We start from the raw sequence: 72,089 nt of genomic DNA on the forward strand, positions 1-72,089 counted from the left end.
AGGACCTGTCAGAAACAGCCCAGCCGAAGCCCCGGGTTTGAGATCCACTCACAAAACTGTTGGCAACAGGAGAACCCAGTCAGTAATCCAGGCAAACCAGCGTTTGTGTTACCAGCCCCTGGGCGAATAAAGGAGAAGGGCACCGGAAGGAGGATTACACAGCTGGAAGAAAAGAACCTGTCCAGTCCAAAACTCATAGTTTAGCGTTCAGCATTGCGACAACTCAATTTCACCAGGGATAGTAGGAAGGGGGGAAGGTTGCTTAGATTTGGTTGAGGGTAGGGGGTCAACAGATTTTAAGCCATGCAGGGAAAGTAAAACAGAATTTGGAATAGATTTTAATTCAAATATTTCAGTAACAACCTTTTATCGCTTTAATCTCTCCAGCCTTCCAGATCATCTCTGGCTTTTCCTTTATTCGTTCAGGCACAATCATATTCACACAGCTCAGGACAGAAGAGCACAATTCAACATTTCAAGACTTGCCTAATCAAACTGGTCACTTTTGTCCCAAGCTAATTTCTATGCTTATCTTTCTTCCACACAGTTAATTTATTGTCAATTGTCATCCTGTCTCGGGGAAACTGCGGTCTATCTAAATGTGTCTCTCGCTACCTAGTGGCCATGTCAACGGCAGATCTACTGGTCGTTATCCTCGACCTGATATTGAGACACATTCCAATCGTTTTTGCGGAACAGTTTCGTTTCCTGTATTCTATCCCTGTGTGTAATATCCATGCTGTCTTCCTATATGCCGCCACTGACTGTTCCGTCTGGTTCACTGTCACTTTCACCTTTGATCGATTTGTGGCTATTTGTCACCAGAATATGAAAATTAAATATTGTACCGAGAAAACAGCGACTGTTGTTCTGGGAACAGTGACTGTGCTGAGCTGTTTAAAGAACATCATCTGGTATTTTACCCTCACAGGTCTGTATTTTCTGAGGAACGGGCCCTGGTTTTGTTATGTACCTTTTGCTGTTCAGCTCTCTACGGTCTGGATGACTATAGAATTTCTCCATTACATTCTTACCCCCTGTGCCCCATTTTTCTTGATTCTGCTTCTCAATGTTCTCACCGTCAGACATATTTTAGCCAGCAGCAGAACCCGCAGGAGACTCCGGGCTCACAGCAGTGGGGAGAGTGCCAGAGACCCAGAGATGGAGAGTCGGAGGAAATCCATAATTTTACTAGTCATTATCTCAGCCAATTTCATCCTGTTGTGGGCATTGTTAATATTGTTTTCTTTATGGAGCCGGATATCATTCTTGGGGAATGTGCAAGTTGACCTAGATTATATTGTGATGGAATTGGGCTTCATGTTGCAGCTCCTGAGCTGCTGCACAAACACTGGGATTTACGCCGTGACCCAGACTAAGTTCAGGGAGCAGTTGAAGAATGTGCTGAAATATCCCTTTACTCCAATTCTTCAATCCATTGAATGACATTAACACTGACTGACTGAACATGTCCATTTAATTTTGTATTTCCATTGGCGGCGGGTCTGTTACTGTGCCGACAGCATGCAAAGAGGAGGGTGCTGCTGTTATCTTTATGGTGACAGTGCAAATGGACAGAGTCTGTTCCACATGATGTTGTTTGCTAGCCCTGCACAGAGGCCTATACTGACTGGAGCACAGAGATATAAAGGGTCGTGTCATCATTGAGCCCGCCCACTCCTGGTTGTCATAGCAACCAGGGCATCAACAAAAGCAGCAACAACAAGTAGTGATGGTGTCTATCACTGGCCGGGGGAGTGCTAAGTCAGGTAATTGTGTTTGGCGGGTATTCCGGGCACACCAGGGCAGGAGGGTAATATAGCAGCAACAGTGGGGGAGGCGCCCATAACTGTTACACCGAGTAAGTGGGGTCATACAACAGGTGCAGCGTCGGAAGGTGTATGGTATTCCAGGAAATCGAATGAGGAAAGGTAATATACCAGGTACACAAGCTGTGGGGGTACGGCGATGTGATAATCCAGGTATACCGCGGGAGGAAGGATATCATACCTTGTGCACTAGATGTGGCGGTGTAGCGATGTGATATATCAAGTATAGCGTGCGAGGAAACGTGGTATAACGGGCTTTTATACCAATACCGACCCTCTAACTGTGCAGCAATACCTCAGTACTGACCCATGACAGCACATCACTGATCAGTACTGTGATTCTCCAACAATGTATCGCTCCCTCAGTACTCATCCGTCCACAGTGCCGGCATTCACTCAATGATGCCTGTCTTACAGTGCACTGCTCCCTCAGTACTGACCCTCTCATAATGCAGCACTTTGACAGCACTGAGCCTATATCAGTGAAGCAGTCCCTCAGTTCTGACCCTCTATCTGTGCAGCACTGTTGCAGTTATCACCCTCTGACAATGCGGCGCTTCTTCCGTGCTGAACCTCTGACTGTGCCGCACTCACTCCGCACTGACATTGCAATAGTGCGGCTATCCGTCAGTGCTGATCCTCCGATAGTGCAGCACTCCATTAGTACTGACCGTCTGACAGTGCAGCATTGGCTGAGTATTGAACCTTCAACAGTGCAGGTCTCCCTCACAATGACCCTCTGACAGTGAAGCACTCCCTAAACACTGACCCTCGAGCAGTGCAGCACTACTTCGCTACTGACCATCTGATAGTGCAGCCCTTTGTGCTCCCCCAATAACACTGTGGAGCTTTCTCAGTATTGACCCTCTGGCAGTTCAGCACTCTCTCATTACAATCCACGCAAAAATGCAACACTACCTCAGTACTAACTCGATGACAATGCAGCACTCCATCAGTAGTCGCCTTTTAACAGTGCAGCACTCGCTCTGTTCTAACCTTCCATCAGTGCAACAATCCCTCAGCATTTACCAACTGATAGTACAGCACTCCCTTAATACTGACTCTCCAGCAATACAGCTATCCCTCAGTACTGACCATCTGATCGTGCAGCACTTCCTCAGTGCTCCCTCAGCGGACACTTCATAGCTCCTTCAGTACTCACCCTCTGCCAGTTCAGCACGCTCTCGGTACTGGACATCCAACAGTGCAGCACTCCTTCAGCTCTGAACCTCTGACAGTGTGGCGCACCCTCAGCACTGACCCACCGATAGTACAGCACTCCCCTGTGCCGACCCTCTGACAGTGCAGCACTCTCTCAACACTCACCCTTTGACAGCACAGCTTTCCATCAGTACGGCCTCTCCCATAGAGCAGAGCTCCATCAGTACTGACCGTCTCACAGTGCAGCTCTCCGAAAATGTTGACGCCACAACACTGCAGAATCCCCTTTTTACTGACCCGCCTTTATATCAGCTCACACTGTCTATGACCTCCTAATCAGTGCATCAATGTCTAAATACTGACCCTCCCACAGTGCAGCACTACCTCAATACTGAACCACAAACAGTGCAACACCAGCTGATTACACACCCTCCCGACAGTGCAACACTTCCTCAGTAAACACTCTCCGACACGCTGGCCCTCCCTCAGCACTGAAGCTCCGACAGGGCAGAATTCCACCTGTCCTAACCCACCGACTGTGCATCACTCTCTAATTCTCCACCTTTCAAGAGTGCATTATTCTCCCACCACTGACCCTCCAGCCTGTGGTGGAAGATAGAAATAGTGAGGTTGAATATCATTAGGACATTTTACTTTAGAGTTAAATCAGTGGTCACTCTTTGTTAAGGCGTACAAAACGGTTAAAGTCTTCACACAGGATACTTTGCACGTACAGTCATTTCAGAGGACCATTGGAACATTCCCTGATGATGTGAGAATTCACTGACATTTCAGAAGCCTTTTCGGAATCCAGTACCAGATATGGGCAATCTCCAGGGAAAAAAAAATCAGGAAATGTAAATTCTGTCCATGTGATAAAGTTTCACCCTTTAGCAAAGGCATGTTAAAACGATAGTACCATTCATTAATTATAAGTTAATGTGCAATTTGGAGTCATTGAAGTTTCAAGAATGAATCCTTTTAACCTGGTCCAGTGTATCACTAAGCTCTAGTGGACTATATTCAATAAGAAATGAACATTATCAGAAACCATTATGAAGGGCCGATGCGGCGGGGATATAGCCTTTCAATGACCGAATTGGAAAAAAATATATATATATATATTGTAGGAGCATTCTGTAAAAATTTAATAATCTATTTCACACAAATACAGATGATGAGAATACTAAAACAAGGTATACTGGTTGTAAGAGTTGTTATTAGAACATATTAGAAAAAAATATTTACCATTTAAACACTCAGAGTGACCATATAATGACACAGTCCTCAATAATTACACCATTATCAAAAACACTGAATAATAGAACCTTAAGAGGATGATTAAAGAGAAAGCAGCTTAGACAAAGAAGCAACACCACAGTTGCCAAGGGCAACGTAATTCAATCAGAATTGACAGATAGAGAGGAAATCATACCGCTGAAAAAGCCAGCAGTATTAAAATCCTCATTTTACCGCTTCTCACTAGAGCTGTCTGCATGGCTAGACATTTCGAACTTCATTGCGCTGACCATAATCGGCTCACTCTTCTTGGCACTGAAAGTAATAATTTGCTTTAAAGCTTGATGCAACATTATAAGATATTTCTGACTGTACATTGTATAGTTTTATGTTATGGATTCTATATTAAAACTAAGATTATGCTTTCCATCTGTGTGTATCTTTAACGTTTCATGTACTTAACTATTTAAGGTAACTTGCATGTTCTGGCTCTTGAATAAATATTTGAATAATGTAGGAAACATAATGTCTCACTCAGTATTCTGTATGCGACTTCACAGAGCTCAACAGTGCACCTTCCTAATGAGGGAATTAACTTTTATAACGAGAGCCACGGACCATTATAATATCTGTGTATTTGTTACATAGCTGAGCATTATATTGTTTTCAAAGGACAACCTTACTGAAGGGTACGATCGCTGCTGGAATCTTTCACTCAGTGTGTGGTGGATCATTTCTTCAGTCCCCAAGCAAGAGTATGTGAGAGGTGTACATTTTAAATTCAGGTGAAAGTAATTATCAGGGAAGAGGTCGTTATCTGGGACAGCCCCTTATGGATCAAGGTAATAATCCACATCAGACCCTGCGGCATTGCAGCACTCCCTCCGCAATGACCATTTGACAGTGCACTGCCCCCTCAGTACAGAGTCTCTGACAGTGCGTCACTCCCTCAGTACTGACACTCCGATTGTGCAGCACTTCCTCATTACTGAACGTCTGACATTCCCCCGCTCCCTTCAATTAGCACTGAGCCCCACCTCCACCGCTCTTATACAATAAGGTAGTCGTGAATTCAGTGGACCGACATGTTCTCACTGTTAAAGGTTTGGACACCTGAAATAATAAGAGAATCACAGAATCGCCGCATTGCGACTGAGCAGAAAGAGGCCATGCGGCCCATCGTGTCTCTACCTGCCGCCCGAATGTGCATCATGGCTCAGTGCCGTCCTCCTGACTTTTCCCTGTAACTCTGCACATTGTGTCCATATGAATAATCATGTAATGGCCTCTTGAATGCCTCGATTGAACCTGCACCCAACACACTTCCAGTTAGTCCACTGCAGTCCAGAACCATTTGCTATGTGAATCAATCTTTCCATCCCCTCAAGCCAGATTTTACAGGCCGGATTGGAAAGGTAAGAGTCACAAGGCAACGGTACTGAAACAATGGATGATCTCTCTGTGAGCTTTGTTGTCTAGAGTTGGCGGTTGCAATCATTTCACTCAGGGCCGGCGGTCAAAATATATTTTTTTTAAATATTGGAGCTAAATTAGTTCAAGTGTAATCAATGGACATTGAGGGTCTGTAGGGTCGATATGTTTCTTCATATCAGTGAAATATTTTCAAATTAAGGATGAGTAAACTAAAGGTTTATTTGACAAGATACCAGAAAATGCCAGGTCACCGTGGAGACTGTTGGAGTTTTCGGAGATTCTCTGGTTTCAGTTGATCTGCCAGATTCTTGAGATTGTTTAGCAGCAACTGGGAGAGCCGCAGTGAAGCAATCCCCAACTAGATTGTGACACAAGCATATTGTCCCTTTAATGTGGGGGCCAGACAGCACCCAATGGAACAGGTGTCTCCTTCCTGAGTGCTGCTATGACTCGAAATATGTATTTTCTAACAATCTTATCCACGTGCATGGTCACATTCACAGGCCTGAGACGTGGACAGGTTCTGTTTCTGCAACGTTCGGTGTAGAGGTCGGGTATGTGTGGGCATTAATTTTCCCAAATTCGCTGGATTCTGGAAAGGTCCCATCAGACTGGAAAGCAATAAATTTAACCCCTCTGAACACGAAGGGAGGGAGAGGAAATCAGGGAACGATAGGCCAGTTAGCTTGACGCCTGTCGTGGGGAAGGTGTTAGAATTGATCGTTAACGGGGTTCTAGCTGGGCACTTGCAAAACCTCAAGGTAATGGGCGAGAGTCAGCATGGTTTTGTGCAAGAAGTATCATGGTTAACCGATTTATTTGATTTGTTTGATGTTGCAACTTGCGCCGTGGATAAATGGGGAACCTGTAGATGTGCTGTGCTTGGGCTTCCAGAAGCATTTGATAAGCTGCCACATGAAAGGCTATTGCAGAAAACAAAAGCTCAGTGTTTAGCGGGTAACACAGTAACACGGATAGAACATTGGCTGGCTCGAACATTGGCAGGGGCGGGGCATGATGCTCCTTTGTCTGAGTGGGGGCGGAACATGTTGATCCACTGTGAGAGCGGGAGCGAGGCCTGTTGCTCCATTGTCAGAGCGAAGGCGAGGCCTGTTGCTCCATTGTCAGAGCGGAGGCGGGGCCTGGTGCTACATCGTCGGAGAGGAGCTGGGCCTTTTATTTTTTGTCAAAGTGGAGGCGGGGCCAGTTGCTCCATTGTCAGAGCAGAGGCGGGGCCAGTTGCTCCATTGTCAGAGCAGAGGCGGGGCCTGTTGCTCCATTGTCAGAGCAGAGGCGGGGCCTGTTGCTCCATTGACAGAGCAGAGCCGGGGCCTGGTGCTCCATTTCCGGACCTGAAGCGGGACCTGTTGCTTCAGTGTCAGAGGGGTGGCGCGGCCGGTTGCTCCATTTTCAGAACGGAGGCGGGGCATTTTGCTCCATTTTTGAAGCGGAGGCGGGGCCTGTTCCTATATTGTTAGAGCGGAGATGTGACCAGATACTCTGTTGCCTGTTACTGCATTGCCAGAGCGGAGGCGGGGCCTGTTGATCCATTGTCACAGAGGGGGCGGGGCCTGTTGCTCCAGTGACAGGGCGGGGGCGGGGACAGTTTATCAAATGTCAGAGCGGGGGCGGGCCTGTTACTCCACTGTCAGTGCGCAGCATGGGCCTTTTGATGCATTGTCAGCGCTGGGGCTGCGCCGGATGCTCTTTTGTCATAGCAGGGGCGGGGACAGTTGCTACGTTGTCAGAGCGGGGATGGGACCTGTTGCTCGATTGTCATAGCAGGGGCGGGTCATGTTACTCCAATGTCAGAGCGGAGGTGGGGCCTGTTAATCCATTGTCTGAGCGCGGGCGGGGACAGTTACTACATTGTCAGAGCGGGGGCGGGGCCTATTACTTCATTCTCAGAGCGGACACGGGGTCTGTTGATCAATTGTCAGAGCGCGGGCGGAGCCTGTTCCTTCATTGTCGGAGATAATGCTTGGCCTGTTCCTGCATTGCCAGCACGGGGGCGGGGCCTGTTGCTCTATTGTTAGAGTGGGGACAGGGCCTGTTACTCCATTGACAGAGCGGGGGCGTGGCATGTTTCTCTGTTGCCATGCCGGGGGCGGGGCCAGTAACTTTGTTTTCAGAGCTGGGTGGGGCCTGTTTCTCTATTGTCAGAGCGGAAGCGGGGCCTGTTGATCCATTGTCAGAGCGGTGGCTGCGCCCGCTGCTCTTTTATCAGAGCAGGAGCGGGGCATGATGCTCTTCTGTCAGAGCGGAGGGTGGTCTGTTGCTCCATTGTCAGAGCGGATGCATGGGCCTGTACCTGAATTGTCAGAGCAGAGGCGGGGCCTGTTGCTCCATTGTTAGAGCGGAGGCGCGGCCTGTTTCTCCAGCGTCAGAGAGGAAGCGGGAACTGTTGCTCCATTGTCAGCACGGGGGCCGGGCATGTTGCTGTGTTGTCAGAGTGGGGACAGGGCCTGCTACTCCAATGTCAGAGCGGGACCGTGGAATGTTACTCCATTGCCATGATGGGGGCGGGGCCTGTTACACTGTTTTCAGAGCGGGAAGGGGCCTGTTTCTCCGTTGTCAGAGAGGGGGCGGGGAATAACACCCCATTTTCAGAACAGGGTTGGTTCCTGTTACTCCATTATCAGAGCGGAGGCGGAGTCTCTTGATCCATCTTCAGAATCTGGGCCGCGCCCCATGCTCTTTTGTCAGAGCAGGGGTGGGGCTTGACGCTCCTTTGTTGAGCGGAGGCGGGGCCTATTGCTTTTTGTCCGAGGGGAGGCGTGTCCTGTTGCTCCATTCTATAAGCGCAGCGGTGACGTTTGATTCATTGTCTTACCCGAGCCGGGCATTTTGCTCCATTGCCTGGGCGGGGGCGGAGCCTGTTTGCTTCATTGTCAGAGCGGGGCGGAGCCTGTTTGCTTCATTGTCAGAGCGGGGCGGAGCCTGTTTGCTTCATTGTCAGAGCGGGGCCGGGTCCTGTTGCTTCATTGTCAGAGCGGGGCCGGGTCCTGTTGCTTCATTGTCAGAGCCTGGCAGGATCCTGTTGCTTCATTGTCAGAGCGGGGCCGGGTCCTGTTGCTTCATTATCAGAGCCTGGCCGGGTCCTGTTGCTTTATTGTCAGAGCGGGGCGGGATCCTGTTGCTTCATTGTCAGAGCGCGGCCGGGTCCTGTTGCCTCATTGTCAGAGGGGGCCTGGTCCTGTTGCTTCATTGTCAGAGCGGGGCCGGGTCCTGTTGCTTCATTGTCAGAGCGGGGCCGGGTCCTGTTGCCTCATTGTCAGAGGGGGCCGGGTCCTGTTGCTTCATTGTCAGAGCGGGGCCAGGTCCTGTTGCTTCATTGTCAGAGCGGGGCCGGGTCCTGTTGCTTCATTGTCAGAGCCTGGCAGGGTCCTGTTGCTTCATTGTCAGAGCGGGGCCGGGTCCTGTTGCTTCATTATCAGAGCCTGGCCGGGTCCTGTTGCTTTATTGTCAGAGCGGGGCGGGATCCTGTTGCTTCATTGTCAGAGCGCGGCCGGGTCCTGTTGCCTCATTGTCAGAGGGGGCCTGGTCCTGTTGCTTCATTGTCAGAGCGGGGCCGGGTCCTGTTGCTTCATTGTCAGAGCGGGGCCGGGTCCTGTTGCCTCATTGTCAGAGGGGGCCGGGTCCTGTTGCTTCATTGTCAGAGCGGGGCCAGGTCCTGTTGCTTCATTGTCAGAGCGGGGCCGGGTCCTGTTGCTTCATTGCCAGAGCGGGGCCGGGTCCTGTTGCTCCATTGTCAGAGCGGGGCCGGGTCCTGTTGCTTCATTGTCAGAGCGGGGCGGGGCCTGTTGCTTCATTGTCAGAGCGGGGCCGGGTCCTGTTGCTTCATTGTCAGAGCGGGGCCGGGTTCTGTTGCCTCACTGTCAGAGGGGGCCGGGTCCTGTTGCTTCATTGTCAGAGCGGGGCCAGGTCCTGTTGCTTCATCGTCAGAGCGGGGCCGGGTCCTGTTGCTCCATTGTCAGAGCGGGGCCGGGTTTTGTTGCTTCATTGTCAGAGTGGGGCGGGGCCTGTTGCTCCATTGTCAGGGTGCGTGCGGGTGCTGCCATTGTGATGTCAGGGTTGGGTGGGGCCTGTCGGTTCAGTGATTTAGTGGGTGTGGCTATGGGGAAAGCGCTCACCTTTTCAAGTTGAGTGGACAAGCCCCTCTCGAACACGTGGGTCACAAGTGACCGCTCCCATTGCTGCCGCCGTAGCAACCAGGAAAGTTGTCCAAACAGAAAACGCACAGTTAGGGGCTGGTATCTCAGGGACATTGGATGAGTGGTGATATCACAGGAATCCGTCGTTAGGGGGAGATATACCAGCTGCTCCGGGTGGGAGGTGGTCTTTGTCCACAAGTGAGAAAGGAGATATACTTGCTGCACATTGCGCGTGGGGTGGGGGGTTATATCCTGTACACTGGGGCAGGGAGTTAGATAGAAGAGGTACACGCATCGTTAGAGATAGGCTTGACTGACCGAGTTAGCATCAAGTTTTCTCGGCACCCTTGGAGAGGGAGATAATGCAGAAAGGGAGATTTATAAAAGCTACAGAGAAAGAACACGGTGATATATAAGTTACACAAGGGGACAGATTTACTCCACACACAGGGTGAATATCTGATAGATCAGGTACACAGGAGGATGGGAACTGCTACAATGGGTGAGAGGGGAGGTTTACCAGGTACACCAGGGCGAAAATGGGGTGAATATTTAAGTTCGACCGGGAGAGGGTATATAGGAGCTTGTTGGAAGAATGAGAAAATATGTGATTTGAAACTCGGTATTTACTTCAGGGACTGTTAGAGTTACCGGGTCTCTTTCAGGCTCAGGTTCTGCGCTGGTGTCAGAGTCTGTATTAGAATCTGTTTTAGATTCAGGGTCTGATTTAGTTACGCCTGGTCTTCAGGTGAGATTGTACATTATTTTAAGGCTAAGTGGCTTTATTAGATACATGGATTGTCATAAATTCAGTGCCTGAGGGAGACAAAGATAGTGTGCGTGTTTGAGAGAAAGATAGAGATAAGGATAGCGTGTGTGAGACAAAGAGAGAGAGATTGAGACAGAGTCATGGGGAGATGGAGTGAGAGAGAGAGAGAGAGACGCAGAAAGTGAAATAGAGACAGAGTGACCAAGGCAGCTTGAGTAAACCAGACAGACACAGTGAAACAGCACAGGGCAGAAACAAAGAAGTAAAACAGGCAGAAAAAAATGTTTCTAAGGAATAGACAGAGATTAAGGAAAGGGACAGAGAAAGGGAGAGAGACAGACAGCGGAGGAGACTGAAAACAGAAACAAAGAGTGACAGAAACAACAAGGTAGAGCAGCATTGGAGAAACAGGGAGTCAATGGGATGCAGGGAGACAGATAGAAAGAAAGTGCCAGATAAAAATAGAGAGAGCAACAGGGAGTGAGAGAGACAGAAATAGGGAGTGTCAGGCAGGTAAAAATTCAGACAGAGAGAGGGAGAGATGTTGCCACACACAGAGAGTTAGGGTGAGAAAACAGTGAAAGAAAGCAATAGGCTTGGACAGTAACTGATAGTGAAATGGAAAGAGTGGCACAGAGAAGCAGGGGCAGGGAAAGAGACAGGGTGAGAGGGACAGGGCAGGGCATAGAGAGAGGAAGCGGAAGGAGAGTGATGGCACTGGACTCAGAGGCTCCGAGGGAGATGCAGGGAAAGCATGTTTAGAGATACAGAGATTGATACATGGACAGAAATATAGGCAACGTGTGGGACTCAAATACTACGATGGATAGGATCCTCTATCTGTTTTATGGAAATGTCATCCCCCAGCAAGGGCCTGTTTTCTGATCTCCCAAATGATCACTATTGCAGGCGAAGACAAAGGAAACTACAAAGGAGCTCTGAAATTCCCTGCAAAGCGTGGCAGCATTGAAGGCAATGAGTGGCAGGAGCTTGTTCCCAATCGATCAGAATGGCAACATCTTGTCCATCAAGCTGCATTGCGTTTCGTGCCTTACCGGCTTAATGATGAGGCAGAGCGGCAGCAGAGAAGGGAAGGCAGTGGAACAACGTAGTACTCTAGGGCAGTGCCTCGCGTGTCGCCCTGCCTCATGCGCCCAGAGATCTGCAGGTCAAGAATCAGCCTCTTCACCCACACGGTGACAATGGCAGATACTCTGGAGTCCGAGCAGATGTAATCCTAGAATCCAGGGACAGTCGGCGATGACCAATTAGTTTCAGGGCGTGTGTTAACTTCAAGGCCTGGTGTAGTTTGAGGTCCTGCAATAGTCACAGGGTCTGTATTCGATTCACAGTCTAAATCATTACCGGGGCCTGTAATGGTCTCATTTCTGCATTATTTTCAGGGTATTCATTAGATTCGGGGCCTATGTTTGTTTCACGGGTTTGATCTGTTTGGGAGACTGCAGTTGTTGCTGGGTGCAATTGCTTCTGCTCTTTATTCATTACCGTATAAGTAAGATCAGCCTCTGGCACAAAGAAACTGTTCAACACAAGTGTAACCATGACATAAGGGCCTCTGGCCTTTGTTAGGCCTCTGGCTTCCGATGGCCACTGTAGGCACTCAGTCATCGAATCATACAGCAGCGGGAGAGGCAACATGTCTATCCTGTCAGTAATAAATTAATGGCCTCTTATTCGTCTCAGGGCCCGTGTTGTTCTTAGTGTTCAATATTAAGTGTGTGATACTACATTTTCCAAGGCCAATAAAATCAATCGTTCTCTCCTCCCCTCCATTAGATGAGCAAATTTCCACTGTCTGTACACGTGCAATTCTATTTTGAAGGTTATGTGTCCATCTGCCTCCACCAGTCTTTCAGGCTGAAAATCCCTGACTTCTTCCGCCAACAACTGTTTATCCCATCTCTGCTTCTTTGTCAATCATTTTAAATCTCTGCTCGTCACTGACACTAATTCTAGGTTCACTCGTTATTTACTGCAACAAATCACTTCATGAATTTTAATGTATCTTTTAAACCTCCCCTTAATTCTCTCCACCTAATTCAAGCCTCTCACCCCTGCTGCAATTCCAGTAAAATTCCTCTCTTGCAGCCTCTCCAAGGCCTTGACATCCTTCCTGAAATGGGCTCACCGGAAAGATACACAATACTTTAGCTAAGGCTTCACCAAGTCTTAAAAATTGACACATCTTTTGGTCTGCATTTCTGAATTTTGTAAAATCTGAATCTCTATCAATGAAAATATATTGTTTTTTAATACTCTAGAAAGTGTGCCCTGGCATATATATTGCATTGGTTATATCAACCCCTTATTTATTATTGATCAACTCCTACATTAGCCCTATTTTCTCCTTCTCAATCCTCTCTATACACTATCCCACTCCTGAAAAACTCTCAGTCTCTTAAAACCCTCAGAATATTAAAACAATGGATCAGAATCTTAGAACAATAGATTGGAATGTTACAACAATGGATGAGAATCTGATAAAAATAGATTGGAATTGTACAACGATGGATCGGAATCTGAGAACAATGGATTGGAATGTTACAGCAATGGATTAGAATCTGAGAATTATAAAATGGAATGTTACAGCAATGAGCAGGAGTTTTTCGCCTGTGCTTTGTGAACTTAATTCATATTTTGACTGGATGTCATTGAAATGCCGGATCTATTGGCCACTCCAGTTTATTTAAGCGGGTTGCTATCCCATCCTCGCTATTAGTGGCGTCCCTGGTACGTCTCACTATGTACGGTCATTAATTCCACAAACAATGTTTAACTGAATTACTCATCTCCATCAAATATATAAGTGTTTCGCGATTGCAAATAGTTTCACCCAGTTCAGGAAAACAGAGACAACAGGATGATGATTATCATCGAGTTATGCAATTTCAGTATCATATTTCAACTCTTTTGTCTTTCACCATGTAACATACATTACAGTTTATTAGTGCGAATACAGTAGTTTCAACAATTCACTAGATGCAGCAACATAGTGGAACATTCAGTGCCTTCAGGCAAACATTTTTTAAAAAAACATTAAGCTTGTATATAATTCCATTAATTTCTCTCTTCCTTACAGTAAACATATTGACGATTGTGATCTTAATTCAGAGAAATTGTGGCCTTTCCAAATGTGTCATTCGACCTGGTGTCCCTGGCATCAGCAGATCTACTGGTCATTATTGTCGACCTGATATTGAAACACGTTCCAATTGTTTATTGGGAATATTTTAATTTCCTGCAGGACCACGCGTGTGTGTAATATCCATGCTGTCCTGCTTTATGCAGCCACTGGTTATTCTGGCTGGTTCACCGTCTCTTTGACCTTTGAACTGTTCGTGGCCATTTGTTGCCAGAAGTTGAAAAGTAAACATTGCACTGATAAAATGGCGGCCGTGGTTCGAGGAACAGTGACCGTGCTGAGCTTGGTAATTAATGTTTTCTGATATTTTATGCTATCATAATGTTATTTGCTAATGAACTGTCCATAGTTTTGTATTTTGACTTTCGAATTTCAGTCTCTCGGGCCTGGGTACCTATAGAAATTACCCATCAAATTTTTAACCCCTGTGTCCCATTTGTCCTGATTCTGCTGCTCAATGTTCTCACCGTCAGACACATTTGAATGAGCAGCAGAGCCCGCACGAGATTCCACGCTCACAGCAGTGGGGAGAGTCCCAGAGACCCAGAGATGGAGATACGGAAGAAATCCATCAATTTACTGTTCGTTATCTCGGCCAAATTCATCCCTTTGTGTACGATGTTGGATGTTTTCTATATGCAGGCAGATATTTTACATGATGCCTGGTCCTGTATTGATGGGTGACTCTTTTTCGAGAATTGGGCTTCATGCAGCAGCTCCTGAGTTGCTGCACAAACACTGGGATTTAGGCCCTGATCCATACAAGGTTGAGGCAGAAGTTGAAGAATGTTTTGAAGTATGCCTTTACTCCAAGTCTTCGATGCTTTTGAGGATTTGAAGAAATTAATCACGGAGAGTTTCCACCATTTTACCATTTGATTTTTCTCTTCCAGCGGGGCGGTGAGCTGCCTCTGTTGTGACACAATGGGGACCGCTCCTGTCCCCATTGTAAAACATGGGGGACAGGATTTGTCCCTGTAGCAACAGAGCGGGCTGCTGCCTATCGCTCTGGCGACAGAGGGGATGGTGGTGCCTGTGACTATGATTAGAGAGCGGGGAGGGCTCTGCTGCTAGGGGAACAGTGAGGCAGGTGGCTTTGCTATGGTAACAGAGAGGGAATGGGCCCGTCGCTCTGATGTCAGTGAGGGGCAGGGCCTGACGCTGTTAATGCAAAGCGCGGCCTTCCCTTTGGCTCTATTGGCAGAGGAGGAAGCAGAGACTCTGACTCTAGCAACAGAGTGAGGATGGCCCTCTCTCTATGGGCACAGAGCTAAACTCGTAACTGCCTTTATGGTCACTGGACGGACAACGGCCTAATAACAATCCTGGTGACAGCTGCCTGCCTCCAGTCTCCTAACAAATTGGAGCCTAGATGCGGGGAGGTGAGGGGGACGGGGTGGTGGGGGCGGTGGAGTGGTTGTGGGGGTGGTGGGGGTGGTGGGGTGGGGGTTGAGATCAATTGCCACCGCCGAATTGCAGGGAAACAGGAAGAGGAAGAGGGAATGCCATGCCAGTTAAACTGGGAAATCTTGCTCCTGACACAGATTCACTGGGGCAGAGTTAGTTAAAACAGGAAGATGGGAGACAGGGTATGTTTGCACGGTGGGGTTCTTATAAAAATAAATGCAGCAATACATTTTCGATATTGTTTGTGCTTTAAAAATATTTTCCTTTTGAAAAGAATCAGCGTGAGAAACGTTGAAAACTTTACTGGAAATTTATAGAAACATTTAGCAAGATACATTTTGTAACGGTTAATCATTGATCATGTATTGCAGAGGAATTACAGAATAGGGATGAGGGTCTGATAACGGTACCAGATGTGCACATTGCAGTCTGGAATAATCCAAAACTACCATCTCCAGCCAATATCTCCTTTGGGGAATGAGGAGAGAGTTCACGAACAGGATCTGGTGGTAAAAGAGTGAATGCACCACCCGAGTGAACTGCGCACAGTGATGCAAACTTCAACCCTTTACAGTATTGTTCAATATTCTAACTTCATCAAACTGCTTCCAGATGCAATCATGCAGTATTCTCTGAAACTGGCAAAGAGCAGCGCCTGTTGTGGCGGTGAGAGGCCAGCAGAGGCTGGGGTTGTATCATTTTAATCACGCGGCAGTAAAATGGGTTTGAGAAAAGCCTTGGAACCAGGGCGCTGGGAATGTGGAATCAACTAATCACTTACACTCCCATCCTGTCTGATGCTGAGCCTCACCACTCAGTGAGCAGCCCTTATAGAGAAAGAGAAGCAGTAATAATTCACATGATCCAGTAAAAAAAGGAGCTTCTTAAAACGTTCAGGATAAGCCTTCAGGAGTTTATTAAGCACGAAATCCAAGCAATAACCATTACACACATAGTACAAAAATGTCCAGATTTCCCTTCAAAGCGGATTATCACAGACTCAAGCGTGTTCCAGTTGTAAGCTCAGTATTCAGCCACTCAATCCTTTGCAACTGGAATGCTCATTGCATTCTGCCACTTTATTGATGCCTTTCTAACTGAGAGATTTCCTTGTCTGATTGTCCATCAATGGAAGCCCTGCTTGCTGACCTGTAGGGTCAATGTACCATTTCACAACATTTCTATTGATGGTCGTCAGTGAAAATGTGCAAGAAAACAGACTTTTCACTTCCACAGAATAAAATGCCGAGCAGGGAAATTCCATTCAATCCATCTCTTTTCTGTAACTTCAGTTAATTCAGCTGCTCCCCTTACATTTACTTTCAATCACTTCAACATGAACTTAATTTTATACAGCAGGTCTAACACAGCTTTTGTAACACAAAATCACTCTTATATCCATTAAAAAAACTTGACTTGTGAGTTTATATCTGATTCTGCAAAGCCCCGCACCAAATTATTCCCCCAATCCACAGAAACATTGATTAAAAACATCATATCATCCCAGAGACTGACCTTCAAAAAGGGACTCCCTGTTGTCCCTGTGCCCGTTCTCAGTGCTGACAGGTTGATGAAGCTTTAGGACCTGCACACAGTGGGTGATCTTTGATCGAAAAGCCTCATTAAAAAATAAATCACTTCAGTGCAGAAACGGGCTGGCGCTGAGGATCAGTCTGGCTTCAGTCTGACCAGAGCTCACTAATTTAAAAAAGGGACTCATCATCTATTTAACAAAGCAAAGGCTGAATAACTCCCCCACTCTAGCAGTTTGGAGCTGAATCAATAGCGGTATCAGAATCAGACATGCCTAGCTGCAGATGATCACATTGCTGACAGAATCATTGTGTTAAAGAAGCTGAAGATAAAGCATAGCCGCTATCGAGCGAGTATGTAAAACAGACAGAGACGGGGTCACGGCTGCTCGGGGAAACTCTCCATCTCTTTCACGGTTCCGGTGGGTCCACACCTGAGCACTGAATGTCTTCCCGCTTGAAGCCGATAAAACATTGATCCTTCTGGAGCTACGGCAAACAGAATAAATGATGGATGGATGTCACAAGCAAGGGAGGAATTGGGCAGAATGACTGGATGTGTGAGAGATGGATCGACCATGAGAATTATCTCCTTTTTAATCATTCATGGAATGAGGGCTTTCAGGAGGTGGTGTTCACATCTGTCTGTTGTCCTTGTCCTTCCCGATGGTAGTGGTCTTTTGTTTGGAAGGTGCTGTCGAAGCAGCCCTGGTCAATTCATGCAGAACATCTTGTAGATTGTACACACTGCTGCTACTGTGTGTCGGTGGTGGAGGGAGTGTATGTTTCTGGATGGGGTGACAATCAAGCGGGGCTATTTTGCGCTGGATGGTGTCGAACTTCATAGGTGTTGTGGGAGTTCACTCATCTAGGCTAGTGGGGAGTATTCTATCACACACCTGACTTGTGCCTTGTAGATGCTGGACAGGCTTTGCGGAGACAGGAGGTGAGTTACGTGCCGCAGGATTCCCAGCCTCTGACCTATCCTTGTAGCCTCAGTGTTAATATGGCTGGTCCAGTTCACTTTCTGGTCAAATGATAGGAGAATATCCAAAGGGGAAATTCGGACAGTTATATGAGGGGGGAGTTCATGATCAGTGATAACAGAGTGTGAAAGGGATTATATGGGGCCTCTCATGTTTGTCCTGAGTGCAGTGCAGTCTCTCACCCGATCCATAATGATATCCTTCGCGCTCTCTTCATTGAGCCCTCTCACTGAAGTGACCTTCACACGAATCGTCTTGTAGTTACTATCTAAACACAACAGTAAGAACATGAACAGGTTAAACACACCCATAATTCTCCTCTCCCTCTCTCCATACCTCTCTTCATCTCATTCCATCTGATCTCAGTTCTGCCCTTTCCGTATTATAATTCTCCAACATTTCTCTTCATTGTCAGCTCCTTGTCACCTTTCCTTATATCATTTACGTCCCGTGTTTACGTCTTTTAGTAGAGAGTGAGATTGAGAGAGAGAGAGAAAGAGCGGGGGGACGGATAGATAGATAGGAAGACAGACAGGGAGAGAGAGCGAGTCAGAAAGATAGGGCGAGACAGGGTGAGATGAAGAGAGAGAGACAGAGTGCGAGACAGAGAGAGAAAAATGAAGAGAGGAAGGAAAGAGAGGCAGAAAGAGAGATACTGAAAGAGAGAGACGGAGAGGTGTACAGAGAAACAGAGAGGAAGAAAGAGAGATACAGAGGTCGATAGAATGATAGATAGAAAGACCTATAGAGAGAGACAGAGAGAGAGAGAGAGAGGTGGAGAAACAGAGAGAGAGAGACAGAGAGGGAGAAAGGAAGCGAGACATGGAACCAGGGATAGAGAGAGGGAGGGAGAGACAGGAGAGGGCAAGGTGGGTGTTGGTGGGGGAGCGAAAATCTGAGAGAGAGATTGGGGAGAACAGAGGCTGCGAGATAAAGAACGGAAAATGCAGAGGAAGCCAGTCGGACAGAGGGAAAAAGATATAGATAGAGAGGGTGAGGTAAAGTGATAGACAGAGGGAGTGAGAGACAGAGTGAGACAAAAGTGAGAACCCTAGAAATGGAGAGATGAGGAGAGTCACAGAGACATAAAGAGATGGAGCAACAAAGGGGGAGGGGGAGAGTGGCAGGTAGGGAGAGTACAGAAATATTATACATGTATCAGCATAAAAATCAGTGAAAGAGGGAAAGAGAGATCGAGGAAGAAACAGAGAATGAGACACATAGAGAGAGACAGAGAGATGAAGCCAAGATTGACACAGAGGCAGAGAGAGACACAGAGACTCAAAAATATTTCCAAAGATGCAGCCTTTATTTCCAATGATTTCACACAAAGCGAATCTACGGTTTTGTTTTGTTTTAATTTGTTGTGTGTCTGCATCGCGGGCAAGCCCAGCATTTACTATCCATCCATAACTGAACTTGAGAAGGTGGTGGGCAGGCGCCTTCTTGAAGGGCTGCAGTCCGTCTGGTCTCCCTTCTCTCTAGCGGCTGGATACAACTGAGTGTCTGCCTGGGCCATTTCAGAGGACAGTTTAGGAGTCAGTCACATTGCTGTTCATCTGGAGTCACACATAGGCCACAGCGGGAAAGGGCGGAATATTTCTTTCCCTAAAAGCACATCCCGAAAGTACAGGGATTTTATAGCGATTCGAAATGATTGACCAGTGCCACGAATGGCTTCCTGCAATTAATTTTAATACAGAGATAGGCATAGTTTTGGTGCCTCAAGAGATCAAGGGATATGGGGAGCGGGCAGGAAAGTGCAGTTGAATCCCAAGATCAGCCAATAGCGTATTGAATGGGGGAGCAGGCTCGAGGGGCCGAATGGTCTTCTCCTGTTCCTATTCGTTCTGTTCTGCACATGCACACTTACTGAATAACCTGACATCACTGCTTCACCGCAGCGAATCATTCTGTACCATTACTCACTAGGGGATTCGTCAGAAATCCTCAACTGCAGATCATCTACATTTCAACTGAGAAATGAACTGGCCGGGCCCAAAATCTCGAAATTCTGGCAGAAACCAGCAAAACTAAAACTTCAGAATGGAGTGGGGAACAGGAGGATGAGAACAAGCAGCAAACAACTCGAGTAAGAGAGGAGAGATTGAAACAAGAGTGAGAGTGAATAGATGTGAATGGAAAATGGAGGAAGAGAGAAAAGGAGCCACATGAGGCAAATTATGCAAAATACCACAATCACTGAATTCAAATGTATTGACTCAATGCATCTCAGTCCCCTTATTCACTGCGTGCCACTCCCCATACTCACTACGCTCAACTCCCCTCAGTCACTTTGTCCCACACAACTCAAACACTGCACCTCACTCACTACGTCCTACGAGCATCAGTCATTGCATCCCACTCCCCGCAGTCACTGCATCCCACTCTCCTCAGTCACTGCGTCCCACTCCCCTCAGTCACTGCATCCCAATCCCGGCAGTCATAGCATCCCACTCCCCTCAGTCACTGCGTCCCACTATCCTCAGTCACTGCGTCCCACTACCGTCAGTCATTGCGTCCCGCTGCCCTCAGTTACTGTCTTTCACTCCGCTCATTCAAAACATCCCCCTCCCCTCACTGGGTAGATCCCACTTTACTCAACCGCTATATTCCAAGCCCCTCAGTCGCTGCATCCCACTGCCCTCAATCACTGCAATCCACTCCCCTCAGTCATTCATCCCGCTCCCCCCAACCACGTCCCCCCACTGCCCTCAGTGAATGTGTGCTACTCGCCTCAATCTCTACATCCCCTCACTTGATTCGCTACCTCCCACTCCCCTCATTCAGTGCATCCCATTATCGTCAGTGACTGTGTCTCACTCCCCTCAGTAACTACATTCCAGTACCCTCAGTATAAAATGTCACACCCCTCAGTCACAACATCCACCTCCCCTCACTCAAGCTGTCCCATTCCCCTCAGTCATAAACCCCACTCAGCTCAGCCCCGGCATCCGACTCCCCTCAGTTGCTGCATCCCTCTCGACTCAGGCACTACTTCCCACTCCACTCATTCATTTCGTCCTACTACCCGCAGTAAATGCTACTCAATACCCTCAATTCTACATCCCATCCCCTCAGCCACGCCATCCCATTCCCCTCAGTCACTGGGTCCCATTCGCCTCAATCATTACATTCCATTCCCCTCATTCACATCCGTCCACACCCCTCCGTCACTGCATCTGCCCCCCCTCAGTCACTGGTGCCACTCCCGGGAGTCAGGCTTTTCACTCCCCTCAGTCAGTAAATCCCACTCCCCTCAGTTCTGCATCCGACACCCCTCAGCGACTACATACCACTTCTGTCAGTCACTGATTCCCACACGCCTCATTCAGTACATCCCAATCACCTCAGTCACTGTGCACCACACCTCCCAGTCACTACATCCCACTCCTTTCATTCACTGCCACCCAGAACCCTCAACCACGACATTCCAATCCATCACTCACTGAATCTCACTGCCCTCAGTTACTTGGCCTCATTCCCCTCAGTCACAATATCCCGCTCCCTCCACTCACTACATCCTGCATCCCTCAGTCAGGACACCCGGCACCCTTCAGCTCCAGTTTTCAGTGGTCATGTTGTGTGACGATTTTCTGTGGTATATGTCCTCCAAGCAGATACCTGATGTTTCACATTCTTTGGGACTAGTTGATTCAGGGAGAGCGGATTTTCGAGTCGACTGCTCCTCAGATTCCGGAGTTGGCACTGTCCCTGGATCTGCAGTGAAGGAAGGAAACATGGAATATTGATGTGCGTGTATCACCTCAAGAGATCATTTAATTTGTAGGACAGTTTAGATAATGATTCACCTCATTATTATACAGTCTGACGCATGCCAAAATCACTCTGCTCCGTCACTATTGGCTGTATCCCAATCACTTAACCGAAGACTCTTCAGTCACTGATTCCCACTCCCCTCATTCACTGCATACCACTTCCCTCAGTCACTACATCCCACTCCCCTCAGTCACCATGTCCCATTCCCCTAAGTCACTGCATCTCACTCCTCACAGTCACTGCATGCCCCTCCCCTCATGTGCTACCTCCAATTCCCCTCAGTTACAACATCAATATGACCTCCATCAGTGCTTCCCGATCCCCTCAGTCACTACATTCAACTACTCTAATTCACTCCTTCCCACTCCCCTTAGTCACGGATTCACACAGACCTCAGTCTCTACATCCCACTGGCGTCAGTCACATCGCCCGCTCGCCTCAATCAATGAATTCCACCTCCCCTCATTCGCTACCTCCTACTCCCCTCAGTAACAACATCCCACTCCCCTCAGTCATTACATCCCTCTCCCCTCAGCAAGTACATCCCGCACACTTCTGTACCAGATTTCAGCGATCATTTTTTCTGAAGGTTTTCTGCAGGTAACCTCCACAAAACTGATACCTGATATATCATATCCTTTTGGACTACTAGATCCGTGGAGAGTGGATTTTAGAGTGGATTGCTCCTCAGATTCCGGAGTTGTCGTTGTCCCTGGGCCTGCAGTGAAGTAAGGAGGCATGGGAGATTTACGTGCGCATATCACCTCAGGAGACCATTTAATTGGTAGTAATATTTAGGGATGATTGACGTCACCAAATGGAAAATTTGAAACCGGCCAAGGCCACTGTGCTCTTTCTTTCCTGGTTGTACCCCAGTAACTAACACCAAGTCCCCTCAGTCACGACCTGGCGGTCCCTCCTGTCATTAAACCATACTCCTCTCAATCACTTTATTCCACTCAACTTAGCCACTAAATCCCACATCCCATTCACAACAACCCTCCTCCCTCACTCACTCCAGCTCAACCCTGTAGTTACTGCATCCCATCTCACAATGAAATGCCATCCCACTCCCCTCACTCAGTGCGTCCAAACTCGGATCCACTACGTACCAGTCCCCTCAGTCGCTGCATCACACTCCGCTCAGTCACTACATACCAATCCCCTGAATCACTGCGTCCCATTCCCCTCAGTCACTATATCCCTCTCCCCTCAGCCACTACAACCCATTCGCCTCAGTCGCTGCTTCAGACTCTGCTCAATCAGCACATACCAACCCACTCAATCACTGCATCCCATTTCCCTCTGTCACTGCATCCCACTCCCCTCAGCCAGTACAGCCCACTCCCCTCCATCACCAACTTCTTGTTTAACGTAACATTACATGCATTGTCCTCTCACACTATTACACATTCGCTCTGGAATAGATTGAGTAATGTATTGGAGTGAATAATCCTGGAGTCAAATTAAGTGAATAATTCCTTTCGGAATGACCCCACTGGGCAGATACCTGAGCTTGAGGACTTCGGAGAAATAAAGGGTGAAATTCCAACAAATTCTTTCATCGATTCTTTCTCGGGCTTCTTTGTTGGTGAAGTCACGGAATCTATAATAAAGGAAGAGGGAGATGAGGAAGCGATTAGTGGAGATAACTGGTAATTTCACCTGATTGACATGAAGCTTCAGTGAGCGTCACACATTTTCGGGAATGGAGATTGTTAAGGGAGCTTATAATGGTTCTTGTAGGTGCTAGGACTGTTTGTTTTAAAGTTTTAGTTTGATTTGTATATCTGTATTTGTGTGATAAGAAAGGCCATATTGACTTTTTGTTTCTCTTTAAAAAGGTGCTTGCATTACAAATGGGAGTTTGCGACATAAGAACTAAAGAAAACACAAGAGTTGTAAAAAAATGCTGCTTTTGCCTAGCAACAGGTGTCCAGTCTGGCTGGTGTCTCCTATACACACACATGGAACAAGCAAGCTAACTGCTTATTTGGAATGCTGTTGGACTTCAGCTAGCTTTCAAAAACATTGCCAAAGTGAAGGGAACGAAAAAGGGGCAGGTAACAAGCCTCAAGCTAAAACTGTTTGAAGGTAGCTGCCAGAGAGACTGGTGCAAAGGGAACAGATAACCACGCTCAACTTGAAGATAAGACCACAAAATTAAGGGGAGTGGAAAAGGAGAAAGTCTCAAGCAGGTCCAGTTAATGAAGTTAAGAGTGAGAGGAAGAGAACAATGCGACATGCTTCAGAATTAAAGAGTCAAAAGCTGCATAAAGCAAATTGTAAGTGAGAGTAGATTGCAAGAGTCAAGACGGTAAAATAAAGAAAGGAAAAAATGAAAGTTAATATGCCAGGCCTCAGTCACTACTTCCCTCTCCCCTAAGTCACTACCTCCCATCCCAAAGACGTAGTCGCTACATCCCACTCACTCAGTCGTTACATCCCTCACCCTTCAGTCACAACATCTCTCTCCCCTTACTCACTGAAACCCAATCCCCTCAGTTACTACACTACATTCCCCTCAGCCACAGCATAACACTCCCCCTACTCACTACATCCCACACCCCTCTGTCAGTACATCCTGCACCCTTCAGCATCAGATTTCAGCGATCATATTGTGTGAAGAGTTTATGTATAATATCACCTCCAAACTAATAGCAGATATTTCAGATCCTTTTAGGCAATTTCAAACTCACCAATGTCACCATGCTCCGTCACTGCTCAGTCAGAACTCCCCACTTCACAAACTCGATGCACCCCCACTTCCCTCAGTCACTCCATCCCACTCCCCTCAGTCACTGCGTTTCATTCCCTTCAATCACAACTCCCACTCCACAAACTCACGGCACGCCACTACCCTCAGTCACTCCACCCCACTCCCCTCAGTCACTGCATCCCACTCCATTCAGTCACTGCATCCCACTCGCATCAATCACTGGATCTCACTCCCCGAAGTCATTACATCCCACACCCCTCATTCACTGCATCCCACTCTCCTCACATGTTACATCTAACCCCCTCAGTCACCACAAACAAGTTAAATGAAGCATTAGATATCATTGTCCTCAGGCACGTATTCATTACCCTCTCTGAGAAGTGGAATAAATCACTTGGACTGAACCCTGCTGGAGTCAAATTATGTGATGAATCAGTTTAGAATCAACTCCACCATGCAGATAACTGCGCTTGAACACTTCGCTGTATAGGAGGGCGAAATATCAATTGTTTCACTTGTTGATTGTTCTCCGGGTTCCTTATTTGGGGAAGCCTCTGAACCTTCAATAAAGTAAGAAGGAGATGAGGGAGTGAAGACTGGTGGCACCTGCAAATTTCAGAATTATTTTTATTTGTCGTTGTTGGCCATGATTTAAAGTCTATGTTTTTTACCTATTTCTGTATCTGTGTGTTAAGGAAGGTCAAAATAAGTTTTAAGACTCACTTTATAAAAGGTGCTTGAATTGCTAATGAGAATTTACGACTTAAGATTAGCAAACACAAGATTAAACAAAATATTGTTGTTGCCTAGCAACAGGGGTACAGACCGACAAGTCCCTCCCACAAGCGCAGAAATAAAGAAGAAAGACAGCAGTCTTTTTGGAAACTGTTGGAGTTCAGCTAGCTTGGACCACATTTGCCGAACAGAAGCCACCTAAATGGCAAAGATCGCTAGCCCCTATGTGGAGTTAGTTGAAAGTAGTTGCCACAGAGACTGGGGAAAAGGGGGAAGAAAGTAATTCCCTGGCTAATGAAACACTGCAAAATCAAAGGGAGTGGAGCAGTAGAAATTCTCAAGCAGATCTGTTAGTCAAAGGAAAGTCAGGAACCTGGAAAAGGTCCTGTTAATTATTTTCATAGAGAGTCTCAAAGCTTCAGTTTTAAAGAGAAAAAAGGTGCAGAAAGCAGAGTTAAAGCGAGGTCAGCTAGAATGCCTAGAAATACCACTGAAAGATTTTAACTTTTTACCATGTCATGTTAAGCAATGGTATTGTTGTCAGCTGAATCGGCGAGAGAGAGAGAGAGAGTGCATGGAAGGCAGCTGGGGGGCATGTGGCGACCAAAGGAAGAGGAGTATCACAAGGAGAGTTCAAAAACATGGCCTTGCAGAAGACGTCTGAGAAAAAGCGTCAGTTTGGGAGAAGATTTCAATGTGATGCATTGGAGATTGGAATTCCTCGTGTGAAATACAGAGTGTAGTGAGGATAGTTGGCTCCCGGAGTGACAAGTGTCTGGGAGGACCTGACGAGAGATCCATAGCACCTGTTTATGTTTCATTTGGTTTCAGGTTGTGGTATGTCTGACCACAGGTTGCCATAGATTTACATGTACTATGTGCTTATTGTGAACATTAAAAGTATGAGACACTTTGTTACTTGTGTTATCCTGAAAAATATATCTGTAAAAGTTACACTTGTGGGTGAAGTAGGATGGTAATATAATTTCCTGTTTAATACATATTTTATATTTTTCATAAAACATCAGCAGCAGTATCATGCGACTCCATTCAGTAGCTACTCACCACGTATCTAATAAAAATAAACACATTGAACGATATATTCTATACGGCTGGGTTCAGCAGGATTTTCTACGGGTAACCACAGCTAGGATCCTAACACTCAGCAGTCAGCATTTCACTTGTATTGATCAAATACACTTCATTTCTATCACTGCAGTCTGTGCTGTAACTGGAGAAATCCCAGGCTCTCAGACAGGACAGCTAACTGTTGAAAATCACTTTATCCCACTTCCCTGTACACAGCACCCCAAACTCTCTAGCCATTAATAAACACAAACGTTAGCTACTGAATTAATTTCCCCTCACTCACTACATCACACAACCTTCAGTCCTTGATTCTCACACTCCTCAGCCTCTGCACCCCAATCCACGCAGTCACTGCATTGCACTCCCCTCAGTCACTACATCCCACTCAGCTCACTCCCTGCATTCCACTCACTTAAGTCAACGCACCGCACTCCACTCACTCACGACATCCCACTCGTATCAGTCACTGCATCTCACTCCCCTCAGTCACTGCATTCCACTCCCCTCAGTCACTGCATCCCAATCCCCTCAGTCACTACATCAACTCCCCTCACTCACTGCACCCCACTCACCTCAGTCACTGCATCCCACTCCTCTCAGTCACTACATCCCATTCCCATCAGTCATAAACCCCACTCCCCTCAGTAACTGAATCCCACTCACCTCAGTTACTGCATCCCACTGCCCTCAGTCACTGTTAACCAATTCCCGGCATCATCACATTCTACAACCATAACAAAATATTTCCCCCCAGCACGACCAGGAAGGTACAGGGTAAATCAGTGGGTCTGAGTAATTTTGTAGTCACGTTGCGTGAAGAATCAGTTTAGAATAAACCTCACAGAGCAGATACCTGAGTCTGGAGACACGGCGGAGATAGAGGATGGTTTCTCAGTGGATTCTCTTGTCGATGGTTCCTCTGGTTGCTGAGGTGTCGATACCCCAGGATCTGGAATACAAGTGGAGGGAAATGATGGAAAATGGGGATCACCTTAAGAAGCTCAACCTTGTTAGGCACAAGTGTCTAGAGAACATCACATTGGTCGACTTCTAACAACATTACCCATCAAATGAATTTCCATCTGTCGCTGTAAACTGTAAATTGAGTAACTAAAGGCTACAGCTTCAATCAATACAATCAACTTCACAAATTCGCTCAGTGCGAAATATCACAGACTTAACATCCCAATCCCGTCAGACAATGCATCCCGCTCCCCTCACTCACAATATCCCACTGCGCTCAGACACTGCATTTTACTCCCATCAGTCACTGCATTCTACTCGCCTCAGTCACAGCAACCTACTCCCCTCACTCCCTGCCTCCCACTGCCCTCAGTCATTGCATCCCACCCCCTCAGTTAGCACATTCCACTCCACTCACTCAATGATTGCCAGAAACCTCACTCACTGTATCGAACTCCATTCAGCCACTACAACCCACTCCCCTCAGTCACTGAATCCACCTCAGACCATTCGCTACACCCCAATCCTCTCAGTGACTACACCCCACTGCACTCAGTCTCTCCATCCCACTCCTGTCAGTAACTACACCCAACTCCCCTCAGTCACCACACTCCAGTTTAATGAAACGTTGCATAGCACTGTCCTCGGGCACTATTTCACATCCCCTTTGTTAGATGTGGAATAATCCTTTTTGACTCAATCCTCCTGGTATCAAATTGAGTCAAGAATCAGTTAGAATCAACCACACCGTGCAGACTCCTGAGCTTCAACAGTTCGCTGAATGAGAGGGCAACATATCAATGGATTCACTGGTCGATTTTTCTTCGGGTTCCTGAGTTGGGGCAGGTTTTGAATTTGTAGTAAATGAAGAGGGAGATGAGGGAGCAAAGAGTGGAGACACCTAGAAATTTCACCTTTTTTTGTCACGAAGCTTCAGTGAACGTTTCACTTGTTTGGAAATAGAGATAGCTTAAGTAACTTATAATGGTATTTTTAATTGTTAAGAATGAGTTTAGGCTTCGCAATTTAAGCTTGATTTGTTTTGACTGATCCGTGCATTAAGAAAGGTCAAAATTAGTTCCAGATTCACTTTTAAAAAGGTGCTTGCATGCCTAATGAGGGTTTACGACTTGATAAGCTGAGCAAACACAAGTGTAGACAAAATGTGGCTGTTGTCTAGGAATAAGGACGCAGAGAGGCAGGTCCCTCCCATAGGCGCACACAGAGGAAGAAAGGCAGAAGTTTTTTTTGGAAACTGTTGGAGTTCAGCTGGCTTGGAAGAGATTTGCCAAACAGAAACCACCTAAATGCGGCGGATAGCTAGTCCCAGTGTAAAACTGGTTGAAAGTACCTTCCATAGGGACCGGAGCAAGGTGGGCTGATAACGTGCCTCAAGATAAAGAAACGGCCGCAAAATCCAGGGTTGTGGAGCAGTTGAAACTCGCCAGCAGATCTTCTAGTCAAAGGAACGGCAGGGACCTGGAAAAGGTTCTGTTAATGAAGTTGATGGGGCGGGATAGAGGTAAAGGCTCCAGGCTTCAGTATTAAAGAAAGAAACTCTGTTGAAAACAGATTTAAAGAGAGAACGGCTTCCAAGAGGCAAAAAGGTCTGAAAATACAGTTGACGGTCGCTAACCGTTTGCTAGTACATATGAAGCATTGGTATTGTTGTCCGCTGAGTCGGTGAGAGAAGATTGCATGCAGGATAATTTAGATGCACGTGGCACTTCAGGGAAGAAGAACATCCGTTGGAGAGTTCGAAACCCTGGAGGTGGCGCCTTGCAGATGGCATCTGAGATAAAGTGTCAGTTTGGGAGAAGGTTCCAATGCGAGGCATTGGTGAGTGGAGATTGGTAACCCTCGTGTGAAAGACAGAGTGTGGTGAGACTGGTTGGCTCCCGGTGTGACAAGCGTCGGGTAGCAGCTGATGAGGGACACATAACATCTGGTGAAGTGATATATGTCTCTTGCTTTTAGAATGTAAGATGTCTGACCACAGTGTGCCAAAGGTTTAAATGGACTGTGTGCATTCTGCGAACATCAGAACATAAGGTGCGTTGGAACTTGTGTTATATTTGAAAAAAATTATATATATATAGGTAAAATCAGCTGTGAACCTTACACATGGCAGTCTGTATTGAACTTGTATTTAACAAATACATATTATTTATATCACTGCAGACTACTGTAAATGAAGACATCCCACCCTCTAAAACAGGAACACAACTGTCGCCAATCACTGAACACTACACTAAACGACATGCCAATCAATCCAGTCATTAATAAACACACTGGTTGTCTACTGAATTCCAATCTCCTCACTCACGAAATCACACAGACTTCAGTTATCGCATCCCTCTCCCCTCAGTCACTGCAGCCACCTCCCCTAAGTCACTGCATCCCACTCCCCACGGCCACTACATCTCACTCTGCTCTGTCACTACATTCCACTCCCCTCGGTCACTACATCCCACTCCCCTCGGTTACTACATCCCACACACGTCATTCGATATATCCCACTCCCCTCAGTCAATGCATCCCACTCACCTCAGTCACTACATCCCACTGCCCTCACTAACTGCAACCCTCTCCCCTCAGTCACTCCATCCTACTCCCTCAGTTTCTCAACCGCTGTCCCTCAGTGGGAAGTGGATGCTTCTGCTGAACTGAGCTCTCGATAGGTGAAGATCTTGTTTTGAATCGTTGCCCTCTGATGGATACCTGAGGTTATATAAGCTGCTGGAGCCGATGCTGAACGGTCAGCCGGCTTGGCACTCGACTGTTCCGGCTTTTACTGAGTTTGGGCTGTATTTGGATCTGTAAGGAAGAAAGAGTAACGTATGGATTGTGCCGAAACGTGCCGCCTGTTTCGTGGTGGTAAATGTCAGAGACACCTTCATCAGATCCTAGACCAACAACACTACTCTTCATTAGCAGTCTGTCCCACTGAGGGAGCGGCTGTTGCCCAGCTCCACATTCAGATCCTTCCTCAACCGCATGGCCCTAATTGGAGTGGAGTGTCTGGTAGACACAGACAACAGTGATTGGTGCAAATCACCATAGTTCTGGTAAGACGTTCATTGTGTGTCAGATCTATTATTCCTCGTGTACCTTACGCAAAGGATAGAGGCCTTGTGAATTTCTTAGTTGTATTGGTGACATGGGGCTTCCTGAACAAACCTTCTGAATCATTTAGAAATGACATTTTACCTGTACAATAAGCAGAGCAACCGAATAACGAATCCAACTCATAAACGAAGTAGCTGCTGCAGTTTCTAACATTGACCTCATGGACCCAGTTGCAGTGATTTCCACCCCAGTTCACACAAACTGTCCTGGTTACTTGCTTCTGTCCCACGGTGGGATGTGGACCTGAAATGAGGTATATCTATATTTATGAACGTAACAGATGTGAACAATGCTGGACAGTGAATGTAAATCTAATATTAGAAATTCTGAAATTACCATTTACCAGCCTGTGCCATGTGTGGAGCAGTGTGTCACTTTGACGACAGTCTCCGGAATCTTCCATCCACCAGAACTGAAACGACAATCACAGAGAATGAGGAGGAAGGTGTGGAACTCGGGGAGAGAGACTGCGAGGTTCTTGAGCAAATTCAGAGAGGGTGTGACAAGTTATTGGAGGATTTGGCAGGCTTGAAACTGGAAAAATCTCAGGTCCGGATGATCGGTGTCGCAGACTGCTGAGGGAGGCAAGGGAGGAGATCACATGGGCTCTGAAACAATTTTATTATTCCGCTCTGGATATGGGAGAGGTGATAGCGGACTGGAGAACAGCCAGTGGGTTTCCGGTATTTAAGAAGCGTTGTAGAGATAAGCCAGGGGACTACAGGTCAGTGAGCCTAACGTCAGTGGTAGTGAAATTATTGCAGAAAATTCTGAAGGAAACAATCTATCTTAAATTGGAGAGGCAAGGTTTGACAAGGGATAGTCAGCATGGCTTTGTCAGAGGGTGGTCATGACTGACGAATTTGATTGAATTTTTTGAGGAGGTGACCAGGTGGTTAGATGAGGATAGTGCTGGTGATATATCTTATATGTATTTCAGCAAAGTCTTTGGCAAGGTCCCATATGGGAAATTTATAATGAAGGCAAAGGCACATGATATGCATGGTTATTTGATAAGGTGGATTCAAATTTGGCTTAGTGGAGGAAAAACAGCGTGATGAAAGAAGGATGATTTAGTCACTGGATGCCAGTGTCCAGTGGCGTCCCAAAGGAATCTGTGCTAGGCTCACTATTATTCGTTATTTATATAAAATACATAGATGACTATGTGGGTTTGGGGGGTGGGGGGCGGGGGGCTGCGGTGGGTGTGGTGGTATTGGGAATATTAAGTTTGCGGATAACACAAAGATTTTCCGGGTGACTAACAGTGAGGTTGAATGTCTTGGGCTACAGGAAGATATGGACGGGATGGTGAAGTGGGCTGATAAGTGGAAGATAAAATTTAAGCTTCAAAAGTGAGAGGTGATACACTTTAAGAAATAACTTGACATGACACTAGGAAGTTCTAACGTAAAATGGGACATTGCCGTGTGTGTCCATAGATCTCTGAAGAAGGAGGGGCATGTTAGTGAGGTGGTGCAAAAGGCATATGGGACAAATCCCTTTATTAATCGAGGCATAGATTACAAAAGTAGGGAGATCATGTTGAAGGTGTATAGAACCTTGGTGAAGCCACAGCTGGAGTAGTGTGTGCAGTTCTGGACGCCAGATTATAGGAAAGATTTGATTAAAATTGTTGGGGAGCAGAGGGAATTCAACAAGATGTTTCCTGTGATGAAAAAATTAAGTTATGAAGATGGGTTGGATAGACTTGGGTTGTTTTCAACGGAGCAGAGAAGACAGCGGGGCGACCTGATCGATGTGTACAAGATTATGAGGGGCATGGACACAGTGGATAGGGAGCAGCTGTTGCCCTTAGTTGAAAGGTCAGTCACGAGGGGACACAAGGAGAAGGTGAGAGGCGGGAGGTTTAGGGGGAATGTGAGGGAAAACTTTTTTACACAAAGGATTGTGACGGTCTGGACAGCAATGCCTGGGAGGGTGGTGGAGCTGGACTGCCTCTCCTATTTGAAAAATTGCCTGGATGAGCAATTGGCAAATCATAACATTCAGGGTTGTGGGCCAAGTGCTGGTAAATGGTATTAGGTATGTAGGTCAGGTTTTCCAGATATGTCGGTGCAGACTTGATATGCTGAAGGGCATCTTTCCACTATGATTATGTGTGTCAGCTCCTGGACTGCAACCGCCCACGGCATTATTTCTGACAAAACCTCCTGCTCCCTCAGCTGACTCCTAGCACCCTGACTCCCCACCCTCTCACTGCTTAGACAGGGACATCGATCACGTCCATCCTATTGCCCCCTCTACAGCCCACACATCTTCCCCTCCATCCCACATTCAACCGCAGCGCACCCTATGCCGTCCACATTCCATCCCAGCATTGTCCACCTTCAACGGATCATCCGCCGCCATTTACACAACCTCCAGTCTGATGTCACCGCCAAATGCAACTTCATCTCCAGGTTCAGAAATCGGAAGTGAACAATCACTTCGCGTAACCTGGCCCAGTTCTTCATCACCCCTAACTTCACTTTACATTCACAGCACACTTACACATCCTCTCTATCCAGTGTTATGCCCTTTCAGACTCTGTTCCTGTCTTATAACCCCCTCTGTCCAGGTTTATCTCCCTTTACATTCTGTCTATTTTCTGCATCGCCCTACATCCAGCGTTATCCCCTTTTACTCTCTGTCCTGTATATATATCCCCCTCTATCCAATGTTGTCTCCCTTTTTTCCCGTTCTATATTCCACTCCATTAGGATCTGACTGTATTTTCACTGTATCTCTCTCTCTGGCTCTGCCCCATTCCCTGTATCCTTTCCTTCCATCAGTTTTCTGCCTGACGGACCAGGCCACTCTCACTTTATGTTCCTTCTCTGATATTTTTATTATTTATACAGTTGGTTCCCAACCCAAAGCCTCTAGTTCACCTTAAATTGGCTCCTTTTGTTACCTTTTGAATCTGTACCTTCCGTGGTTGAGTTTGTCATCACATTTCGGACCCGTGCACCCGGTCTCAGTACAATCCGTGCTCCTCCAGGGCTGGTCCAGGACTATGTGATTTACACACGGATCAGTCACTGCAGAGTCTGTGACTGAGTGACAGACAGGTGTATAACGTTATTAAAAAGTATAGTGCTTATTACACAGAGATTGGTATCCTCTGAAGAGACAGTAACCTTATTCTCACAAGCTCCAACATGTAGGAATTCCACCCATTTAACACTGGAATCTTTCTTCCTTCTCCAAAGCAGTTCTTCCTCTGTCTCCGAGTCCGGCCTCCCCCTCTAACTCACGGCTCACAGGCCGTCCCCATTCGAGATTCACCCCCAGCCCCCAGTTAACAGAAAGCAGCAGTGATCTCAGATTCACTTCGTCCCAGCGGAGAAGCTGCAGTTTTGAAACAGGCATTTTGTTAATCCCGTCACCCATGGAAGTTTGGGCTGTGTTTCGAATTTTATTATCCAGTGGACCCCTTAGGTTGCTGTTCCAGTCCTGCAGGGTTTTGCAGACCCGCATCCCCCACACCCAACCCCACGACTTCCGCCAACCCCACAGCCCATTTCCCAACTTCCAACACCACTTCCTCTGTCCTGTTTACCGTGGTCAGGACCAGCCCTGTCCACCCTCCCTGGTCTATAAAGAGGGTCATACCCGGATTTCCATGCCTCCCTATTCTTGACCCGGATCAGAAACGATCATCAATGCCCCTCTGTATTCGAATGAGTTTCAGACCCGGCCCCACGTGCACCTTTATCCTTGTCCCGGCGGCAGATACGGCCCCACATACCTCTTTATCGTTGCCCGAGTGTGAGATCCGGCACCAATTCTTCTGTATCCATGTCCCGGTGTCAGATGCGGCCCCCCATGCCACTCTATACTTGTCCCAGTGTCAGATACCGCACCTATGCCTCGCTATGCTGGACCCGGGTCATATCCGATCATTAATGCCTCTCCATCCTGGAGCCTGGTTCAGATCTGGGCCCCCATGCCTCTCTATCCTGTCTCCCGATCGGATCCGGGCCCCCATGCCTCACTATCCTGTCTCCCGGTCACATCCGGGCCCCCATGTCTCACTATACTGTCTCCCGGTCAGATCCGAGCCCCCATGCCTCACTATCCTGTCTCCTGGTCAGATAGGGCCCCCGTGCCTCACTGCCCTGTCTCCCTGTCAGATAGGGCCCCCATGCCTCACTGCCCTGTCTCCCGGTCAGATAGGGCCCCCATGCCTCACTGCCCTGTCTCCCGGTCAGACCCGGGCCCCCATGTCTATCTGCCCTGACTCCCGGTCAGATCCGGGCCCCCATGCCTCACTGCCCTGTCTCCCGGTCAGATCCGGGCCCCCATGACTGACTGCCCTGTCTCCGCGTCAGATAGGGCCCCCATGCCTCACTGTCCTGTCTCCCGGTCAGATAGGGTCCCCAAGCCTCTCTATCCTGTCTCCCAGTTAGATCCGGGCCCCCAAGCCTCACTGCCCTGTCTCCTGGTCAGACCCGGGCCCTCATGTGAGAGGCTGGCTCTATATTTATAGACTGGGAGACTGTCTGCATGCTTAAAGAGCCAGGGGCCTCTCACTATAGTAATAGATTGGGATGAATGTCGTTATGTTTATAGGGCCGGGGGCTTATCACTATTGTAATAGTTTGGGGAGTCTGTCAGTCTGATTATAGCCGACGGCCTGTCATTAGGGTACTAGCGAGGTGACACAGTAACTATGTTTAAAGGGCCTGGGGCCTGTCAGTATCGGAATATTTTGGGGATACTGTCAGTAGATTTAGAGGGCTGGTGGCCTGTCTCTATTGTAATCGGTTGGGCTGACTGTCAGTATGTTCATAGAGCAGGGAGCCTCGTCATATAGTTGAATGCTGTGGGAAGGGGGTCGGATTGTCACTCTCCTTATCACGTTGTGGACCTGTCACTAGCTTTGTAGCGAGGAGGGACTCTCAGTATGTTTACAGCGCAGGCAGCCTCATAATATAGTTGCATACTTGTGGGGTAGGGGAATTGCCAATGTGTTTATCGAGCTGTGGGCCTGTCAGTATCTTAGAAGCGAGGAGGGACTGTCAGTACGTTTACAGAGCCGGAGGCCTCTCGCTACACTAATCGATTTGAATGACTGTCAGTGTATATACAGAGCTCGAGGTTCACCCCCAGTTTCTTCCTCTTCACCCTGCAACTTCCCGCAGCCCTCTTGCTGCTTTAATTGACATCAGTGAAATGTATTTGCTTTATTTCCGACAGCAGCGGCTATGCTTCAAGATGACGCCATTGGCTTTAAAATTGTTGGCTGTTTTTTTTGTGGGTTAAGAATTTTTTCTTTCTTTGAAAAGTAGTAGCGGGAAACAAATACGTAGGAGGAGGCGATATACCCCGTTGTTTGTTTGATTTCCAAACTCCATGAAACACTCCTGCAGCCCGGAACCAAGTAACAAGCTCACAACCCTTCCATCACTTCTGTCCCTCCTCTCCACCTACTGTTTACAACTCTGCATCCACTAAAGCTCGTCATTCCCCCTCATCCCCGTTCCACACCCATTGAAACTCTTTACAAACATTTGATCACCCTTTTCCACCCAGTGAATAAGTACCCATCCCTCTGCTCGCCCTTCTCCACCACCAAAAACTGTTGTGAACGCTCTGGTCGCCTTTCCCCACGCATTGAAGCTCTTCGCAATCCTCTGACCGCCCGGTGGCGCCCTCTATAATCCATCCTAACAATTGGATTGTTCTATTGTTCTTCCCCAGGCACTGAAACTCTTCCCAAAGCTCTGATAGCCCGTTCACGCCCTTTCAAATCTGTTCTAACAATTGGAATGTTTTTCTCCATCCACTGAAACCTTTCCTAACCGTCTGAACGCCCTTCATCACCCACTAAAACACATCCCAACCGTCTTATCCCTCATACCCACGCACTGTTACTCTTCCGAATGCCCTGATCATCCTTCCCCAATCATTGACATTATTCCCAACCATCTGATTGCTCTTCCCAACCCACTGAAACTCATCCAAACCCTCTGATAACACTTCGCTACTCACACCATCTATTTCTAACACTCTGATCCCACTTCACCTCCTACTGAAACAATTCCCGACAAACTGATTCGACCTTCCCATAATTTGGCCCATTCACCAGACTCTGACCAACATCCTCAAACCTGAATCACTTTCCCATCTGCAGAACTTGTATCTGTACTGTAGTGGTTGTCTAGTTTTCCTGAAACGAGCAAGGTTTCTGTCTCCAAAATGTCTAGAAATTTAGTCTGCAGGGAGCGCGGATCGCTCAGCTGGTAGATACTGGGATTTGCAAACTGATGGCCCAGTGTTCCAAGTTCTGTCTGAGTGCTGCCTTCAGCAAAACTCGGTCAATGCCCAAGAAACCATTAAAAGTGAGAAATGTCCGCTCAATGTCCCTGCTACTTCAATGGAACTAAAGGGGATGTTATTATAACCTACCAATAATGTCCTTCCTACCGAAATTTCAGCAGCCACGATCGTTGTTATTCTTGAATAAAAAGCGGGTCAATGATTATTGGGATAGGCAGAATGAGAAGTTGAGCCCAGAATCAGATCCACCATGATGTCATCAAATCGAGCAGCAGACTTAAGGGGTGAATGTCCTTATCCTGCTCCTAAATACCAAGCTACTATATCCTTCACAATTCGTTCAGCCGCTTACATCCCCTCTCACAAAGTTCCCCACCTCCTGAAGAAATATCCAAACCCCGATCTACTTTCCATGTCCCCTTCTATGCCTGAACTCATACTCTAAACTCTGATATGTTGGAGTTATCTTGCTCCGTAAATGGCCATAGTGCTGACATTCTGAGGCACCTGCCTTATATCGGTACCCTTCTGGAAGTGCTAATTAGAACTTTCAGAGATTCCCCCATTGACTTCTACAGCCCATCCCGTATCATTTACACCATTTCCATCAGCGCCATTTTCTTTCCCAAGCACCTTCTCCTTGCACACGTTGGTCCAAAAGAGAAACAAGACATGAAATGAAACATTGATCAATGCAGTAAGTTTTATTTCGGCGTACAGCCCATTATTCAGAATGCAGCAATACACGGTCAGGGGTCGGTGGACTGACACAATCAAACAGAGCCTGCTTCCCAGGGACGAAGATTTCATTCAGAAAGAACATGGAGAGCTCAGGCTGCAGGCAGTCCATCACCAGATATTACTTTCCTTTTGAGCAGCAATTAAACCATCTGATTTTAAAGAGGATCTCTTGGTATGGGGCACACGGGAAAGTTTCAAGTGTTCCTCCTCTCTCATTGCAAGCCAACCACGGTACTATAATCAAAAATGAATAATTAATTGAGTGATCGTTGTGAACCCAGAGAGAGCGAGACCGATGGGAAAACAGAATGCTGAGTTTTTCAGTGTTATTGGGAATGACTTTGAATCAAACGCCAAACTGAACACTTTTATATTTAATTAAAACCCACACTTCCCTCCCTCCCATCGACATCTACAGGCTCAAGTTTCGCCCTGAAGGGCAGTCCAAGGGTGTTTCTCAAAGTGGACACCATTACACCCACAATCTGAGACCAGAGATAGTGAAATAAAAGGTCTGGCATTTATATCTAAACCTTTTCCTGTCAGGCGAAAAGTCCAAAGTGTTTCATTGACCATGGATTGTATCTGTAACACCGAGACTGTTATATATGAATTAACTTGGTCAATCAGCTTTCAGCAAACTCTCTGAAATAAAGCAGGAGATTTGATAGGCTGAGAAGTTTCTGGTCATGTTGGGAGGGTGATGCTGATCGAAGGGACACTGAGAACTGCCAGGTTTTCAATAATCGAACAGATATGGTCTATCCCATGAAGAGCTAAACAGGAGCTCTGTTTAATGTTTAACCCAAAACATTACACATTCGACAGTGCAGCACTCCCCCAGTGGTGGGATGGATCTGCTTAGTGAGAAATCAACCAACTATTTGTTCGCTCAGTTCCCGGCAAATGCAGAGTGAAAAAGGTTAAATTAACCACTTGTCTTGCAGACATAATGTGTTTTCCCAGACACCAAACCCTATGAACGCTGCAGTAATCATCGAATTAAATAAACCTTCTGAAACCATTTTCATCTCCCTCCCTGTCCTCGTTATGGAAAGCTGACTGATCTCTCTGGAGTGTTATCAGAATCATTTCCAGTTATCCTCCGATTTCCTCATTTTTCACCTGGGATACGGACAGTGAGTGTTCTTGAAATTGACTGAGGGAGCTGTACTGAGGGAACTTCCGATCCTGTCCTCACGCACAGTATATGCTCTCACACTTTTCAGCGAGTAGCAGTGATCGTGAGCAGCTACTGGCGGTTACCCCTGTGTTGTGCGTTGGGACTGAGACCAACTGCAGAGTTTCCCAATCAAATGACTCGTGCGGATGTGATCCACAGAATCGGCGCTGCCCTTTTATTGCTGCTCTGCTTAGAACAGCTCCCAACATGGACAATTCCGTCTAGCTTCTAAGCTAGTGACTGAACATTCAGGGAATTAACCTGTAGAACTAGTTAATGTTAAAACTTTCAGTCTCACAAACAATCTTCTTAATGCAGCAGATTAAAACATGACTCTCAAATCGAATAATTCAGTTTAAAAATAAAAATATCCGAGCACTGGCTTCTGAATGATCGGAGAAATTCAAAAGCATATACCTCTGGTCGAAGACATTCCTGTTCTTGCCTGTCCATCAATAGGACTATGCTGTGCCATCATTAGAACTGCCATAAGTAAGATGAGAGTTTTCTCCACCTTCGGTGGATTTCCTCAGAGCGAGTATCAGGATGCTGGAGTTGTTGTTTTCTGTATCGAATCTCCGAGATTGTGCTGCTTTTATAATCACACACACACGGGTAGTGACGTCACTCACTGAACTTATTAGGGCGGAAGGCGTTTCCCTTCCTGGTACATCTCATCTGCCTGAGTGAAGCCTTCAAGCAAGAGCTCCACTCGGTGACCGCTTGCTAAACATAGGGAAGGGAACGCTGAGCTGCAGTTAAGAGATGCCGTCCAGAAGAAACGGGACCTGCACTTATTCTAAGGAGGTTGAAAATGAGTGTCCCTATAGGGGTTGTCTATAAAAATAAATTGAGCAATTTAGATGAGTTAGGGTTCCCAAGGCCACGCTGTGGTCCTTTTGTCCAGGTTTCGGCAGGGGGAGTGAGGCCACTTCTCTGTGGTGGGTGGTGCGGAACAGTCCAAAACAATCATCAGAAGTGAATGGTTGCAGGCAGCCAAGGAGCTCAGTTCCGAGACTATCACTTCGGCGAGTTGAAAAAAGTGTTGCCCGAACTGATGTTACATCGTAGAGACATTCGGACACTGAACGACGCAAATCGGCCCATCCAGTTGATTCTAGTTATTGTACAATCCCGGTTAGCCCAGTTTGGCTGCACTATCCCCATGCCCCTCCATGTTTATTTCCATCTAGTGCTCAAACAATATCCTTGTTTTGGAATCATTGCCTATCTCTGCTTCCACCATCAAAGGCAGCGAGATCCCGGTCATTTCCGATTGCTGGATCAAATAGTTATTCTTCCCATGCTCCCTCCACCTTCTCCCATCCCCGCCCCTCAGTAGATCTTGGCCAAAACACCCAGAAAAGGAGAACATGCACAAAGTGAGGATATGGAAATAAAATTGCACGTGCTATTCGAATAAGCACGTAAATATTGTACAATTACATTAGGACAAACACGGTTGACATAAGCAATGCAGCGCAATTGAAAACTGATAATCTGTTACTGTCAATTAAAATAAGAAAGTACTAGGCATGATAAATAGTAACATTGTTTCAGCGTTTGTAGTGGAGTAAGAGCTCAGCACTTAAAGCATCCCAATGGAACTATCATTGCATCAGGAACAGGGGTTCAGCAAATTTAATTTTAACACAAATAATAGTTATGGAGAAATTATTGTCAAGCGGGAGGGACGAATCTCCAAGACCGGATTGTTTACTTCCAGCTGTTTAAAGGAAGTATTTGGGAAAATTGCAGGTGCCCTAATCAAAAACGTGCAGCGATTTCTACACTTATGTACCACTCCTTACACTTGGAAATATTGTCTGTCACTCCGCCAAATAAGAAAGGTGTCAGACGTAAACCAAGGAATCTTCGGCCACTATGGCCTCTATTTAGCCCCACGCTTTCCCTAGTTATTATTTTGTTCTTTGTCTACATTAAAACAACCCGTTTGGTTTTCCATTATTATCCCCACCGATGCTTTCTCCTGCACTGTATTGCCTTTCCTAATTTCCATTGTAAGATACCCATTTCACTTTTGATACTCCCCTAGGGACTCTGCCGTACTGAGCACTGGTATCTTACCGAAGCATTTTTTCTTTTTCTTAATCCATCTTTAATGTCCCTTGACACCCTGCGTTCTCCGGATTTGCCTCTATGTATATATACTAGATTCTTGACAAGCAAGGGTGAGAGACGTTATGGATGGTAGGGGGGATGTAGATTTCAGGTAACTATTATCTGAGCTGTGACCCTGTGAAGTGAAGGAGTAGAGCCGATGGGCTTAAAGGCTTACTCCTGCTCCTTGTTCACATATTTGTATTACTATTATATTCTTACAGGGCTCCAAGCTACTGACGGAGGCTCTCAAGTCGAGAAAACTCATTAAAAAACCTGGGCGAGGGGAAAAGCTCAGTTCAGTTCATGCCCTGTATTCAATGTGCTGCTGGGCTTCAATTGAAGAGTTTCTGTTGGTAAAGAAATGAAAAATTAATAATTTTAACGAAGGAGGTTGGCACAGTAAGAGCGAGAGAGAGAGAGAGATGCTCAGATGCAGCAAAAAACAAACAATCAAACTTCGAAACAGAATACTTCGGAGGCTGGAAATCTGAATTAAAAGCAGAAAATTCTGAGAAAAAAAAACTCAGCAGGTCGGGCAGCATCTGAGGGTCATTCGTCAGTGCAGAAAAAGGGACATATATTGGGAAATAAGCGACACAGAGTTAGAGAGAGAGGGAGAGAGAGACGGAGAGATAGATGGAGCGAGAGAGACAGAAAGAGAGAGAGAGAGACAGAGAATGCGAGAGAGAGAGAGATTGAGTGAGCGAGTAAGAGAGAGAGAGAGAGAGACAGAGGAGAGTGTTTACCATAACCACCCTTACATGAGTCTTCCCTAAATCTGACTTTTTTTTTTTGCTTCCTAGGTGAATGTGCAATTCTTTGCTATTTCTTGTTAATCTGCCATTGAAAAATAACTCTCAATAGTTATTCTTAGACCTGTTTGTATTTTTTTCGATTTGTTTCAAAGCACATCCTGTCCATATTTGTTATATGCTTCCTTCTTTTTGCAGCACATGATGGTGTGTGGATTGAAGCGGAACTGCCAGGTGGTTTTGTTCCCATGCATCTGCTGCCCTTGTCCTTCCAGATTCTAGCGGTTGTGCGTTTAGAAGCTGCTGTAAAAGGACCTTGGTGCGATCCTGCAATCCATCTTGTTTATGGTACACAATTCTGTCACTATGGGCTGGTGCTGGGGGGAGATTATATTTATCGATTTGCTGCCAATCAAGCGGCTGCTTTGTCCTGGATGGTGTCGAGCTTCTTACGTGTTGGAGCTGCACACCTCCAGGCAAGTTCAAAGCATTCCATAAAACTCCTCTCCTGTGCCTTCAGGATTGTGGACGTGCATCTCGGAATTGTTCGGCGCAGGAATCCGTGCCTCTGACGTGTAATTGCAGCCGCAGTATTTATATGGCTGCCCAGTTCATTCTCTGATCAATGGTAAATCCCATAATGTTATTTGTCGGGGACTCAGCAATGACAGTGCCATTGAATGTCAAGGGCATTGTTTAGATTCGGGCCATTGCCTGGCACTTGTGTGGCGTGAATAGTCTTGGACTTGAAAGTCCAAGCCTGAATATTGTGCAAGCCATGCTATCTTTGCACTTGGACTACTTCAGTGTCTGAGCATTCACAAATGGCACTAAACATTGATCAGTGAAAATCCCCACTTGTAACCTTATGATGGAAATAACGCCATTGAGGAAGAAGCCGGGTTAGTCGGCCGAGGACACTCCAATGTGGAATTTCAGCAATGATGTACTTGGACAGAAATAATTAACGTCCAAATAACACAAATACATTGTTTTGTGACTCAAACCGTCTCCGATCACGATTGACTCAAAATATTATCCGGCTTCTTAATGCCTCACTGTTTCAAAAGCTGCCTTGATGACAGAGACAGAAATTATCACCTCACCTCTGAATTTCAGATCATTTATCGATGTTTGGACTATGGCTGTCCTGATGTCAAGAGCTGAGTGTTCCTGGCAGAACATAAGACAGAATATCAGCGAACATGTTATTGCTACTTAAATTCCGCTTCATTGTATATTGATGACCCCTTCCATTAGTTCACTTTATATGGAGAGCGGACAACAATTGGCTGCAGTGGATTTGTACGTCATTTTGTGCATATGATGTACCTGGGCAATTTCCCATGTTTTGGCGTACATGCCAGTGTTGTCGCTGCACTGGAACAGCATGGCTATGGGCACGGCAATTACTCGACCACAGGTCTTCAGTATGATAGGTAGAACATTGTCCTGCCACCTCACAGTTTTGTTATCTCATTTAAATCTCACCTCATTTCCCTGTATTCCAAAGAAAAGAAAATCCCTAGCCGATCCATACTTACCTCAAAGTTCCAGTTCTAGGAACATCCTTGCAAATATTTCTGTACCCTCTCTAATGCAATTGCATTCTTTCTGTAAAATGGTGACACGGCCTGCGCACAGCTTTAACATTTTCTTCTAAGTACTGTTTTAGAAAGTTCCAGCAAACCTCCCAGTTCTTATATTCTATGTTTCGACTAAAAAAAAAGGAAGAATTCCAGATCACATCTCAGCCACCATACCAACTTGTCCTGCTACCTTCAGGCAAACGGGGCATTCACTCAAGGCCCTGACATCCTCTATAGCTTCCATTAGCCTCCCATTTATTGTGCAACCCTTTACGTATTTGACCTTCTTAAATGCATCTTCTCACACTACTGTGGGTTGAATTCAACTCGAAACATTTCTGTCCACCAGACCAGACCCTGGATATCTTGGTGTAGACTGGTAATCTACAGAAACCCCCCTCGCTATCAATCACTCCATCAATTTCAACGTGGTCTGCTACTTCTTGACCAATCCCCCTGCCTTTACATTTAAAATCATTAATAAACGCCACACAAAGCAAAGTAACTATTAGTAAGTCCACAGGAACCTCAATGGAAAGAGCCCTCTAATAACAAAAGCGCTCGTCAAAAATTATTATTTGTTTCCTGCCACTAAGTAAATTTCATATCCAGCTTTTTACATTCTCCTGGAAGTCAAGGGCTTCTATAATTTTTAACGAGTCAGCCATGTGGGATCTCGTCAAAATATACCTGTTCCATCATATCATTAAATCAACCAACCACAATCGCTAATATCAATTTCTCCAATCTATTTGGATAATTTATTATTATTATCATTGTAAAGATTATTATTTTCATCTTCCTATATCTGGCTGGTGTTGCTTCAAATTTTACCTGAACTCATTCCTTACGTGGGGCATTTAAACATTTCATAACTTTGGTCACATATTTTCATCCATTTTTTTCCAATGTTAGATGGGCTGCAGAATGCACTTCGCGTTATTTAAACTATCTTTGATTCTCCCTTCGTCGAACAGCCTGTATCCCACGTGTGAAGACGATTTGCAGAAAGAACCAACTGCTGCCAATTATTTAAATGCTGAAAGTACGTTTGGAAACTGACGAAATCGCTTCAGTTACAGATACAGGCTGTGGAAAATAAGGGTGGGTGGAAGGGGAGGGAAAGCACAGAAGATGACCAGAGCGAAATAACTTGAGCGCATGTATTCATCAGGATATGAGTCATAGACATAAGGACATTTTACTTTGTTAGCTTGCAGCCGCATTCAATGCAATTGTATCTGGTAAATTTATTGTCTTCAAGCGCTGAACTCTCCATAGATTTTTTCATCCCAACAGCAACAAAATGTTTGATTAGAACATTTCTGATTATGCTGAACGACCGAGCAATCTGCTTCTTTCTGTGGCATAAACGCTGCAAGATTCACAACGCTTTGAGTGAATACATTTATTTCAATCTTACTCATAAATAGCTGACTCTTGTCCCGATTCTCCAGAGCTTAGAATATCCACCCAACACGCAGAGATAAGCGAGCAGATCCATATCCCAGCAAATGAAATATAACAAATGGAGCTCGGGTATGATGTTGAGACAGGTCTGAGGCAGAAGTTAAAAGCAAAATGAAGCTTTACAATAAATATGACCAAAGAAAATCAGAAAAAGAGAGAGACATTTTCTTTTCGTCATTCTCTCCTTTATTGTCTCTATACTTACTGCAGTCTTTTCGGTTTAAATTTAGTATTGTTTTGTTTCATTTGTTCAACCAGGCTGTATTGTTACTGCCTTTATTGTTTTTATTTTAGGGAATATCTTCCTCCTGATCAGTTTGAAATTTCTAAAATATTTTCTGTGATGTTCGACAATTTTCTATTCCAGTTGATTTACTCAAATGACATTCCCACTGACAGAATATTAGTTTCCCACAACCCCCAATCAATTATTTTTGGGCTTTTTTTACTTTTATTGTTTTTCCGAATAGTTTTCACAACAAACTATTAATTTCTGACAGCTTATGTTCCCATTTCCACCTAAAGTGATAATGCCTTTCTCCTGGGGATTGTATACAATATCTAGACCTGTCAGCACAATTTGGGTGAATATCCTATTATTGTGATGGTTTCTGGAATGGAATTGTTCATGTTATTTAACCTGGCTCTGACGCAGCCTTCACTCAGGAATATGTTCTCGATTTCGAATTCTGATCAGTAGGTCAGCAGCAATTCCATACAAATTATTCAAACGTTTGAGATAAATTTGGTAGTTGGCAAAAACAGCTTCAGTTACATAGACAGACTGTCCGAAATAAGGGGAAAAAAATAACAAGAAGATTTAAAGAGCAACGCACAACGCAGGGATACAGACATCAGAAATAGAAGCAGGGTTTGACATTCGGCTCGCTGATGATGCAAACCAAACATTGTGATAATGCTGATATATCATTAACACTACTTTCCTGCAGTATCTTCATATGACTTATTATCCAAAATCTACAAAAGTCAGCCCAAACATGCACAACGGCTGAACGTCAATAACTCTTTCCGGTGGATGATTCCAAAGTTCACAAAAAATGTGTGAAGTCATTCCTCCTAAAATTACCACTAGGTTATGGAGTCTTAGTCGCAGAGGATGTGTCACAAATTCGATTTCCCAGCTAGCAACTGTGGACAAACCTTGAATATATGCACTGCAAATTGAAATGGAAGAAATTAGTTCTGGAATTCAGCTGAGCGATGGAAGGGAGGCTGAACTGCAGGATAATTTAAATCCAAACATTAACTTCCCTCAGGTTAAAAACAATATCGTGCAAGACTCAACGCCACTTCGACACATGCATGAAAGTTCGTTTTAAAATTGTGGAAGCAGCAGCTGAGGCTGGCTCACGCAGCGTGCGGGGTTTGGGGGGTGGGGGTTGGGCAGGGTTGCGGCGGTGGAGGGGCGGAGCACGGTGGTATAGCGATAACGTCAAGGGCCCAGTGATCCATATGAACAAACTCAAATTCAACCGCGGCAGCTGGTGAAATTTAAATTCAATTGATAAACAGGAATTGGGGAGATCGTCTCAGCAACGTTCAGAATGAAACGGTTTTAGTAAAAATCCATCTGGTCCACGAACGCCCTTTAGTAAAGTAAACCTGCCATCCTTACGTGGCCTGGCCTGCACGTGACTTCAGGTCTTCTAGAAAATGTTTAACCCTCAATTACCCACTGAAAACGACTTACCAGCCATTAGGTTCAAGAGCAATTAGGGTTGGGCAATAAATGTCGGACTTGCAAGTTGGCACAGCTATGGGAGAGCGGCAGAAATAGAGCAGTAAATAAAGTGGAAACGCCATGATCAATTCGAATGAGACAGCAAGGGAGAGATATCTGGCGTGATGGGTTTTGAAGCGTCCACAAGGGAGATTGAGGAAAATGTTGTGAGTGTAAATGTCTAAAGTCACATTGATGTCTAAGCGTGAGGGGAAGTAATTATCTCTTATTTCCCAGCACATGACCTGAGTTACCCTGTCCGCCCTTTAATGAACCTGAATTAATCACAGAATCACGCAGCGCAGAAGAGGCTCTTCAGCCCATCGTGTCCGAAACCAACACGTGAGAAACACCTGACCTACTACCTAATCCCATTTATCTGCACTTGGTCAGAGCCTTGGATGTTCTCACGTGCCATGTGCTCATTCAGGTGTTTATATTGGATGTGTGCAACCCGCCTTCGCCACACACCCAGGCCGTTCATTCCAGGCCGTCTCCACCCCCCGGGCAAAAAGGTTTTTCCTCATAACCCCCCTGAACCTCCTGCCTCTCACCTTGAACATGTGTCCCCTCGTGATTGGCCCTTCAAGTAATGGGAACAGTGTTCCTTTTCCCCCTGTCCATGTTTTTCATAATCTTGTACACCTCGATCTGGTCGACCCTCAGCCTTCGCTGCTCCAAAGAAAACAAACCAAATCTTTACAGACTCCCTTCATAACTTAAATGTTTCATTCTAGGCCACATCCTGGTGATCTCTTCTGCAACCACTCCAGTGAAATCACATTCCTTCCTATAATGCTGGATCCTTTTTGATATTATGTTCCCTATGCTCTGATTTACTGTTTCTTGTTATGTTAGGCGAAAAGTAAATGTCATAGTTCCAAATTGCCATTCTAACTTTTTATCCTGACCTTAATTCTAAACGCTACCGGCTCCTCTTTGTTGTATTCTTCTTTCTGTTCATTGCACTTCGTGATTACCTTTCACTTTAGTTTCAATTTTGTTGAAAGGTGCCTTTTTGCCATGGTGCTTTATTGTGATCAGCTTCGTATTGATTTTCAGCAGAATATATATTATTCTGAAGCCCATTGTTCACGTTATTAAAAAATACACGTTGTTATTTTATCCCTCTGCATTTCATTATTTTCTTCTGAGCATTTCCTCCTGAGATCCATTCCCATTCCCTGAATACCAGCTGTGTACTATTTATTAACTTTATATTTACCTTACTTACATCTTTATCAATGCAGCTTCCATGAAATTTGTGTTAAGCAGACCATCACATGCAAGAGAAGTGGGGAGATTCTTGAGTTGTCTGGGAATGTTTCCTCTCTGGCAAACACCGAGGGGACCAAGCTGTGAATGATAAGGACACACAATATTTTATGGTTGCGGAAAGAACATTTAATCGGTTGCAGGGACCATATGATATACAAACATGCAATACATCAACTTGGAAAAAAGAACTTCACGGTCAACTAGGAGTCAAGAAAAATCAAGGCAGGAAAATAAAATACAGGTTTACATAAATGCATAAGCACAGATCCAGCCTCATGGGAAAGATACAAAGAGCAACAAATGGTGACAGATCAGAAAAGGAGGTTCTCAAAAGTACAATATTTAAAAAAACTTGCACTTAATGCCACAATAACCATGTAAACCTTTGACAATGGTATGCAACCAGCAGAAAAGTTAAGGGAGAACCTTTGGAATGGTTGATTTTGAATTCATTGCGTGAGGACTTGATCAGAGGAGTTCGATGGCTTCCTGCAGCATTACTGGCGCTTGGTGAGACCACACGTGGAGTATTGTGGGCAGTTGTGTTCTCCCTCTCGAGGGAATTATGCATTTCCATATAGGGAGTGCAACGAATGTTTAGCAGAATAGTTCCTGGGATGGCAGGATTGGCGCATTAAGATAAATTGGGCCGCTTAAGCCTGTATTTGCTGGAGTTTCGGTGAATGGGAGACGGTCTCATTGAATGCAGAACATTCTAACAGGGGTGGACATACAACATGAAGTGATGATGTTTCCTCTTGAGGTGGCTAGATATAATGTGGCCACAGTCTCAGGGAAACGGATATGCACTTGGGACTGAGAATAGGCGAAACTTATTCACTCAGTTTCAGGAAGACATGTGGCATTCTCCTCTACAGAAGGCTGTGTTGGCCAGGTCACTGAATATATTTAATAAGGAAATAGATACATTTATGGATGCGCAAGGTGTTAAGAAACCTGGGGAGAGCAAGAGAGCGCAACATTACGATAAAGCATCACCATAATGAGATTGAATTGCGGATAGTTTATAACGACTAAATGGCCTACCCCTGCTCTGATGTTCCATGTTTCTAAGATTGGAATAGCCAGAAGCGATGTGAGGCAAGTTGCATCTGATAATGACGCCATTGAGAATGAAATTAACGAAATGACAGCCATTTTGAACAATTCTGAACAATTCTACAAGTCCTGCTGAATATTTCGAGGTATTTTTATTTTTATTTTTGTCGTGGATTTCCAGCATAAACAGTTTTTTGCTTATATTCTGAATAACTGCATTCCTGTTGTATTGGATTTGAAGGGAGAGGTCAACATGCCAGGCATCCCAAGGAAATTAATAGTATATCAGAAAGAAAATGCTCAACAATGTTCACGTCAGCAGGAGAAATGAATTGGAGAAATTATTGACACAAAACACTTACAAGTTTTCAGGACAGATTGTTATATTGCAGGATATTAAGGGATTTAGTCAAGCGCTACAAATGTCTGTAACTATAAGCTTATACAATTCTATACACGTGGCTACCACCCCTTAAGTTTAGAACATCTTGCATTGCGTTCCGCCGTTTAAGAACTATATCAGCAGGAAACCAGGAAATCCTAGTTCAGTTATACTAAGCTTTGTAGTAGGGAAGTTACGACAGGCCACAATGATATAAAGCACGTGTGAACGTCTTGAAATGTTTCAGCTGATCAGAGAAAGCCAACATTGTTTTTAAAGGGCAAGTTCTCCCTGAAAAATTGCATTTACTGTTTTAAGTGTTTACTCAAGTGTTTTGCAGAGGAATGTCTATGCCGAATCGGAAACAAATAGCAAGGTTTAAGTCGATGATGATGCGTCGATTTTCAGCTAACATGATTGCTCCTAACTGCCCTGGTTTGCTTCCAATGTCTAAATCCATCGCCACCGATTTAGTGGACTCGCTGTATAATGGTTAAGGGTGTGCCCTGTACTCTTATATACACTTGCATTTCCCCCTTTCCCTAAAACTCCATCCCTGACTGATTGCTCTGGTTGAAGTTTATATGATTACTAATCATGAATATTACTCATTTCATAGCTTTGTTAATATCGTTACCTTTACCTTTACATTTACATTTAATACCATCCAATATCTCTGCTACCTGGAATGTCATTATTCATTCTGTTCAAGCCGGCCATCATGCACCCTTCCCGAGGCACTTCTCCCTGTTATGTAAATGCGCTCCTCCAACAGCAGAAAATATTTACAACTCATTCAAAGTGTTTAAGGTCGATTTTCATTTTGGAGAGAACGTTTCAGTTATGCTGACAGGCTGCCAGAAATACATGTATAACATGTATATAAATGCAAAGTGCTTTGCATGCATAATGACTTAAAAAAATAAACGAAAATGAAGCAATTCGCCCTTTGACATTCCATTCATTTTACATATAATGATGCCTGATCTATGACGTTCATAAACTTTCCTGCTACAGCTTCCTATCCTTTATTACCAAAATCCCTACATTCCAGCCTTGAATATACTAAGCGGCTGAGCAGCCACAGACCTTCGGGGAAGAGAATTCCAATGATTCAAAACTCTTTTTCAGAAGAACATGCCCCACACCTTAGCCCAAAATAGCCACACGTATTCTCAGAGAGTGACCCGTCATTCTGGCCATACGCCCCTCAGCCACCCCGCCACATAGCCCCACAACCACACACCCACCATCCCCCGCAAAAAAATGTGTACAAAAATGGGCGGATAGAGTCATTTATGCTGTAGTGTCATAAAATGATTTAAAGAATCACAGCGAGAGAGTGAGGTTGTGATGCAGGGAGAAAGAGAGGGATGGAATGAATGAGATGGAGACAGAGCGGGGAGAGGATAATTGTATCATTTCTTACGAGCTTATATTTACTGAATGTATCCTTATTATCGCTGTTCCTATTCTGATTTGCCCTTTGTCAATTTTGTCTTTCGGGTATTTTATTGATTCTGTAATTTATTCATTGAATATTTAATTTCAAAGTTATTCTTTGCCTTCCTTTTTATTTTTAGTTTTCTTCCCAAAACCCTTGATTTGCTTCTTGCCGTCTTCTTCTTCCTTGTCATTGCAGTTATTGCATGATTTTCACTATTTTTTTATTTCTTCCTGTCTCCTTTTATTCTTATCTATTTATGTCTATTGCTTGTTTTAGTGTAACATGTATTCCAGACGCCTCTTAATCACTGATAAACATATATTTCCTAGTGCTATTCTCTCGCTATGTCATCAATACTCGATTCGAGTTTACTTGCACAATTTGCATTCTCACTGCTACAATATAAACTCCTTACTAGCTAGTCATATTTTGGAGTTGTGTTCCCCCTTGCGTATTTATCAATCTTTCTCAGATATTTCTAATTGTTTTCTGATTGGCAGTGCCTCTATTTCAACCTAATATGGTTCTCATATCTTTGTCGGTGATTTTTCGAACTCTAGGTTCACGACCACTGATTTGGTAGATTTTCCTAAGGGTGAAGCATCTCGCCCTGTAACACAGAGATAATGACTCTGGTGTAAATTCCCTCCATGATAATCTGGGCTTTAGAATGAACTTGGCGTTGTTTAACATATCTCTGATCCTCCATTCTTAGAAGAACCTGAATCCCATATGTAAATACTGTGCTCAACATGAACAAATTGCATGCCAAGCATTTGAATGTTGAAGGTAAATTTGTATACTGACGAAATCGCTTCTGTTACAGAGCAGGCTGTGAAAAATATGGAGAAAACAAGCACAGAAGTTGACCAGAGCGAAACACATTGAACACATGTGGTCATCAGGATTTATGATATAGAAACAGGATTAGCTCATTTTGTCATCTCAGCTTGCAGCCCCATTCAATATAGTTTCATCTACTATTTTGCTTTTCAGCAATCGCTAATAGTTTCCATAATTCCTTTCATCCCAATCACATCATAATGTTTGATTAAATCATGCCCTGTTGAGATTCAACGCCGATCAATCTGCTGTTATCTGTGTCAGAAAAGTACAAAGCATCACAACGCTTTGAGTGAAAATAACATGTTTCACATCTTACTCATAAATGGCTGTCCCTCGCTCCGTAACGCCAGGCTTTAGATAATCCTACAACTATTTATATATCAGCGACCAGATGTGTATACTTGTAAGATTAAATATAACAAAACGGTGCCTGGAATGGAAGTGGGTGAGATGGTGAGGCAGATTTACGGCTGAGGTGCAAAGCAAAAGCTTCCCTCGAATTATAATGACAGGAAAAAATATATTTCCGGGGATGTAAAAGCTGAGGTCATGGCGTGAACCATTTTGAATGTGCTTTCTTGGCTTGTGTGAAGTTAAATGATTCAAGATTAATCTTGTCTTAGAAGGTCGGCCCGGAGAAAGAGGGACAGAAAGAAAGAGAGAGAGTGAGAGAGATAGAGATAGAGAGAGAGAGAGAGAGAGAGATAGAGAGGGAGAGAGATCTGCTTTTCGGCATCATCTCCTTTATTGTCATTGTACAATGCAGGCTTAAGACTTTAAAATTAGTTTTGTTCTGCTCCATTAAATTATCTAGTGTGTTTCATCAATGACAATTTTTTTCTTATTTTAGTTGAACATTTTAACCTGAATACTACTGATCACTTTTAAAGTATTTTCAATGTTCCTCGTCTATATTCCATTACAGTTAAATAACACAAATTACATTCCCGTTGCCCGAATACGAGTTACCCCGCCCCAAGCCACGACCTTCCCAAACATAATCTTTTATTTTCTTTTGGATTTTCTTGCTCCTATTTTTTTCCCGAATCCTTGTCAAAACGAGCTATTAATTTATGATAGATGGTGTTCCCATTTACAAGTAAAACAATTGTTCATTTCTTCTGTGGTTTATGTTCGAAGTCTAATTCCGTCAGCACAATTTTGTTGGGTTTCATAATAACTGGGTAAGGATTGTGCCCTCTAACTTACATAAAATTCCAGATTCCTCCCATTTGCCAACCGCCCCTTGCCACCTTAATTTTTGAAGATGAAAACCCACATTACAATGATCCTATGAATGTTATCCTTTGCAAGTTTTTCTAACCTGTTCCTTTCTAATCCCCTGCCACTATATGATGGTTTCTAGAAAAGCCTGTTTTATGTTATTTAACCTGCCTATGTTGCTGCCTTCCCCGAAGCATTAGTTCTCCCCATCTAGTTATGAGCAGTTGATCAGCAGCAATTGCTAACGGTTTATTCAAATGTGTTAGGCAAATTTTGAAGTCGATGAAACAGCTTCAGTTACAAAGACAGACTTTCAGCAATAAGGGAAAAAATGAAGCCGGGAGAATTATAGAGCAAATATCAGAAATAGAAGCAGCGTTAAGCCATTTGGCCCTTCGATGTTGCAGTGCCAATTAATATGATAATGCTGACATATATTTAACACTCCCTTCCTGCAGGATCATTACAGGATTCATAGTCCAAAACCTAGTAATTTCAGTCCTAAATATGCACAAAGAGCTGAACATCCACAGCCCTTTGTGGTGGGGAACTTCAAAGATGACAAACCTTTGTCTGAACATATTGCTTCAAACATTAACACTCGATAATGGAGTCTCATTTTCAGACGGTATGAACTCATTCTCGACTCCCGAGCAAGCAAGTGTAGATAAACGGTTGAATATATTCATTTCAAATGACAATGGCTTAAAATTGTTCTGGATTTTTTTCTGAGTGAAGGGAGAGGCAGATCTACAGCAGAATGTAAATTCAAACATAAACATCCCTCAGATTTACAGGAATATCGTGCATGACTCTAAGCCATTTTCGCACATCCATGGCAGATTTTTTAAAAACTGGGCCTGTAGAATCGGAGTTAATGTCTTACAGGGACGTGGAGACGGAGACGGTGGCATAGTGGTACTGTCACTGGACTAGTAACTCAGGCGGCCAGGGATCAGGTTTTAACACGGAAGCTGTTGGAATTTGTAATTTAATTGTTAATCAGGAACTGATTCTCAATAATGGCCACAATGAAACATTTGTCGCAAAAATTCAATGGGGTTCACTCATGTCCTTTAGTAAAGGAAATATGAAAGCCGTTGGTGGCATGGCCAACATGTGACTCCAGATCCACAACAAAGTGGTTGACCCTTAATTACACTTTCAAATGTTCAAGCAAGCCACTCATTTCAATGGCAATTAAGGATGGGCAACAAATGCTGGCCTTGCCAGTGGCACCGGCAAACAACGAAGATAAAACAATAAGTTTTTGTGTTGGCACATAAACTATACAGGAGCAGTCGTAATTTAGAACGTTGACACAGGTAGAGCAAGAGGGGCAGAAATTAAGCAGCAAATAAAGAGGACACATACAGAAGAATATAAATGAGACAGAAGGAGAGGGAAACCAGGACATGAGGCAAAATACGCGTCAGTTATTTCTCCAATTTAATGTCATTATCTGAGTTTATCTTGTCTGTCCTTTAATGAACCTGACTTATTGCTATTTCCATTTTGATAATAGCTTTTCTGTGCCATGTCTTACCATTATTATGTTTAGCAAAAAGTAAATTTTATTGGTCTTCTTTTCCTTCCGAAGTTTTAGATCCGACATTGATTCTAAAGGCTTCTCCTTCCTCTTTTAAAAAAATTATTCTTTCTGTTCATTGTACATTTCTCGTAACTTTCAATTCTGTAGAAAAGTGTTCCTTTTGCTCATTGTGCATTATTGTGATGGGTTTGTTCACAATTTTCTTCAGCAACTTATCGTTCCGAAGGCTAGTGTGCAAATTTGAAAATAATGCACGTTTTAAAACAGGAAAGGTGGGCAAATCATGGCTTACTAGGGCAATTAGGGAAAGCATTAGATGCAAGGAAGGAGCATACAAATTGGAAGGGCAAAAACAACATGCCTGAGGAATGGTAAAACTTTATAATTCAGCAAAGGAGGACCATGGGTTTGATTAAGAAGGGGAAAATTGAGTCCGAGAGTAATCTTGCAGGGGAAACAAAACTTGACTGTATTTTTTTTATATAAGTGTGTGGACATGAGAAAATTGGTGAACACAAATGCACGTCCCTTACAGTCAGAAACAAGGGAATTTATGAAGGGGAACAAAGAAATGACTGAACAACTAAATACATACTTTGGCTCTGTCTTCACAATGGAGGAAACAAATAACATACCAGCAATGTTGGGGAAAACAGCATTTAGTGAGAGCGAGGAACTGAAAGAAATCAGTATTAGTAGAGAAATTGTGTTGGGGAAATTGAAGGGATTGAAGGCCAATAAATCCCGAGGGCCTTATAATCTACACCCCAGAGTACTTAATGAAGCGGCCCTAAAATTAGTGGATGCATTGTTGGTCATCCTCCGATAACCTATAGACATTGGGACAGTTCGGACAGAATGGAGGTTAGCTAATAAAACCCCACTATTTTAAAGCGGAGGTAGAGTGAAAACAGGGAATTATAGATCAGGCAGTCTGACGTAGGTAGCGGGGAAATTTACAGAGTTAATTATGAAAGATTTGAAAGTTGAGCAGTTTGCAAAAAATGTGGCAGAATGGGACAGAGTCAGCATGGCTTTGCGAAAAGGAAATCATGCTTCACAAGTCTACTGGAATTTTTCAAGGATGGAACTGGAAGAGTTGATCAGGGGGAGCCAGTTAACGTGGTTTATTTTGACATTCAGCAGGCCTTCGACAAAGTCCCACATCAGAGATTGGCGTGTAAAATGAGTCTGGGGGTCGAGTATTGAGCTGGATAGAAAACTCGTTGGCAGACAGTAAACAAAGAGTAGGAATAAGCGGGTTTCATTTCCGATTGACCGGCTGTGACTAGTAGGGTACCGCAGGATTCGGTGATGGGTCCCCAGCTTGTCACAATTTATACACATGAATTTAATGAGGGAAGTAAATGCAATATATCCAAATTTGCAGTTCACACAAAACTGAGCGGGAGGGTGAGCTCTGGGGAGAATGCAGAGATGCTTCAGTGTCATTTGGAGACCCTGAATGAATTTGCACATACATGGCAGATGCAGTATAATGTGGACAAATGTGAGGTTATTCACTTTTGTAGCAAAAACAGGAAGGAATATTATTTTCTGAATGGCTATAAACAGAGAGAGTTGAATGTGCAATGAGACCTGGGTGGCCTCGTACACCAGCAGTTGAAGGTATGAATGCAGGTGCAGCAGGTGGTAAAGAATGCTAATGGTATGATGGGCATCATAGAGAGCGAGGTACCGTGTAAAGTAGCAGGAATGACATGCTGCAATTTTACAGGGCCTTGGTAAGAACACACCTGGAATATTGTGTGCAGTTTTACTCTCCTTATCTGTGGAAGGATGCTCTTCCTGTAGAGGGAGTGCAGCGAATGTTTACCAGACTGATTCCCGGGATGGCGGGACTCACAGATGGGAAGAGATTGAGTTGGTGAGGATTATATTCGCTGAAGTTCAGAATAATGAGCGGGATTCTCTTGGAAACCTGGAAAATTCTCACAGGACGAGACAGGGAAAATGCAGGAAGGATGTTCCCAATGTTGGGGAACTCCACAACCAGGGGCCACAGTCTGCGTGTACGAGTTTGAGAAATTGGGAATGAAATGAGAAGACATTTCTTCACCCAGATAATGGTAGCCCTATGAACTTTTCTACCACAGAAAGCAGTTGAGGCCAAAACATTTTATTTTTTCAAGAGGTAGTTGGAGCTAGCTCTTTGGGCGAAAGGGATCAAAGGATATGGCGAAAAAGTGGGAGCAGCCTATTCAGATGATTGATCAGCATAACCATAATGAATGGTTCATAAGGCTGGAAGGGCCTAATGGCCTATTCCCGCTTCTATTTTCTATGTATATGTTTCTATTTGTTATTCTATCATTTTGCATCTCATTTCTTCCCGTCGCATTCCTTCCTGAGATCCATTGCCGTTCCCTGAATATCAGCTGATTCTTAGCTATAAATTTTATCTTTGCCTCACTCACATCTTTGTCAATGCAACTTCCAGGAACTTTGTGATAAGCAGACCAGCATATGTAAGAAAATTGGCAAGATTCTTCAATGTGTCTGAGGTAAATTCCTCTTTGATAAACAACGAGGGATAAATCTGTGAATGATAAGGACAAACGATGTTGGAAAATTTTCAAGGAAAATTTAATTCTTTACAGACACCAACTTATATCCAAACCTACAACACACTTACTTTCCAAAATAACATACAAGAACAAGTAAGGGGTCAAGAAAAAAATATGAATGGAGAATGAAATAATTACTTAAATAAATGCAGAAAGCACAGACCCTGGTTCATGGGAAATACACAAAGGGCATCAAATGGTGACAGAACAGAAAGGAAGAATTTTAAAAAGAGAAACATTTAAAGAAACGTGCCATTAATACCAAAATCACCATGCAATGTTATGTAACTAGCAGAAAGGATAAGGGAGCACCAGTGGAAGAGGTGTATTTGAATTTTCAGAAAGCTTTTGATGAAACACTAACTAAGCGGTTACTGTGAAAAATAAAAACACGTGATTGGGTAGTTAAGGTGAGGAGGGTGTGAAGAGGCTTCAAGACGGAGTGGGAAATTGATGGCAGTAGCAGGATTACGTCTAAACGTGTTAAGTTATCGACATTGGTAGTGAAAAACGAATGAAGAGATTTTTTTAAATGATGATAGATTTGGTAATGTTGATTTTAAAAAGGAAATGAATGTCCTTGTACACTTATCGCTGAAAAGCAAAATGCAGGTTCAGGAAGCAGTTTAGAAGGAAAATGGTACGTTGGCCTTCATTGTGAGAGGGCTTGATCCCGCGAGCAAGCTTGTTTTGCTGCATCTTTACAGGCCCTTGCTGAGACCAAGCTGGGAGTATAATGTGCAGTTTTGCCCTCCGTCCCTAAGTAAAGATGTACTGCCACAGAGGTAGTGCAGGGAAGGTTCCACAGAATGACTCCTGTCATAGCAGGTTTGTCCTATGAAGAATAATTTGTCCACGCAGATCTAAATTTCCTGGAGTTGAGATGAATGAGATTGGGTCACATTGGAACGTATAACATTCTGACAGGGATGCACAGACTGGATGCAGTGATGATGATTCCTCCGGCTGAAGCATCGAAAATAATGTGGCCACTGTCTCAGGATGCGGGATTGGCCACTTAGGACTGAGATGAGGAAACATAATCTTCACTCAGAGGCTGGTGCAGAGATGGAATTCTCTACGACAGGAATCATTACAGGCCAGGTAACTGAACACGCTTAGGGCGGAAATAGAAGCTAGGAAGCTAAAGCTTTGAAGGGATGTGGGAAGAGCGCGAGAGCGCAGCGTTAATTTGGCAGATCAGCCAAATTGACAATAAATGGCGGAACAGGTTTGGAGAGCCAAATGGCCTACTCCTGTTCCGATATTCCATGTTTCTAGGAAATGAATCGACAGAAGCAATGCGAGGAAAGTTATATCTGATAATGGCGCCATTTTTCATGAAAATAAGGAGGTGGCAGACATGCTGAATAATTACCTTCCTTATATACTTACCGTGAAGGTAAACATAGTAGGCATCACAAGGCAATTATTAGTGAATAAGAATAAAGGCTGAACAAAGTAATTGTAAGCAGGATAACAGTAATGGAGAAATTAATAGCTCTAAACACTGAACATTTTTCAAGACCGGTTTATTGCATTGCGGGATATTTAAGGATGTGGTCAGGCTCGTTGTAGATGTCTCTGAACATAAACTTGCACACTTTTCTACACTTGGCTACCAGTCCTTAATTTTGAAAAGTACTGCTTGTCCCTTCGCCATTTCAGTAATATGTCATTAGGAAACCACCGAATTATCGGCCAGTTGAGCTAGTTTCCCTTCGTTGAATGGAAATGACGAAAGGTATCTCTAAAGTATAGCGCGTGTGATCACATTGAGGTGTTTCTGCTAATCAGAGAACGCCATTTTTGGTTTTTAAATGGTACATTATGACTGTAGAAGTCGTCGAATTTATTGAAGTGTTGACAGTGCATTGCCTAAGGACTTTATATGTGTCAACATCCATGGGACATCTGATAAAGTTCTGCATAAAAGATTGCTAGCTAAATATCATATTGATAGAATTGAATACAAGTTAATACTTTGGCTAGGGTTCGATGGGAGGAAACCAGAGGCTAGAGGCAATGGGCCGTGATTACGGTTGGCAGGCTGTGACGACCAGTGCTCAGATTGATCTCAAGTATTCAACGTGGTTATTAACAACTTAGATGATGATTAGAAGACCACGAATATAAAATTGACAATAGCATAAATATAGGCATCATTACAAGCATTTTTAATCGAAGTATAGGATTTCAAAGAGGCTTTCATAGGTAAAGTGAAAGGAAATATCACTGACAAATGGATTACAATGTAGGCAATACTGATTTCTAACCACAAGAACTGAGACATAGGAGCTAGAGTGGATCATATAATTCATCGAGCTTCAACAGCTTTCAGTACATTCATGGCAGATCTACGACATTAAACCTCAATTTCACACCCAGGACCCATATCTCTTTGATTCCCTGAAAGTGCAAAGACCGTCTATATCTGACCCTTGAATGTGCAGAGCGATGGAGCTAACAAAACCTACTGGCCTCGGGAATTCCCATTATCCACAAACGCCTGAATGCAGAAATGTCAACTCAGCTCAGCCCATAATGATGAAGCCCTTATGCTGTGACTGTGCCCACAAGCTCTAGTTTCCTATCGAGGCTGGCAAAACTCTCACTGTCTGCTCTTCATAATCGCATTATAAACCGTGCATGTTTCACTAAGATCACCCCTCATATTTCTATAGTGTCGGGAGGGCAAATTGAGTCACCTTTTCATCGTTAGATAATCCTTTCTTCCCGGGAACCAATCGAGGCTTTGATGTATCACATCCCAGCTAACTATACTTCCACTTAGAAAGGAGATCAAAATCACACAAAATGCTCCCGAACAGGCCTCATAAAGGCCCTAAATAATAGTGGATAGGTGGTCTTATTCTTTCAGTCTACACACACATGCTGTTTGCCTTCCCAGGGGCTTTCTTTAGAACAATGCAAACATTCTGCGTTCCATGTTCCTTTATTTGTAAACTAAAACTGTTCTGAAGACCAAAATTCAGACAATTCAAAACTTGAATGATCTGGTTTTTTCTATCTTTAGTAACAGCGTTTATAAATTCATACTATCAGACTGTGACTGGCCTATTCATTCCTCTACAATTAAGATGTGCTTATCTCTTTGCAGCCTATTTGCGCCCTCCGTAAAATTTACAATTCTCACCGTGGTTTGTCTCTACAACAAATGTGAATACAGATGATCGTTAATACAGGTTGTAAGTAGTGGAGTCGCCAGCAGGGCGGCGCTCCACGAGTCCCAGCCTGACAAGATGAAAATGCCCCACGTGTTCCATTTCCCTGCTCCTTCAATAAGACCCTGACCGCATCGCTCTGCGCGTTACGCTTTTCCGCGGCACGACTCAGTTCAGACAGCATCATTTGGATAGAAAGAGAGACAGGCTGTAGAAAAATGAGCTAAAAACACGGAGAAGGTTAGCAGAGCTAAAGGCTTGCTAGACATGTGGTCATATGAAAGTCAGTTGTCAGAGCTCGGGAAGGTTACTTGTTCCTTGCATTTTATTTACCCACTCGCTTTAAATATGCCTGATCTTTTACCTTAGCTCCATTTCTAAAATTTTTCAAACATCTTTAATCCACCTTGTACCCAAAACAACTATTAATTTATGTGTTTATATTACTTAACGGATGAACACCTGCATCTCTCTGAGTCAAAGAATTTCAAAGATTCACAATCATTTGTTTGATGAAATTTCTTCATAAATTACACCTAAATCGCTGACAGGTATTCCGTGACTACAAGTTGTCAATTATCCAGCCAATAGATGCATTCGTGCAGGATCAAATTTTATATCATGATTTTAGGGATGATGGTTGTTTAGATGGGGTGGAAGATCTGAGGCAGACGTTAAACGCAATCAGTCAACATTCAACTTGTTCAATAGCAGAGTCATGCAGGTACCACTGTCACTGTTGCAGTCCGACACAACCAGACAATGTGATTTTTAAAATGTGGTTGTAAAGCTAAGTTCCTTATATTAAATATGCTTCGTGTGCTTCCTCGGTTGCTGTAAACACATTTATCTAAGGATGGGATGGAACAGAAATAAGACTGACTGAGAAGAGAGAGAGAAAAAGAGAGAGAGAGACAGAGATACATAGAATACATCTGCCAGACCTCACAATTTATTCTGTCTAATGCACCTTATTGTCGCTGTCCTATTCGGATATGTGTTTTTTTAATTTTTTTTACGTGATGTTTATTGGATTTATTTGATTTATTCATTCATGATTTACTGCCGTAGCTCGTGTCTTAAAATTGGTCCCGCATCTCTTGACCTGCTGTTTGCCATACTCTCTATTGTCGTATTTCTACTTACTGAATTATTTTTACCTTCAGTTTATTGCTGCTGATTACATTATTTATCTGGATTATTTTTTTTGTTGACTATTTTGTTTCTCTTTTATTGGGACATATTTTCCCAATCCATGTCTCTCCCCCTATCTTAGGAATTTCTCATACCTTTCGATATTGTTGCATACAAATAGTTGTGTTTGGGTTGAGGATCATGTCTCGAGTTTCAACAAACAATGTTCTCATGTCTGCACTGGTTTGGTATCAATGTCTAGATCCATAGCCACTGCTTTGATGCAAATGCTGACCACTGGCTAAGGATTGTGCCATTCGCTCAGTAAAGACCCCATTCCATTTTCACCTTTCTCCACCACTCCGCCCCTGACTGATTGTTGTGTTTGTAATTTATATGATTTCTGTCCATGAATATTACTCATTTCATAGCTTTAATGAATATATTTTCCTCTAATCCCTTTCCAATATTTCTGCTATGTTAAATGTCATTCTTCGTGCTGTTCAACCGGTTATAATACGACCTCCCCCGAGGCATTTCTTCTTGGTCTGCAAATGCGCTTCGCAAACAGTAGCAAATTCTTACAACGTATTCAAATAGTTAAACTTTATTTCCAAATGGAGAGAACGTTTCAGTTACACTGACTGGCTACCAGAAATGTATGAATAAGATGTGTATAAGTACAAAGTGCAACAAACGCATCTGACATAAGAAATAAAACGACCACACGGCCATTCTGCTTTTGATATTACACTGCTTCTTAACATGATGATAACTGATCTATGACTTTCATTAACTATCTTGCTGAATTTTCGAATCATTTATTAGTTCAAGCAAATATTTTTTAGCCCTGCATATCTCCAGCAGCTGAAGATTTGAGGCGGGATTCAAAACTATTTAGAGAAGAAAATACTCCACAGTTTATCACAAAATGGCCACTCTGATTCTCAGAGTTTGGCCCCTCATTCTGGCAACTCACTCCCAAACCTGCTCCTGCCACCCGCCCCCACCCCCCCACCCCGCCCCCCCCCCCCCCCCACCCCACCACACACACACTACACCACCACCCGTCTCCACTCCCCGCCCCTCGAAAAAAACACGTTTAGATAAATGGGTTGATATATTCCTTTATGTTGGAGTGAAACAAAATTGCCTCAGGAATATGAGAGAGAGAGAGAGATAGAGAAATCTTGTGATGCAGGGAGACAGAGAGGGAGAGAGAGATAAATGAAGAGAGAGACAGATAGGCAGATAGAGAGATTGAAAATTACTCTTGCATTGCTTTCGAGATTATATTTACTGCATGCATCCTTATTATTACAGCCCCTATTGTCAATTACCCTTTGTCAATTTGGCCTTTAGAATATTTTAAAACTCCTGTCTTGTATTTGTTCATGATTTAATCTCCAAGGTTTACTTTGTCTTCTTTTTGTTGTCCTTCTTCTCTGAACCCTTGATTTGCTTTTCGTCGTCTTCTCCTTGATTGTTATTGCACTTTATGCATGTTTTTTACCTTAATTTATATTTCTGGCTCTCCTCTCTTTATTCATCCATGACATATAATAGTCATCTTTGTTTTGTTTATTTTAACAGAACATATTAATCCAGACGCCTATTAATGTTTTATAAATACACAATTGCAAGTGTTAATCTCTCTATATATCACCAATATTCCATTCCAGTTTATCTGCACACTTGGCATTTTCATTGACACAATATAAGCTCCTTACCATCGAGTTTTGTTTTAGAGTTTTTTTTTTCCTTACATCTTTCTCAACCTTTGCCAGAAATTTCTAATTTTTATCGGATTGGCAGTGCCTGTATTTCAACCTGAAAGGATCTCTTATATTTTCCTCAGTGATTTCCTAAATATAGGTTCACGACCATTGCTTTGTTCGATTTCCCATCTGCGGGGCAAGCATTGGGTCCTGTAGTATACATCAAATACCTCACTGTAAATTTCGTCCAACATTAATTGTGCTTGGAAGGACCATTGCATTAATTAAACTGTCTTTGATCCTCCATTCGTCGAACGGTCTGTCCCCTACATGGTAATATTGTTTGCAGCAGGAACGAATTGCTTGCCAATTACTTATATGTTGAAGGCAAATTTGGAAATGTAAAATGTCATTCTTGATGCTGTTCAACCGGCTATGATACGACCTCCCCCGAAGCATTTCTTCCTGGTATGTAAATGCTCTTCGCGAACAGCAGCAAATGCTGACAACATATTCATATATTTAAAGTATATTTGCAATTCGGAGATAATGTTTCAGTTCCACTGACTGGCTACCAGAAATGCATGAATAACATGTATGTAAGAACAAAGGGCCGCACACGCAAATGACATAAGAAATAAAACGAACACAAAGCCATTCGGCATTGGATATTACACTGTTTCTTAACAGGATGATAACTGGTCTATGACTTTTATCAACTATCTTGCTGAATTTTGCAATCATTAATTAGCTAAAGCCAATAAATTTAGCCCTACATATACGCAGCAGCTGAAGGTTTGAGGTAGGATTCGCCACTATTTTGAGAAGAAAATGCTCCATATCTAATCCCAAAATGGCAACTTTGATTATCAAAATTTGTCCCCTCATTCTGCGCACACACCCCCAAACACAGTCCCACCCCCCCGCCCCCCCAACTCCCACACCACCACCCGTCGCCACCACCCTCCCTTCGCAAAAAACGCGTGTAGATAAATGGCTTGATAGATTTATTTAAGTTGGAGTGAAATAAAATTGCCTCCGGAATATGAGAGAGGGAGCTTGTGATTCAGGGAGAGAGAGAGGGAGAGAGAGAGGGAGAGAGGGAAAGAAAGAGAGAGAGAGATAGGCAGATAGAGAGATTGAAAATAACTCTTGCATTGCTTTCGGGCTTATATTTACTGCATGCATCCTTATTATTCCTGCTCCTATTCTGAATTACCCATTGTAAATTTCGCCTTTAGAATGTATTAATACTTCTGTCTTGTATTTGTTCATGATTTAATCTCCAGATTTCCTTTGTATTCCTTTTTTTTTCTTTCATCTCAAAACCCTTGATTTGCTTTTCGTCGTCTTCTCCTTGGTTGTCATTGCAGTTACTGCATATTTTTCACTTTGATTTCTATTTCTGGCTCTCCACCCTTTATTCATCCATTAAAAGTTATTGTCAGATTTGTTTTTGTTTAATTGTAATTGAACATATTAATCCAGATGCCTAATAATGTTTTATAAATACATAATTACAAGTCTTATTCTCTCTATATATCACCAACACTCCATTCCACTTTATCTGCACAATTTGCATTTTCATTGCCACAATATAAGCTCCTTAATATCTAGTTTTGTTTTAGGGTTTTTTTTTTTCCTTACATCTTTCTCAACCTTTGCCAGAAATTTCCAATTTTTATCTGATTGGCAGTGCCTCTATTTCAACCTGAATGAATTTATACATTTGCCTCAGTGATTTTTAAAATCTCGGTTCACGACCACTGCTTTGGTAGATTCCCATGTGCGGGGCAAGCACTGGTTCCTGTAGTACACAATAAATACCACACTGTAAATTTCCTCAAAAAATTAATTGGGCTTTAGAATGACCATTGCATTATTTAACCTGTCTTTGATCCACAATTCGTCGAACAGTCTGTCCCCTACGTGGTAATACTGTTTGCAGCAGGAACGAATTTCTTGCCAATTATTTATATGTTGCAGGCAAATTTGGAAACTGACGAAATCGCTTCAGTTACAGAGACAGACTGTGAAGAATAAATGGTCAAAAGCATAGGAGATAACCAGAGTGAAACACATTGAACACATATAATCATCGGGGCCTAAGGTGCAGGAGATGGTCAATTTGTCATCTCAGCTTGCAGCCCCGTTCAATTCAGTTGCATCTAATATTTCATTGTTCTTCAGACATTAATAATCTCCATATAGCCTTTCATACCAATCACGTTAAAATGTTTGATTAAATCATGCCCTGATTAAACATAAAGACTGAGAAATCTGTTGCTTTCTGCGGCAGAAAAGTCGAAATATTCACAACGCTTTGAGTGAAAAAAAAATCTTTGCATCTTACTCATAATATTCTGACCCTTGTTCCATATCTCTACCCTAGAAACATTTATAAATAAGCGAGTACATGTATATCACTTTAAGATGAATTATAACAAAACGAGCTCAGGAATGGAAGTGGGTGAAATGTTGAGTCTGATCTGCGCCAGAGGTTCAAAGCAAAATCAATCTTTCCTCGTCTAAAATGACAGAAAAAATAATTTTGCCGGGGATGTAATTGCTGAGGTATTTGCGTTAAATCTGTTCAGTCTTTTTGCTGGAATTGTGTGATGATATTTGTTGCAAAATTAATCATGTGCGAGAGGCTCGGCAGTAGAAAAAGAAAGAGAGAGAGAGAGAGAGGCCTGTTTTTCGTCACTTTCTCATGTATTGTCATAGTACTAACTGCAGGCATCAGGCCTTAAATTTAGTTTTGTTCTGTTCGATTTAGTCATCAATGTATTTTATTATTGGCTAGGTTGTTTTTATTGTAATTGAATTTATTTCTCCTGATTAATTCTCCTACTGATCACTTTTTAAAATGTTTTCAGTTCTGTTCGTGAATATTCTGTTCCACTTTATTTACCCAAATTACTTTCCCATTACCAGAATATAAGTTTTCCCCCCCAATCTTTCTTTTTTTGAATTTTCTTGCTTCTCTTTCTTTTTTTCCGAAAACATTTTACAACAAGTGATAAATTTCTGATAGATGATGTTCTCATTTAAATCTAAAATCTATATCTATTTCCCCTGTGGCTTATATTCGAAATGGAAATTCGTGAACAACATTTTGGTGGGTCTCCTATTAACTGAGTAACGTTTGTGCCCTTTAACGTACGTAAAATAGCCACTTGGGTACTTTTCCCAATTTGAATTTGGCAGAATAATTGTTGAAGTTGAAATCCAACATAATAATTATCATTTGAATATAATTTATTCCATAGCTTTGTCAACTTGTTTGCTTTCGAGCCCATTCCATATTTGCTATGGTTTCGAAAACAAACATGTTCATTTTATTAACCTGTCTATAATGCAGCCTTCCCCAAGGCATTAGTTCTCGATATCGATTGATGAGCAGCAGATCAGAAGGAATTGCTAATATTTTATCTAAATGTTTGACATGAAATATGATGATGACAAATCCAGCATCAGTTAAAGAAACAGACTATCAGAAATAAGAGGATACAGAAACCGTGATGATTTGAAGAGCAAAGCACATCGCTGACATTCAAATATCAGGAACAGAAGCAATTGCATGCATTTCGGCCCTTCAATGTTGCAGTGCCAATTACTATGACAATGCTGATTTTAACTTTTACTCATTCATGGGGCGTGGGCTTCGCTGGCTGAGGCAGCACTTATTGCCTATCCCTAGCTGTCCTTGAGAACGTGGTGGTAAACTTCCCCCTTGAACGGCTGCAGCCCATGTGGAATAGGCACACACACAATGCATTTAGGAAGGGAGTGCCAGGATATTGGCACAGCGACACTGAAGGAATTGCGATGTATCTCCACGTCAGGATCGTGAGTGGCTAAGGGAGAACTTGCTGATGGTGGTGCTCCCATCGATCTGCTGCTCTTGCCCTCATAGTTGTTAGTGGTTGTGGTTTCGGAAGATGCTGTCTAAGGAGCCTTAGAGATTCCTGCATTGCATCTTTTAAATGGTGCACACTGCTGCTACAGTGCGGCGGTAGTGGAGGGAGTGAATGTTTGTGGATGTGGTGCCAATCAAGCGAAATGCTTTGTCCTGGACGATGTCCAGCTTCTTCATTGTTGTTGGAACAACACTCATCCAGGCAAGCATGAATATTCTATCACACTCCTGACTTGTGCCTTGTAGATGGTGGACAGGCTTTGGTGAGCCAAGAGAGAGTTATTATGGCACGATTCCTGGACCCTGACCAGGTCTTGTAGACATAACATTTATATGGATAAATCAGTTCAGTTTTTGGACAATGGTAACCCCAGGATTTTGATAGCGGGGGGATCAGTAATGAAAATACCATTGAAAATCAAGGGGCGATGGTTGAATTTTCTTTTGTTACAGATGTTCATTCCTTGACACTTGTTTGGCGCAAAAGTTGCTTTACACTTGTCAGCACAAGCCTGGAGGTTGTCCAGAACTTTCTGCACTGAACATGGACGTCTTCAGCATTTGAGGAACCGCCAATGTTGCTAAACATTGTGCAAGCATAAGTAAACATCCCCACTTCGGATCTTGTGATGGAAGGAAAGTCATTGATGAAGCAGCTAAGTATGTTTTAGCTTAGGAGAGTAACCTGAGGAACCACTGCAGTGATGTCCTAGTGTTGGGATGACTGATATCCAACAACCATAGGCATCATCCTTTGAGCTCGGTATGACCCCAGCTGGTGGAGAGCTCTGCCCCTGATTCCCATTGACCCCAGTTTTGCTGGGGCTCATTGATGCCACACTCGGTCAAATGCTGCCTTGACCTTAAGGGCAGTCACTGTCACCACACCTCGGGATGTCAGTTGTTTTCCATGTTTAAACCAGGGCTGTAATGAGCTCAGGAGCAGGGTGGCACTGTCGTAAACAAAATTGGGCATCAGTGAGCAGGTTATTGCTAAGGAAGTTCCGCTTGATAGCACTATTGATGACCCTTCCATTACTTTACTGATGATGGACAGTAGACCAATAGGGCGGCAATTGGCCATATTGGACCCACCTTCCTGCACCCGGCCCACAGCCCTGCAGCTTACAGCACTTAAGGTGAAGATCCAGGTACTTTTTAAAAGAGTTTAGACTTTCTGCCTCTCTGTCTAACTCCCTCTTCCACTGTCCCAATCTCTCTCTTTCTCTCTCTCTCACTGTCCCCCTCTCCCTCCCTCTCTCTCTCTACCTCTCCTATCGTCTTTATCTCTGTCTTTCTCTCTCTCGCCCTGTCTCTCTCTGTCTCTCCCTCTCGCCGAGTATCTTTTGAGCCAAAATTGGATGTGAAGCTGAAGGGAAAATATTTCCAGAGTTACAGGGAAAGGGCAGATGAGTGAGACCAGCGAAACCTTTCTTGCAGATGTTCGATCACAGCTCGATGGGCTGAATTGCCTCCTTCTCTGTTGTAACTGTTCTGTGATACACAAACAGGTTAACTTTTCAGTCTTGAATACGTTTTATTCTTTCCTCCATTGTGGGTTATAGCACTTCCACAACACAATTTTAGGAAGGGATCTCCCTCCATTTAAAATATTGAGAAGGGATCTCCCTCCATTTTTCAGATGGAGAGGGAATATCCCTCCATTTCTCTCTCTCTCACTCTCACCCATCACTTTTTCTTTCACATGATGGCTTCTTTCTATCTCTCTCTCTCTCTCTCACCACTCTCTCTCTCTGTCTGTCTCTCTCTCTCTCTCTCTCTCACCCCTCTCTCTCTCTCTCTCTCTCTCTCACTCCAACTCTCCGTCGCTCTTCATCCCTCTGCCTCCGGCCCCATGTCTCTGCCGCTCTTCCTCTGTCTCACCCTGTATCTCTTATGCCTGTCTCTCTCCCTCTCTTTCTCTCTCTCTCTCTCTCTCACTGTCCCTCTCTCCCTCTCTCTCATCCTCTCCCACCATCCCTATCTCTCTCTCTCTCTCACTCCAACTCTCTGTCGCTCTCCATCCCTCTCCCTCCGGCCCCATGTCTCTGTCGTTCTCCCTCTGTCTCACTCTGTACCTCTCCCGCCTGTATCTCTCTCTCTCTCTCTCTCACTGTCCCTCTCTCCCTCTCCCTCTCACCCCGTCCCCATCCCTCACCCCTGCGACCTCTCCCTCCCTCTCACCCCATCCCCATCCCTCACCCCTGCTCCCTCTCACCCCATTCCCATCCCTCACCCCTGCTGCCTCTCCCTCCCTCTCACTCCGTCTTTCTGTCTCTCTCTCTCTGCCGCACCCTATCTCTAACTCTCGCCGGCTCTATCTCTCTCTCTTTCTCACCGGCTCTCTCACTGTCTCTCTCTATCTCTGTCTCAGTCTATCTCTCTCTATCTCTCTCTGTCTCTCTCTCTCTCTGTCACACTCTCTCTCTCTCTCTCTCTGTATCTCTCTCTCTCTCTCCCTCTCTCTCCCCCGCTCTCACTCTCTGTCACACTGTATCTCTCTCTGTCTGTCTCTCTCTATCGCTGTCTCTCTTTCTCTCTCTCTCTGTCACTCTGTATCTCTCTCTCTGTCTGTCTCTCTCTCGCTGGCTTTCTCTCTCTCTCCCCCCTCCCTCTCTCCCCCCTCCCTTTCTACCCCCTCCCTGTCACCCCCCTCCCTCTCTTCCCCTCCCTCTCTCCCTCTCCCTCTCTCTCCCCTCCCTCTCTCTCAGTGTCTCTCTTTGTCTCTCTCTCTGTCTCTCTCTCTGTCTCACTCTCTATCTGTCTATCTCTCTGCCTGTCTCTCTCACTCTCTCTCTCACTCTCTCTCTCTCTCTGTCTGTCTCTCTCTCTCTATCTCTCTCTCTCTCTGTCTCTCACTCTCTCTGTCTCTCTCTCTCTGTCTCTCTCTCTCTCTGTCTCTCTCTTTCTCTCTCTGTCTCTCTCTTTCTCTGTGTCACACTCTATCTCTCTCTCTCTCTTGCTGGCTCTCTCTCTCTCCCCCCTCCCTCTCTCTCTCACTGTCTCTGTCTGTCTTTCTCTCTCTGTCACACTATCTCTCTCTCTATCTCTCTGTATCTCTCTCTCTCTCTCTCCCCCGCTCTCACTCTGTGTCACACTGTATCTCTCTCTGTCTGTTTCTCTCTCTCTATCTCTGTCTCTCTCTCTCTGTCACTCTGTATCTCTCTCTCTGTCTGTCTCTCTCTCGCTGGCATTCTCCCTCTCTCTCCCTCCCTCTCTCTCCCATCCCTCTCTCCCCCCTCCCTCTCTCCCCCCTCCCTCTCCCCCCCTCCCACTCTCCCCCCTCCTCAGCAAAGAATGCCGATACGATTTTAAAAATAGGGAATATTAGGGTACTAGTGAGAGCTAGTTGGAAATATCAAGACGGTTAGTAAGAGTTTCTAAAAATCTTTAAATAAGAAAACAGTTAACAAAGTGAGCGTTTGACCTCTTGCTATTGATCCTGTGGAATTAATCGTGGGGAATAAAGAGATGGCAGGTGAATTGAACTCCTATTTTGCACCAGTCATCACCATACAGCACACAACGAACCTTTCAGAAGTAACTGTAAATCGGGAAAGGGAAGAGAGAGAGAGGGGAACTCAGGTTATTCACATTGACCAGGGAGATGGTACTGAGCAAGCTTATTGGACATGCAGGCTAACAAGTCCGCAGGAACTGAAGGACTTCATCCTAGGACCATGAAAGATGTGGGTAATGGGTTTAGCTGGTGCGTTGGTTTCAATTTAACACAACTTCTCCGATTTGGGAAACATTCCATTTGATTGGAAATTAGCCAATATAACTCCATTTTTCAAAAATGAAGGGAGATGGAGAGGAGGAAACTTCAGGCCAGTTAGCTTAACAGCTATCATCGTGAAAATGTTAAAATGTATTATTGAAATTGTTGTGGCAGGGCGCTTAGATAAATTAAAGACAATTAGGGAGAGTCAACATGATACTGCGAAAGGTAAACATTTTTAAGCAATTTTTTGGAGTTCTTTGAGAGAGTCACATCTGCTGTGGATAAAGGGGAACTGGCTGATGTAATGTCCTTAGATTTCCAGAAGGCATTTGATTAAGCGCCACATGAAAGGTTATTGCACCACATAAACGCTCATGATGCAGGGGGTAACCTATTGGCATGGGTTGAAGATTGGCTGGATAATAGGAAACAGAATAGGAAAAATGGTGCTTTCTCTGATTGACAGAATATGACGAGGGGGTCAATGCTGCAATCTCAACTTATTATAATTCATGTATCGGACTTGGATTGAGGGACCGAATGTCTGGTTGTGAAATGACTTGATGGCTACAATATAGGAAGGGAAGTGAATTGTGAGGAGAACATACCGAGGCTACTAAGGGGAAGAGATAGGATAAGTGAATGGGCAATGGTTGGGAAAATGTAACGCCATGTGGGAAAATGTGAAATTGCCCAATTTTGCAGATGGAATAAAAAAGAAGCTCATTCTCGAAATGGCGAGAGATTGCAGAGCTCTGAGATGCAGAGGGATCTGGGTGTCCTAGTGCACAATTAACAAAAGACTAGCGTGCATGTCCAGCAGGTAATTAGGAAAACTAATAGGATGTTATGGTTTATTGTGAGGGGATTTGAATACAAAAGCAGGGAGGTAATGCTTCATTGGTCCAGGGCACTGGTGGAACCCCGTTTGGACTGATAGGTGCAGTGATGCTCCCTGATTTTAAGGATGGATGTCAACGTTTTAGACACAGTTCGGAGAAGTTATATTTGCCTGCTACCAGGGCCGGGTGGGTTGCCGGCAAGAAAAAATGGCAGAACCCACTGATTGGCTAGAGTCCCTGTGAATCGGCGGGAGGAGTACCCTCATTGGCTGAGTGGGCATGGGGGCATTGAGTGGTGCTGCCCAATGGGCGATGAGCTTTTGTGATTTGTTGAGGCAGCTGTCGCCCAGCGGCTCATTGGCTGTGGATGTAAGAGGGTTTGTTTCCCTCAATAGTTTCCTTTCTTAATTAATTGTCCAATTGATGTGAGCGGACATTTCACCGCATTCTTGACCTGCTCCTTGAACCTGGACTGAGTGACCACGTAAATAAAAGTGTTTGTGCAGCAACTGAAATTCAGCAGAATCAATGCGAATTGTTGAAATATGTATTCAGACTCGGTGTAATCATTGGGATCTGTTCCTGTAAAAGTATAGTATAAACAATCAATAACATTCACCGACCACAGGAGGATGAAGCTGTCCGAGATGGTGAAGAGTAAAATCACAGACTTTCTCCTGCTCTCCATCTCTGGGTCACTGTGATCCTCCCCCTGGCTCTGACCCCTCAGTCCCTTCCGGACCCGACTGGCCACTAGAATGTGTCTGACGGTCAGAGCGTTGAGCGACAGGATTAAAGCGAATGGGAGCAGTGGGGTTAAAACCGTGTCAAACCAGTCAAATCCTACCCACCCGGGGTCAGTGTAATAGCTTCTCTTTACATTACAGAACCATGGTACGTTGTCGATTATCACTCCGGGTTCTTTGGTAAAGTAGTGTGGGATGTTTTTTAAACAGTACAGAATGTCGGTGGTCACTAGGACCACGGCCGCACTTTTCCCGGTGCAATATTTTGTTCTCAGCTTCTGCCAACAAATGGCCACAAATCGGTCAAAGGAGAAAGTGACGGTCAACCAGACTGAACAGTCTGTGGATGCACGAATCAGGACAGTGAGAACACTACACACAGGGGTGATGTCCAGGAAACTCTGTCCGAAATAATGATAAACGACCCTCCACAGTATGACCTCTGTGATAATGCTCAGTAGGTCC

The sequence above is a fragment of the Cetorhinus maximus genome, unplaced genomic scaffold (assembly GCF_964194155.1).
Source record: "Cetorhinus maximus unplaced genomic scaffold, sCetMax3.hap1.1 HAP1_SCAFFOLD_130, whole genome shotgun sequence".
NCBI lineage: Eukaryota > Metazoa > Chordata > Chondrichthyes > Lamniformes > Cetorhinidae > Cetorhinus > Cetorhinus maximus.